Below are 67,638 nucleotides of genomic sequence, written 5' to 3' on the forward strand. Positions count from 1 at the left end.
GTCCAGGCCCTGCATTCAAAGCAGGGCTGGGGCACAGCTGGCAGGGGGCAGGTCCAGGAGAGGGCAGCAGGGGAGCAGCAGCTTGCCCCGGCCCGGTAGAGCGCCCGGAGGGCTGCAGCGGCCCCGCGGTGCCAGCGGCTGGGTTGGACGCCCGCAGGATGCTCCGCAGCAGGGAAGGCTGCGGCGGGGCCGGCGCTGCCCGGCCCCAGTCCGGGATCATTCCCGCTTCGCATTCCCGGATTGCCGGGGTCTGGAAGCAGCCACCCTGGGGGCTGGGCACCCTCCCGCCCCTCGGACCCGGCAAACCCTCCAGGGAGGCTGCCCGAGGGAGGTGCCTGGGTGAGAGGGACGTGGGGGCAGGGCAGGGCAGCAGCAGCCCCTCTGGTGCCAGCCGCCAGCCTTGGGCACCACATCGGCTGCCCCGGGGGAAACGTGGTGGTGCCAGTGCCAGCAGGGCAGGGCTGGGGCTGGCTGCTGCCCCCCACCCTCCTGCCCCCCATCCTCCTGCCCTTCACCCTGCTGCCCCCCACCCTGCTGCCCCCCACCCTGCTGCCCCTCACCCTGCTGCCCCTCATCCTCCTGCTCCCCACCCTGCTGCCCCCCATCCTCCTGCCCTTCACCCTGCTGCCCCTCACCCTGCTGCCCCCCACCCTGCTGCCCCCCATCCTCCTGCCCTTCACCCTGCTGCCCCTCATCCTCCTGCCCCCCCACCCTGCTGCCCCTCACCCTGCTGCCCCTCACCCTCCTGCTCCCCACCCTGCTGCCCCCCATCCTCCTGCCCTTCACCCTGCTGCCCCTCACCCTGCTGCCCCCCACCCTGCTGCCCCCCACCCTCCTGCCCCCCACCCTGCTGCCCCTCACCCTGCTGCCCCTCACCCTCCTGCTCCCCACCCTGCTGCCCCTCACCCTGCTGCCCCTCACCCTGCTGCCCCCCACCCTGCTGCTCCCCACCCCAGGGCCCTTTCTGGCAGGCAGTTCCCAACCCCTCTGCCCCCAGCCTGGAGCCCTGCAGGTGGTCTCCATTCTGCTGCCTGAAGGCTCTGCCCTGCTGTGGGCAGCCCCAGGCTGGCAGCACTGAAGGCTTAGCAGCAGCCTGCAGCTCCTGAGCCAGCCCTGGCCCCAGGGAGGGAGATCTCCCTGCTCCATGTGCCAGGCCCCCTTGGCAGCCTCTGCCCAGCACAGGACCTGCCTGGGACCCTCAGCCCCCTCCCAGCACAAATCCTGCAGGGTGCCCAGCTGCCAGCCCCTGCCCTTGCCCAGCCTCCCAGGGTGCTGGGGGCTGGAAGGGACCTGAGGAGCTCATCCCCTCCACCCCCCCTGCCAGAGCTGCAGCTCCTCCTCAGCCTCCTCTGCTGCAGACTGAGCAGCTCAGGTCCCTCAGCTGCTCCTCTGGAGCTCACCCAGCCCTGCCCCACTGCCACAGCAGGGCTGAGGTGGCCTGCAGGGGCTCGGGGCTGAGCCCCTGGCTCCTGCTGGAGAAGCCAAAAGAGGCTGCTGCCCCTGAGCAGGAGCAGGCAGGGCAGGTGCTGACAGAGCCTTATTGGCATCCCCAGCCCCTGGCAGAGCTGAGCCCCAGCAGGCTGAGCAGGGCAGGGCTCTGCCTCCCCCCCCGGGGGCTCTCTGCCTGCCCACCCGAGGCAGGGTCCTGCTGGCAGCCCTGGGGGGCACCACTGGATAAGCCCCAGCTCTGGGGGGGCTGGCAGCGGGCACTGGAGCCAGGGCAGGTGCCAGGGGCAGTGCCAAGGTGCCTGAGGCTTGCTGCTGGGCTGTCACCTCCTGCCCTGGGCGCAGCTGCCGCAGGGCTCTGCCCCTGCCCGCTGCAGATGGCAGCCTGCAGCTCACCTGCCCACGGCTGCCACGTCTGGGGGGGCCCAGGGACGGTGCTGCAGGGCTGAGGGCAGTGGCTGAAGCCTCTCCAGCTCTGCTGAGGGGCAGCTGGGGGAGCTGGGAGGGGTGCAGCCTGCAGCAAGCAGAGCAGTCGGTGTCCTGCAGGCTGCCCAGAGCGCTGCCCTGGGCTGCCTCTGCTCAGGAGCCTCCTGCACAGAGCCAGGGGGGGGCAGAGGCTGCCCAGGGAGGTGGTGGAGTCCCCATGGCTGGAGGGGCTGCAGCAAGCTGTGGCCATGGCAGCTGGGGCCAGGGCTTGGTGGCCATGGGGGGGTTGGGGTTGGCCTGGATGGTCCCAGAGAGCTTGGCCAACCCAACCAATTCTCTGAGTCTATCATTTTTGTCAGCACCTCAGCACTGGGGAGGCCACAGCTCAAATCCTGGGTGCAGTCTGGGGTCCCTCACTCCAGGAAGGACATTGGGAGGCTGGAGCAGGGCCAGGGAAGGGACTGGGGAAGAGGGCTGGGGAGGAGCAGCTGAGGGAGCTGGGGGGGTTGAGCCTGGAGCAGAGGAGGCTGAGGGAGACCTCATTGCTCTCTGCAGCTCCCTGAGAGGAGGCTGCAGCCAGGGGGGGGGTTGGGCTCTGCTCCCCAGGCTCAGGGCACAGAAGGAGAGGAACTGGCCTGGAATTGTGCCAGGGGAGGCTGAGGTTGGAGAGGAGGCAAAATGTCTTTGCTGGAGGAGTGGTCAGGGCCTGGCAGAGGCTGCCCAGGGAGGTGGTGGAGTCCCCATGGCTGGAGGGGTTGCAGCAAGCTGTGGCCATGGCAGCTGGGGCCAGGGCTTGGTGGCCATGGGGGGGTTGGGTTGGGGTAGGTTGGGAGCTGGGGGGGATTGAGCCTGGAGCAGAGGAGGCTGAGGGAGACCTCAGTGGTCTCTGCAGCAACCTGAGAGGAGGCTGCAGCCAGGGGGGGGCTGAGCTCCTTTCTTGAGGAACAAGTGACAGGAGGAGAGGAATTGGCCTCAAGTGGCCCCAGGGGAGGCTCAGGTTGGAGATGAGGAACTTCCACAGAAGTGTTGCCAAGGCCTGGGGCTGCAGGGGGTAAACCACCATGGAATCACAGAACTCTTGGTTGGAAGAGACCTTCCAGGTGATGGAGCCCAGAAGGGTCCTGGCCTGGGAGGTTCCTGCCCCAGTTTGCAGCCAGCTGCAGGCACAGGAGGGAAATCTCTTGGCCCTTGCCCTGTGCTGTGCCACAGGGGAGCAGGGACAGCAACTGCTGCTCCCAGATCAGCTCCTGGGCAGCCTTCAGCCCCCAGAGCTGCTGCCAGCCTGGGCAGCCAAGGCAGCCAGGGGGCCCTCAGCAGAGTGGATCTGCTCTGGGCTTGGTGGCTTTGAGCTGATAACCTCTTGGGGTGCAAACATGGCCTGGGAAGTGGCCAGGGGCTGGTGCAGCTGTGAGGGCTCTGTGTGCAGAGGTCCCAGGGAATCATTGGGGGTGGAAAAGAGCTTTCAGGTCCTGGAGGCCAAGCCTGAAGCCAGCCCTGCCCCAGGGCACCACCACCCCATGGCCCTCAGCAGCACAGGGCTCTGAGACCCCTCCAGGCATGGGGGCTCCACCTCTGCCCCTGGGCAGCCTGGGCCAGGCCTGGACAAGCCTTTTGGGTTGAATCAAGCTGAGGTGATGCTGAGTGCTGGTGCTGGTTGCTGATGTGCAGCCCTGCCACAGGGAGACCTCTGGAGCGTGTGGCTGGGCTGCATGAACCCTTCTGTGCCTGCCAGGGGCTGCCCAGCAGGGCCTCAGAGGTCTCCTCACTGCCTGGTTGTGTTTTCTAGACCCCAAAAGGACTCTTTACACATTCAGCATCTTCATCACTGGCCTGGAGGAAGGCAGAGTGGAGCCTCAGGCACTTTGCTGATGATCCAAAGTGGGAGCTGTGGCTGACCCCCCCCAGGCTGTGCTGCCAGCCAGGGAGAGCTGAAGAGGCTGAGAGCTGGGAGAGGAAGCTCAGGAAGCTGAGCCAGGGCAAGGGCAGGGAACTGCCCCTGGGCAGCAACAACCTCCTGCAGCAGCACAGCTGAGGGGGGAGCTGCTGGAGAGCAGCTCCAAGGAGCAGCAGCTGGGAGTGCTGGGGGCCAGCAAGGTCCCCAGGAGCCAGCAAGGAGCCCTCATGGCCAAGGAGCTGCAGGGGGTCCTGGGGGGCATGGAGAAGAGTGTGGCCAGCAGGGCAGGGGAGGCTCTGCTGCCCCTCTGCTCTGCCCCAGCCAGGCCACAGCTGCAGCCCTGGGGCCAGCTCTGGGCTCCCCAGCTCAGGAGGGACAGAGAAGTGCTGCAGAGAGCCCAGGGGAGGCTGGGAAGCTGCTGAGGGGCCTGGAGCAGCTCTGGCAGGAGCTGAGAGCCCTGGGGCTGAGAGCCTGCAGCAGAGCAGCCCCAGAGGGCAGCTGAGCAATGCTCAGCAAGAGCTAAAGGAGCTGTGGGGGGCAAGAGGCTGGGGCCAGGCTCTGCTGAGTGCTGCCCAGGGCCGGGGCAAGGGGCAAGGGGCACAAAGTGGCAGGCAGGAGGTTGGAGCTGAGCAGGAGGAGAAAGTTGTTTGGGGTGAGGCTGCTGGAGCCTGGAGCAGGCTGCCCAGAGAGGTTGTGGAGTCTGCTGGGGTGGAGAGCTTCCAACCCCCCCTGGGCACTGTGCCCCTGGGCAAGCTGCTGGGGGAGCCCTGCTGGGGCAGGGGCTGGGCTGGGGGAGCTCTGCTGGGGGAGCCCTGCTGGGGCAGGGGCTGGGCTGGGGGAGCTCTGCTGGGGGAGCCCTGCTGGGGCAGGGGCTGCAGTGGGTGAGCTCTGCTGGGGGAGCCCTGCTGGGGCAGGGGCTGGGCTGGGGGAGCTCCAGAGCTCCCTTCCAGCCTGCCCCACTCTGGGGCTCTGAGCTCATCCCCAAGCTCTCCTAACACCCAGGCTGTGCTTGCAGCAGTGCTGGGGATCAGCCACTGCCCTCTGCACCACCCTGAGCTGCTTCTGAGCCTACATCAGGCTCTGGGCAGCCTGAGCTGGGGCAGGGGGGGTTGGAGTGGGTGAGCTCCAGAGCTCCCTTCCAGCCTCTCCATTCTGTGAGTCTGGGACTTTAAAGCATCTCTTGCTCAATCTCCTGTCCCAGGGTGGCACCAGAGCAGACTGTAGCCCAGGGAGGTCCCTGGGAGGGTGTCAAGTCCCTGCCCCAGCTCTGTGCTGGGACCCCCTGCCTGCAGCCATTGCTGGGGGGTGAGGTCAGCAGCCAGTTGTGTGCAGCACACAAGATGGAAAGCTTCTGAGCTGCCCACCTGCTGCCCACCTGCTGCTGGCCCCCAGCTTGACTCAGCACACTGTGAATATCCTGGTGCCAGGGAGGCTGCCAGGGCTGGGGGCAGCTGGCAGAGGTGAGGTGGCAGACAGGGCACTGACCTGGCCCCAGCCTCTGTGCTGCCCCTGCTGCTCTGCAGCTCTGACCTGGCCCCCCCCTGGGGAGAAGCACAGCATGGGAGGGCTTGGGGGGGGACACCTCTGGAGATCATCCACTCCAAGCCCCCTGCCAGAGCAGGGGCAGCCAGGGCAGGGCACATCCAGCTGGGGCTTGGACAGCTCCAGAGCAGGAGACTCCACAGCCTCCCTGGGCAGCCTGCTGCAGGGCTCCAGCAGCCTCACAGCAGGCAGGGGACAGACAAGGGAGCAGCCAGGAGGAGAGGACAGCTCCCCAGGGGAGGCATCTCCAGCTGCATCAGGAGCTGCCAGCCCTATCCTCCCCCGAAGGGGCTCTGGGCAGCTCCTTGCTCTGGACATTTCCTGACCAAGGACTCTCAGCCCACAGGATGTGCACAGGGATGGATGTGGCCTCAGGGAGGTGTGGGGATGGCTCCTGCTGCCCCCCTGAGGATGGCAGTGGGCGCCAGGGATGTCCCTTCCTCACCCTGACAGGAGCTGTGGGTGCCTGCTCCTTGCTGCCACCCCTGATCCCATCCCCTGGAGCCTGGCTCTGGCCTCTGCCCTGGCAAGGCACAGCACTGCTGCCAAGAACCTCACAGAAGCCTGGAACCACAGAGCTGCTTGGGCTGGAAAAGCTCTCTGAGGTCATCCAATCCATTTCTGCTCCAGCAGCTGCCCACAGACACAGCAGCTGCCAGGGACCCTGCCCTGGCAGGGGCTTGGCCTGGATGATCTCCAGAGGTCCCTTCCAACCCCTCACCTCCTGTGGGCTGTGATCCTGTGACCCATGCCCACTGCCCAGCCACCCTGGGTGCACCCCCAGGACTGTCACCCAGCAGCAGGCAGGGTCACATCCAGAGCATGGCCACCTCAGGGCAGGCTCTCAGCACCCTTGGATGCACTCAGTGCATCAGGTGGTCTCACAGCCCCCTTTGGGGCATGGAGGATCTGCCTGGGGTTGGAGGGCAGCACTGCCTGACAGCCACAAGGGAGATGTTCCTTTCCATTGGGCATCAGATGCCCTGGTGGTCCACAGCCCCCTGCTTCACCCCCACCCAGCCAGGGAGGGAAGGGGCAGCTGGGCACAGGGTGAGTGCTCCTTGCCTCTGCAGGGGCAGAGAGCTTGAGTGTGTCAGGATCCAGCTGCAGGCTGGGGAGACCTCTCCAGAGGTCTCTTCCAGCCCCTACCACACTGTGAGTAGGAAACATTTCTCTCCTCAGAAAGCCTCCCCAGGCATGGCCCAGGCTGCCCAGGGAGCTGGTGGAGTCCCCAGCCCTGCAGGGGTTTCCCAGCTGCCTGGATGGGGTGCTGAGGGAGCCGCTTTGGTGCTGATGGCTCAGCAGCAGGGCTGAGCTGGGCAGCTCCAAGGCAGCAGCTGCACTTGAGCAGCTCCAAGGTCTCTTCCAGCCTCAGCAGTTCCCTGCTGCTCTGAGTTCCAACAGGCACAGCCCTGTGGGTGTTGAGCTCCCCTCCACAATTCCCCTGCTCAGCTCTCCCAGCTGCCTGCAGGAGCAGCCAGCAGCCCCACGCTGAGCTCTGCATCCTCAGCCCAGGCTGCAGGAGCAGCACTGCTGCCCCTTTGGCTTGCTTTCCAGTGCCAGAGCTCCCTCAGCCCACAGGCAGGGGGCTTGGACCCCCCCAAGGCCAGGGGCTTGGGACACCACCCTTGGAAGCACAGAAACATTGGGGCTGGCCAAGCCCTCTCTGAGATCATCAGCTCCAACCTTCCACCCAACACCTCCATGGCCACCCAAGCATGGCCCAGGGTGCCACAGCCAGCTGCTTTTGAGCAGCTCCAGCCATGGGGACTCCACCACCTCCCTGGGCAGCCTCTGCCAAGCCCTGAGCACTCCTGAAGGAGAGGAAATTTCCCCACACATCCAGACCTCCACTCCCATCCCTGCTGTCAGATGACTCCGTGGGAGCTCTTCCTCCCTCCCCACTGTGCAGCTGCAAGTCAGCAGCAAAACCTTCAGGCCCTGCTGGAGAGGCTCCAGAGGAGGCCATGAAGGTGCTCAGAGGCTGCAGAACCTCCCCTGTGGGGCCAGGCTGGGAGAGCTGGGGCTGTGCAGCCTGGAGGAGAGAAGGCTCCAGGCAGACCTCAGAGCAGCCTTGCAGCACCTGAAGGGCTCCAGGGGAGCTGGGGAGAGGCTTGGTGCAGTTGGGTGGGAGACCAAGATGGGCAGAGGATGGAGAACCTCTCCCAGGGGGCCAGGCTGGGGGTGCTGGGGCTGTGCAGCCTGGACAGAAGAAGGCTCCAGGCAGACCTCAGAGCAGCCTTGCAGCACCTGCAGGGTTCCAGCCTCTGCCAAGCCCTGACCACTGCTCCAGCAAAGACTTTTGCCTCCTCTCCAGCCTCAGCCTCCCCTGGCACAGCTTGAGGCCCTCCCAGGCTGCTCAGCTCCCTGGGTTCTACACCTCCCAGCTGGGACACAGCTCAGGCAGCTGGGCACAGGGGCTTTGAACTGGGGGGTGCAGGATGGGACCCAAAGGCAGAAGCAGCAGCTGTGTGCTTGGCCCCTCAGGCCAGTCCTCCCTGCCTCAGCTCCCCAAGCCCTGCAAGGGCTGCTGGAGTGCCCTGGGGGCCTGGAGGTAAGCAGGGCAGCAGACACCAACCTCTAAGCCATCTTCACCTCCTCCAGGCAGACTCTGGGGGGGGAAGCTCCAAGCCCTGCAGTACCCTTGTGAGATTCTTTAGAGTGAGGGTAGGGAGACACTGGGACAGGCTGGGAGAGCTGGGGCTGTGCAGCCTGGAGAGGAGAAGGCTCCAGGGAGAGCTCAGAGCAGCCTTGCAGGACCTGAAGGGCTCCAGGAGAGCTGGGGAGGGACCTGGGACCAGGGCTGGGAGGGACAGGAGGAGGAACAATGGCTTTGAGCTGGGAGAGGGGAGACTGAGAGTGGAGAGGAGGAAGAGATTGTGGAGAGTGAGGCTGGGGAGACTCTGGCACAGGCTGCCCAGGGAGGCTGTGGCTGTGCCCTGCCTGGAGGTGTTCAGGACCAGGCTGGATGAGGCCCTGAGCAAGCTGTGCTGGGGGAGGTGTCCCTGCCCATGGCAGGGGGCTGGAGCTGGCTGAGCTCTGAGCTCCCTTCCAAGCCATTGTAGGATTCTGTGGACCTCTGAGCTGCTCTCCCCTGCCTCAGGCCCTGGGCTGCCTGTGCCCTGCAGCAGCTCAGTGCTGGAGCCCTGCTCAGTGCCTGCTGCCTGAGTAAACAAGATGCCAACACACTCCAGTCAGGTGGCTCAGATCTGTCTGGATGAGGAGCTGTGTGGATTCCTTTGCTCTGAAGCTCTGAGTCAGCCTGTGAGTCACCAGGGGAAGCAGCATCCCAGCAGCAGCAGGCAGAGGGGAGCACTCCAGGCTTGTCTGGACTCCAAAGGGCTTCAAAGGCAATGTTTGCCTTGAGGTGCTGCTCGTTTTCCACCCTGCTCCCCCCCACCCCAGCAGAGGAAGCTGAGAGGTCATCTCCTCATGAGCTGGAGGCTTGGCTTGGGCTCCTTCAGAGCTCTTCTCATTGCTTTTCCTTCACACCTGATCAAAAGAAAGCTGCTGCCCCTGCACAGCACATGGCCTTGGGTGAGACATCACAGCTCAGCCTCAGGAGAGGCACTGAGTGGAGCTGTGGGAGGCTGGAGGTGGCTCCTGGTGAGCTCAAAGTCATCCAGGCATGGGCCAGGTGGGCAGAGGCCAACAGGATGGCATTCAGCAAGGCCAAGTGCCAGGGGCTGCCCCTTGGCCACAGCAACCCCAGGCAGTGCCACAGGCTGGGGGCAGAGTGGCTGAGAGCAGCCAGGCAGAGAGGGACCTGGGGGGAGTGGGGGACAGCAGCTGAACAGGAGGCAGCAGTGTGCCCAGGGGGCCAAGAAGGCCAAGGGCAGCCTGGCCTGCAGCAGGCAGAGTGTGGCCAGCAGCAGCAGGGAGCTCATCCTGCCCTGTGCTCAGCACTGCTGAGGCCACAGCTGGAGTCCTGTGGCCAGCTCTGGGCTCCTCAGGTCAGGAAAGAGGTTGAGCTGCTGGAAGGTGTCCAGAGAAGGGCAACAAAGCTGGGGAGGGGTCTGGGGCACAGCCCTGGGAGGAGAGGCTGAGGGAGCTGGAGTTGCTTAGCCTGCAGGAGAGGAGGCTCAGGGGAGACCTTCTTGCTCTCTGCAGCTCCCTGCAGGGAGGTTGGAGCCAGGTGGGGGTTGGGCTCTTCTCCCAGGCTGGCAGCCCCAGAACAAGAGGACACAGTCTCAAGCTGTGCCAGGGGAGGTTTAGGCTGGAGGGGAGGAAGAAATTCTTCCCAGCCAGAGAGATTGGCCCTGGGGATGTGCTGCCCAGGGAGGTGGTGGAGTCTCCATCCCTGGAGGGGTTCAGGAGGAGACTTGCTGGGGTGCTGGGTGCCGTGGGTTAGTTGATTAGGTGGTGCTGGATGATAGGTTGGACTCAATGATCTTGAAGGTCTTTTCCAACCTGGTCTATTCTATTCTATTCTATTCTATTCTATTCTATTCTATTCCATCCCATCCCATCCCATCCCATCCCATCCCATCCCATCCCATCCCATCCCATCCCATCCCATCCCATTCCATTCCATTCCTTTCCTCTCAGGGAGCTGCAGAGAGCAAGGAGGTCTCCCTCAGCCTCCTCTTCTCCAGGCTGAACACCCCCAGCTCCCTCAGCCTCTCAAGGCAGGATGGAACCTTTGGGCCAAGGTTTGGAGGCCCCAGAGCTATCCCAACCCTTCCCTCTGGCTGCCAGGCTCAGCAGGTGGAGAAGGACAGAGGGACAGTGTCCTGCAGCCCCACAGCACTGTGCTGGGGAGGAGCAGGGCTCTCTTGCCTTCTGCCAGAGCAGCTGAGGAGAACTTTCTGGTTCCTGCCCCACTTGGCAGGTTTGAGCCACTCCAAGCTGCTCTGGGGACTGCCAGCAGCCAGGCAGCCATGGCCCAAGGGGAGCAGAGGTAGCCAGGAGCTCCATTTCACCCTCTGGGAGCTCATCCCTCAGGCATCCCAGGGGTGTCCTGGGGAAGCCTTTGTCAGTCCCTCCTCAGTGGGGAAGGTGATGAAGGAACAGAGGATCACAGAACTGGGTTGTGACATCTGGGTTGTGGAGGAATAGAATAGAATAGAATAGAATAGAATAGAATAGGATAGGATAGGATAGAATAGGATAGAATAGAATAGAATAGAATAGAATAGAATAGAATAGAATAGAATAGAATAGAATAGAATAGAATAGAATAGAATAAACCAGGGTGGAAGAGACCTTCAGGATCATGGTGTCCAACCTATCACCCAACACCACCTAATCAACTAACCCATGGCACCCAGCACCCCAGCCAGTCTCCTCCTGAACACCTCCAGGGATGGGGACTCCACCACCTCCCTGGGCAGCACATCCCCAGGGCCAATCTCTCTCTCTGTGTAAAACTTCCTCCTAACCTCCAGCCTAAACCTCCCCCGGCACAGCCTGAGACTGTGTCCTCTTGTTCTGGTACTGGTTGCCTGGGAGAAGAGACCAACCTCTGCCTCACTACAACCTCCCTTCAGGCAGTTGCAGAGAGCAAGAAGGTCTCCCCTGAGCCTCCTCTCCTGCAGGCTAAGCAACCCCAGCTCCCTCAGCCTCTCCTCCCAGGGCTGTGCCCCAGACCCCTCCCCAGCTTTGTTGCCCTTCTCTGGACACCTTCCAGCAGCTCAACCTCTTTCCTGACCTGAGGAGCCCAGAACTGGCCACAGGACTCCAGCTGTGGCCTCAGCAGTGCAGTGTCCAGGGGCACAATGAGCTCCCTGCTGCTGCTGGCCACACTGCTCCTGCTGCAGGCCAGGCTGCCCTTGGCCCTCCTGGCTGCCTGGGCACACTGCAGGCTCATGTTCAGCCTCCCATCAACCAGCACCCCCAGGTCCCTCTCTGCCTGGCTGCTCTCAGCCACTCTGCCCCCAGCCTGTGGCACTGCCTGGGGTTGCTGTGGCCAATGTGCAGCCCCTGGCACTTGGCTGTGTTCAATCTCCTGCCCTTGGCCTCTGCCCATCTGCTCCTGAGACACTGACACCAGCCCCTGGGCTCCTGCATCCACCCTGCTGCCAAAGCCTGGCTCTGAAATAAGCAGGAGGGGGGAAAGACCTGTCCCTCCCTGGGGCAGGAGGTTCCTGCTGCCAGGCAGGGTCAGAGCCCAGGGGGGGGCCAGGCTTCCACTGCTGTGGGTGATGCCCACCTGGCTGCCAAGGCTGGGGGCAGCTTTCTTCTCAGCTTGCAGGAGGAGCAGCAAGTGCAGAGCCTCCCTTGTGTGCCTCCCTCCCTCTCTGCAGAGGTCCTCAGGGGATGGCTCCATGCAGCCAGCAGTGCTTGCCTGGTGCTTTCTTGCAGCCAGGAGCTGAGCCTGGTGCCAGGCCAAGCCCAGCACCCCTCTGGCAGCCTGGTGGACCAAAGGGGCAGCGGTTTTGCCCTGGCCTCCTCTCCCCACCTGGTCCATGGCTCCTGTTCCAGCTGGGATGGATCCCACAGAGCCCTTCAAAGACCATCCTGGCCAATGATCATAGAATCAACCAGGCTGGAAAAGACCTCAGAGATCATCAAGTGAAAGCTGTCACCCAAGACCTCATGGCTGCCAGACCATGGCTCCAAGGGCCACATCCAATCCCCTCTGGAACACCTCCAGGGCTGGGGACTCCACCACCTCTCTGGGCAGCACATCCCAAGGGCCAACAACTCTCTCTGGGAAGAACTTTCTCCTCCCCTCCAGCCTAACCCTCCCCTGGCACAGCTTGAGACTGTGTCCTCTTGTTCTGGTGCTTTCACTCTGTCTTCTTTCCTTCCCCTTCCTGTGTGCCCACATCTCCCCACCCCCCCTGGTTAGCCAAGCTGAGCTCATCCTGCCCTGTCAGACTCTGCCTGGCCCAGAGATGCCTCTTGACCCTGATGTCCATGTTGGGAGAGGCATCCTGGGGACCATGAAGCCTCATGGATCAATGAAGCCTTTGGATCAATGCCCAAGAGCTGAGGGAGAGCTTTGGGATCAATCACAGAACATCAGGGGTTGGAAGGGACCTCCAGAGATCACCCAGCCCTAGCCCCCTGCCAGAGCAGGGGCACCCAGGGGAGTCCTCACCAGGAGTGCACCCAGGTGGGGCTGGAAGCTCTCCACACCAGGAGGCTCCACAGCCTCTCTGGGCAGCCTGCTCCAGGCTCCAGCAGCCTCACACCAAAGAAGTTTCTCCTCCTGCTCCTGGGTGCCAGTCTGTGCCCTTTGGCCTGTCCCTGGGCACCACTGAGCAGAGCCTGGCCCCAGCTTCTTGCCCCCCACCCTTTAGCTCTTGGTCAGCACTGAGATGTGGCTCTGCCTTAGGATAAAATACAATAGAATAGAATGAACCAGGTTGGAAAAGACCTCAGAGCTCACCAAGTCCAACCTCTCCCCCAGCACCATCTGAGCAACTCAACCATGGCACCAAGGGCCTCAGCCAGGCTCTCCCTAACCACCTCCAGGGATGGGGACTCCACCACCTCCCTGGGCAGCACAGCCCCAGGGCCAATCTCTCTTGCTGGGAAGAATTTCTTCCTCCCCTCCAGCCTGAACCTCCCCTGGCACAGCTTGAGACTGTGTCCTCTTGTTGTCCCATTGTGAGCCCTTCACCCTCACAGCTTCACCATCTGCAAGATCAGTGCCTTGAGGCCAGGAGGCTGCCTCACCCCACCCCTGGCAACTGGGCACAGCTACTGCAGCAGGCTGCCCAGGCCCCATCCCTGGAGACATTCAAGGTGAGGCTCAGCAGGGCTCTGAGCAACCTGATGCAGTGGAGGATGTCCCTGCTGGCTGCAGAGGGGTTGGTGAGGTGGAATCTTCTCTGCTCAGGTTTGCATCCCTTGGTCCTTGGCTCATTGCTGTGCATCACCATAAAGAGCTTGGCCTCCTCCCCTTGCCCCCCAGCCCTCAGCTATTGATAGCCATTGATCAGGTCCCTCTCAGCCTTCTCCTCTCCAGACCGAACAGCCCCAGGGCTCTCAGCCTCTCTTCACAGGGGAGATGCTCCAGGGCCCTACTCATCCTCATAGCCTCCCCTGGGCTCTCTCCAGCAGCTCTCTGTCCCTCTTGAACTGGGAGGCCAGAACTGGACACAGTACTCCAGGTGTGGTCTCAGCAGGGCAGAGCAGAGAGGGAGCTTGGGAGCTAACAGGAGGAAGGTCCTGCAGCTGGGGCAGGGCAATGCCAGGCACTGACCCAGGCTGGGCAGGGACTGGCTGCAGAGCAGCCCTGCAGAAAGGCCTTGGGGGTGCTGGGGGAGGAGAAGCTCAGCAGGAGCCAGCAGGGAGCACTGGCAGCCCAGAGAGCCAAGCAGAGCCTGGGCTGCAGCAAGAGAAGTGTGGCCAGCAGGGCAGGGAGGGGATTCTGCCCCTCTGCTCCACTCTGCTGAGCCCACAGCTGCAGCTCTGGGGCCAGCTCTGGAGCCTCTGTGCCAGGAAGGCTCTGGAGGGGCTGGAAGGTGTCCAGAGCAGGGCCAGGAGGAGGAGCAGAGGGCTGGAGCTGCTCTGCTCTGGAGACAGCCTGAGAGAGTTGGGGTTGTGCAGGCTGGAGAGGAGAAGGCTCCCAGGAGACCTCCTTGTGGCCTCCCAGGAGCTGCAGGGGGCTGCAGGAAAGCTGGGGAGGGACTTTGGAGGGGGTCAGGGAGGGACAGGACTGGGGGGGATGGAGCTGAACTAGAAGTGGGGAGCTGGAGATTGGCTGTGAGGAAGAAGTTGTTGGCCAGGAGGGTGGTGAGAGCCTGGCACAGGCTGCCCAGGGAGGTGGTGGAAGCCTCCTGCCTGGAGGTGTTTGCAGCCAGGCTGGAGGTGGCTGTGAGCAACCTGCTGTGGTGTGAGGTGTCCCTGCCCATGGCAGGGGCTTGGAGCTGGCTGAGCCTGGAGCTCCCTCCCAGCCCTGCCAGCTCTGGGATTCTCTGATGCTGAGGCACAGATCCTGGGATGGCCAAACTCCAGGGCCAGGAACAGGGCAGGACAAAGGCTGGAGGCCACGGTGCAGGGCTGGCCAGGGCTCAATCCTCTCCAGGAAGGAGGGGCAGGGCTCTGGGCAGCTGCATGGGTCCAGGTGATCCCAAGAACCACCTTCCAACCTCAGGAGCTCTGAGCTTGAGGTGGAGGCTGGAGGAAGCCAGGGGGGAGTAGAGGGGTCTGGGGTTCCAGCAGGGACTGTGGGGGGACAGGGAGAGAGCAGGAAGGTTTGGGGGGGTCCACACAGGATTCCCGGGGGGGGGGGACTGGGAGGGAGGTGTCTGGTGGCAGGGCAGGAGCTGGGAGTGGGGTGCAGGGTCAGTGGGGGAGAGAGAGAGAGGACTTTGGGCTGGGGGGAAGGGGGGCAGTGGGTGACTGGGCAGGGGGTGTTGCAAAGCTGCTAGCTGGAGGGGTGCTGGGGCTGGGAGCCATGTCCCCAAAGAAAGGTGACCTGGGTCTGGGCTGCCCGGTGGTGCGTGCGGCCGGGGGGGTGGCGGTGGGGGTGGGGGGCAGGACCGTGTGCTGCGGTGCCATAGGAGGGGGCAGGGGCGTGCTGCTGAATGTGCAGGTCCCGGGTGGCTATTCCTGGCCGCCGCCGCCTGCGCAGGCAGATTGGTTTGCAGGGAGGTGCCAAGTGCCAGCCCGAGCCTATAAAACCCTCCCGGCCCCTCTGCTGCCTCAGTGAGCTGCGACCCCCACCCCCGGCCAGCGCAGCCCCTCCGTGCCGGTGCCCGGCGGGAGCAACGCCGCCGGAGTCAGGAGCCCAGACCGGGAGGAGAGACCTCGGGGCTGAGAGAGACCTCGGGGCTGAAGCGGGGACCCCAAAGCAGAGCGGAGATACCAGGGCAGAGAGACCCCCCCCCCCCAAGGACTTCGTCGTCCCCTCCCCAGCCCCCCAGGTCCGGCAACCATGACCGGCAAAACCGCCCCGGCCGCCTCCGACCCTGCGCCCAAGAAGAAGGCAGCAGCAGCCCCCAAGAAGGCAGCAGCAGCCCCCAAGAAGGCAGAGCCAGCCCCAAAGGAAGAACCGACCCCCCAAAAGGAGGAATCGGCCCCAAAGGAGGAGCCAGCCCCAGCCCCGGCCGCTGCAGAGCCCCCAGCCCCTGAGCATCCCCCCCCTGCCGAGCAGCCCCCAGCCCCCGCGGAGGAGCCTGCTCCTGCCCCCGCGCCGGAGGGGACCCCAGCCCCCGAAGGAGGTCTCCCTGCTCCCCCTGCTGAACCCCAAGCCCCAGCCCCTGAACCCGAGAAGCCCAAGGGAGGTGAGGCCAGGGGCGGGCACCGAGGCGGGGAGGGGGCTCTGCAGGGCTGGGAGGGGGCTCTGCAGGGCTGGGAGGGGGCAGGGGGAGGGGGCTGGAGTTGGGCTGAAGTCATCGAGGGCATTTTTGCAGTGGGATGGTGCCGGGGGATCAGAGGGATGGGGACGGGGAGGGGGGGTGGGGGGCGCTGAAGAGCGGCAGGGAGGCTGAGCGCCCTCCGGCAGCCCTGGCGCTGGTCCTCACCGCGGCGGCTTTGTTGCAGAGCCACCCAGCTGCCCCCTGGCCCTGGCTGTGGAGGAGGTGAGCGAGAAGTCCATCACCCTGAGCTGGAAAGCCCCGGAGCAGCCAGGCCGGGCAGGCTTGGATGGCTACCTGGTGGAGATCTGCAAGGATGGAAGTAAGCTGCGAGCTCTGCTGCCCCAGGAGCCTGGGGAGCTGCGGGAGACACAGGGCAGAACCCAGCAGCACCTTGCCCTGGCCACCACCTCCCTCCCTATGCCCAAAGGGCAAAAGGTCTTTTGGGGTCTGCTTTCTTTCCCCAGGGTGTTCCAGGCCAGGCTGGATGAGGCCTGGAGCAAGCTGGGCTGGGGGGAGGTGTCCCTGCCCTTGGCAGGGGGCTTGGAGCTGGATGAGCTTGGAGGTCCCTCCCAACCCAAGCCCATTCTGTGAGAGGGCTTCCCCTTGGCTTCAGGTCACACAGATGCCCTTAGCAGGGGGCTGGAGCAGGTTTAATGTCACTGCCATGTCCAAGAAGAGCCCAGGATGGTCTCTGGTGAACTCCTGCTCTCCAGAGACCTGGGCTTGGGGGGGGGGAGATGTGAGCAGACCTGATGGGGAAGAAGCTGCAGTCCTCTCCTGCTTGCCCCAGAGGAGGTGCAGGAGGGGTGGGGGCAGAGTGGGAGGATGTGGGAGGCAGGAGTCCTGGGCAGCACAAGAAGGGCCATCAGGCATCAGCTCTGCCCAAGCTGGGACAGGGCTTGGAGGGGGCATGGAGGTGGGCTGGGGGGTGGCAAGAGCCACCTGTGGTTCTCCAGCTGCATTGCTGGCTGGTGGGATGGGCTAGGGGGATGAGGCTCACGGTGTGGGCACCCTCTTGAAGCCCAGCTTGGCTCTGAGGTGGCTGGGGGGGATGTGCATGGGGGGGCTGGGGCTGGTGGGCTGCAGTGGTTTGGAAGATGCAGGTGGTCCGTGGGCCCTGGGGGGAGTTGATCTGTGACCCCTGGCTGCTAGCTTGTGGCGGGCAGGATCAGCACAGGCTGATGTGGGAGGCTTTCACTGCTGGGCTGGGGGCTGGGGAAGCTCCCCAGGGCTGGATGGGATGCATGGGGAGGCCCTTGTGTGGGGCAAGGCAAGATGCAGCCCCTCCTGGAGGCTGCTGCTGGCTGACAGCCACCCCAAGGTCACAGTTTTGGATGCTCTCTTAGCTGAGTGTGGGCTTGGCTGGGTGACAGGAGGGCTCCAATCACTCAGTGCTGACCCCAGGGGCTCCAGGACTGCTCTGTGTGGGCTGCTGGGCTCAGCTCTGGCGAGATCTGAGTGAGGGCTGTGGAGTAACAGCAGTGGTGAGGGGCAGGAGGAGCTGCTGGGGTTGGCTGCTCTGCTGGCACTGCCAGGAAGCCTCTCTTGCTCTGCAGGTGGCTTTGCAGCCCCTGGCCCGTGGGGGTTGCCCACCTGGGACACCTTTGGTGAGAGGTTGGGCACACGGCAGGGCTGCGGTAGCTGGCTGCTGCCTGGGCTGCGAGGTGAGGCTGAGCTGCCCCTTCCAAGCAGGAGGAAGAGCTGGAGAGGTCTCCCTGGGGGGTGGCAGGTGGTGAGCAGACCCTGCCCCATGGGGATGGGCTCCAAAGCATTGTCCTGGGGCAGAGAGGGGGTAGCTGGCAGGGTGGTGCTCTGAGAAGTGCAGCTGGAAGGTCAGCAGGGACCACCTCCACCTCCCAGGCAGAAGCTGCTGGGGGGGTGAGGCTGCTGGAGCCCTGCAGCAGGCTGCCCATGGAGGTTGTGGAGTCTCCTCTGGAGGCTTTCAAAAGCTGCCTGGAAGCCTTCCTGTGTAACCTGATCTAGGTGACCCTGCCCTGGCTCCACAGGTCCCTTCCAGCCCCCCCATGCTGGGATCCTGTGACCATGTCTGATGGTCTGATGCCTTTCTTGCTTGCAGTGGCCTGCACCCAGTGACAGGCCAAGGGGCAGGGGATGGAAACTGCAGCCCAGGAGGCTCCAGCTCAGCATGAGGAGGAACTTCTGCCCTGAGAGGCTCCCAGAGGCCTGGAGCAGGCTGCCCAGGGGGGTTGTGGAGTCTCCTGCTCTGGAGCCTTTCCAGCCCCATCTGGATGTGTCCCTGGGTGACCTGTGCTGGATTCCATGGCCCTGCTCTGGCAGTGGGGTTGGACTGGATGACCTTAGGAGGTCTTCCAACCCCTGACACCTGTGATCTGTGATCCTTCTGCTCTGGAGCTGAGCTCCTGCCAGCCTTTCACAGCCCACTTGCTTTGGCAGGCTGTGGTGGGCAGCCTCCCCTCTAGGGCACCTCCTTCTGCTGGGGCCCCAAACCCTGCCAACCTTTGCAAGGCAGGTTCTTTGCTTCTGGTTTGCACAGACCCCCAGAACCATGCAGGTTGGGAAAGAGCCTCAGGGTCACCAAGTCCAACCCAGAAGCCTACTCTGCAAGGGTCACCCCTAAGCCACAGCCCCAAGCACCACAGCCAAGCCACCTTCAAACACTTCTACCACCTCCTTGGGCAGCTCATGCCAGCACCTGACCTCTCTTGCCCTGAGAAAGTTCTTCCTAATGTCCACTCCAAACCTCCCCAGGGGCAGCTTGAGGCTGTTCCCTCTTGCTCTGTCCCTGATGACCTTGAGAAGAGAGCAGCAGCAACCTCCCCACAAGCTCCTTCAGGGAGCTGTAGGCAGCCAGGAGGTCTCCCCTCAGCCTCCTCTGTTTCACACTATCCATCCCCAGCTCCCTCAGTTGCTCCTCAGCAGATTCATTCTCCAGGCCCTTCCCCTTCCCTGCCCTGCTCTGCCCTGGCTCCAGCACCTCCACAGCTCTCTGGTACTGAGGTGCCCAGACCTGGACACAGAACTCCAGGTGTGGCCTCCCCAGAGCTGAAAACGTGGTGCTGGAGTCACCCCAGCCCCTGCCTGGGCAGCTTCCTCCTCCCAGGGCTGCTTCATCTCAACCCAGCAGTTCCATCCTTCTCCCCTTGAAGGCCAGGGCAGCTCAGCTGGAAAGCCAAGGGAGCTTTAGTCACAAACAGAACACAATCTACAGGCTGGGGAGGGACTTTGGAGGGGGTCAGGGAGGGATAGGACTGGGGGGGATGGAGCAGAACTAGAAGTGGGGAGCTGGAGATTGGCTGTGAGGAAGAAGTTGTTGGCCAGGAGGGTGGTGAGAGCCTGGCACAGGCTGCCCAGGGAGGTGGTGGAAGCCTCCTGCCTGGAGGTGTTTGCAGCCAGGCTGGAGGTGGCTGTGAGCAACCTGCTGTGGGGTGAGGTGTCCCTGCCCATGGCAGGGGCTTGGAGCTGGCTGAGCCTGGAGCTCCCTCCCAGCCCTGCCAGCTCTGGGATTCTCTGATGCTGAGGCACAGATCCTGGGATGGCCAAACTCCAGGGCCAGGAACAGGGCAGGACAAAGGCTGGAGGCCACGGTGCAGGGCTGGCCAGGGCTCAATCCTCTCCAGGAAGGAGGGGCAGGGCTCTGGGCAGCTGCATGGGTCCAGGTGATCCCAAGAACCACCTTCCAACCTCAGGAGCTCTGAGCTTGAGGTGGAAGCTGGAGGAGGCCAGGGGGCAGTAGAGGGGTCTGGGGTTCCAGCAGGGACTGTGGGGGGACAGGGAGGGAGCAGGAAGGTTTGGGGGGGTCCACACAGGATTCCCAGGGTGGGGGGACTGGGTCTGGTGGCAGGGCAGGAGTTGGGAGTGGGGTGCAGGGTCAGTGGGGGAGAGAGAGAGAGGACTTTGGGCTGGGGGGAAGGGGGGCAGTGGGTGACTGGGCAGGGGGGGTTGCAAAGCTGCTAGCTGGAGGGGTGCTGGGGCTGGGAGCCATGTCCCCAAAGCTGCTGGATCCCAAGAACCACCTTCCAACCTCAACAGCTCTGAGCCCTGACAGCTCTGTGGTCCTCTGCTGCTGTCCTGCACCAAAGCTTTTGGGCTGGCTGTGGCCCACAAAGCCCCTCCTGGGGAGCACTGTGGCCAGGCTCTCGACTTCTGAGGGCTCCTCTCCAGCCCCAGCCTCTCCCACCAGCTCCTTTTGGGGGGCTGTGGCTGAGTGCTGCTGTCTGGAGCTGTGCTGTGCCCGGCTGCATGCCTGAGTTGCCCTGCTGGCTTCCCCCCCAGGTACAGAGTGGACAGCGGTCAACAGGGAGCCCTTCCTCTCCACCCGCTACACCATCCAGGAGCTGGGCTCCGGGCAGAAGATCCACGTGAGGGTGAAGGCTGTCAACAGCCAGGGGGCCAGCAGCCCTGCCGGCCTGGAGCAGCCAGTCCTCATCAGGGAGATCCTCCGTGAGTGCTGCCCCTGCTGGCCACCGCTCCCGGGGTCAGCAGGACAAAGGTGGTGCTGAATGGGCTGGGGTGGGAAGGGGCCTCCAAGGGTCAGCCAGGCCAACCCCCACCAGCCACCCCTGCAGCCCCCAGGAGCCTCTGTAAGTCACCATCCATCCCTCTGCCCCCAGCAGCCTCTGTAAGTCACCATCCATCCCTGCAGTCCCCAGCAGCCTCTGTAAGTCACCATCCATCCCTGCAGCCTCTGTAAGTCACCATCCATCCCTGCAGTCCCCAGCAGCCTCTGTAAGTCACCATCCATCCCTGCAGCCCCAACAGCCTCTGTAAGTCACCATCCATCCCTCTGCCCCCAGCAGCCTCTGTAAGTCACCATCCATCCCTCTGCCCCCAGCAGCCTCTGTAAGTCACCATCCATCCCTGCAGCCCCCAGCAGCCTCTGTAAGTCACCATCCATCCCTGCAGCCTCTGTAAGTCACCATCCATCCCTCTGCCCCCAGCAGCCTCTGTAAGTCACCATCCATCCCTGCAGCCCCCAGGAGCCTCTGTAAGTCACCATCCATCCCTGCAGCCCCAACAGCCTCTGTAAGTCACCATCCAACCCTGCAGCCCCCAGGAGCCTCTGTAAGTCACCATCCAACCCTGCAGCCCCCAGCAGCCTCTGTAAGTCACCATCCAACCCTGCAGCCCCAACAGCCTCTGTAAGTCACCATCCATCCCTGCAGCCCCAACAGCCTCTGTAAGTCACCATCCATCCCTGCAGCCTCTGTAAGTCACCATCCATCCCTCTGCCCCCAACAGCCTCTGTAAGTCACCATCCATCCCTGCAGCCTCTGTAAGTCACCATCCATCCCTGCAGCCTCTGTAAGTCACCATCCATCCCTGCAGCCTCTGTAAGTCACCATCCATCCCTGCAGCCTCTGTAAGTCACCATCCATCCCTGCAGCCCCAACAGCCTCTGTAAGTCACCATCCATCCCTGCAGCCTCTGTAAGTCTCCATCCATCCCTGCAGCCTCTGTAAGTCACCATCCAACCCTGCAGCCCCAACAGCCTCTGTAAGTCACCATCCATCCCTGCAGCCTCTGTAAGTCACCATCCATCCCTGCAGCCCCAACAGCCTCTGTAAGTCACCATCCATCCCTGCAGCCTCTGTAAGTCTCCATCCATCCCTGCAGCCCCAACAGCCTCTGTAAGTCTCCATCCATCCCTCTGCCCCCAACAGCCTCTGTAGGTCTCCATCCATCCCTCTGCCCCCAGCAGCCTCTGTAAGTCACCATCCATCCCTGCAGCCCCAACAGCCTCTGTAAGTCACCATCCATCCCTGCAGCCCCAACAGCCTCTGTAAGTCACCATCCATCCCTGCAGCCTCTGTAAGTCACCATCCACCCCAGCAGCCTCTGTAAGTCACCATGCATCCCTGCAGCCCCAACAGCCTCTGTAGGTCACCATCCATCCCTGCAGCCTCTGTAAGTCACCATCCATCCCTCTGCCCCCAACAGCCTCTGTAGGTCTCCATCCATCCCTCTGCCCCCAACAGCCTCTGTAGGTCTCCATCCATCCCTGCAGCCCCAACAGCCTCTGTAAGTCACCATCCATCCCTGCAGCCTCTGTAAGTCACCATCCATCCCTGCAGCCCCCAACAGCCTCTGTAAGTCACCATCCATCCCTGCAGCCTCTGTAAGTCACCATCCATCCCTGCAGCCTCTGTAAGTCTCCATCCATCCCTGCAGCCCCAACAGCCTCTGTAAGTCACCATCCATCCCTGCAGCCTCTGTAAGTCACCATCCATCCCTCTGCCCCCAGCAGCCTCTGTAAGTCACCATCCATCCCTGCAGCCTCTGTAAGTCACCATCCATCCCTGCAGCCCCCAACAGCCTCTGTAAGTCACCATCCATCCCTGCAGCCCCCAGCAGCCTCTGTAAGTCACCATCCACCCCTGCAGCCTCTGTAAGTCACCATCCATCCCTGCAGCCCCCAGCAGCCTCTGTAAGTCACCATCCATCCCTGCAGCCTCTGTAAGTCACCATCCATCCCTGCAGCCCCCAACAGCCTCTGTAAGTCACCATCCATCCCTGCAGCCCCCAACAGCCTCTGTAAGTCACCATCCCTCTCTGCCTGGCTGCTCCCAGAGCTGGCCCCAGGACTCCAGGTGTGGCCTGGGCAGTGCTGAGTGCAAACCAAGTCTCCCTTGCAGCCAGCCCAGGATCTCCTGGGCCAGCCTCCCATCCCTGCCGTGCCAGCACTCACTCACACAGGCAGAGCACCCCCCCAGGGCTCAGGGCTTTGTTTGTTTAGCTAAGGGCAGCCAAGAGGCAGGGGCAGGAGAACGTGAACCATGCAGGACTCGCTAATGAGTGCAGGGCTGAGATTCCTGCTGGGCTGCTGCCAGGCTGCTGAGCCTGCTGGAGGGTGGCAGGGCCTGGATTTGCACCTCCCAGCCACCAAACCCAGGCTCCTCTACAGGCAGCTATTGGAGCTGCCTCTTCCTTGCTGCTCAAACAGCCCTTTGGAGTTGTCCAGCTGCCTTAAAAATAGCAGCAGGGCCCAGGAGCCAAAGCTGCAGGAGCTGCCAGCTGCTCGCAGGGAGAGCTCTGGGGGGCCAGGGAGTCATGGAGGGGTTGGGCTTGGAGGGAGGCTTAAAGAGCTTCTAGTTCCAACCTCCCTGCCCTGGGCAGGGACACCTCCCCCCAGCACAGCTTGCTCAGGGCCTCATCCAGCCTGGTCCTGAACACCTCCAGGCAGGGCACAGCCACAGCCCTCTCCATGCCCTCTCCCTCTGCCTCCCTGTGCCCTCTCCCTCTCCATACCCACTCCCTCTGCCTCCCTGTGCCTTCTCCCTCTGCCTCCCTGTGCCCTCTCCCTCTCCATACCCACTCCCTCTGCCTCCCTGTGCCTTCTCCCTCTGCCTCCCTGTGCCCTCTCCCTCTCCATACCCACTCCCTCTGCCTCCCTGTGCCTTCTCCCTCTGCCTCCCTGTGCCCTCTCCCTCTCCATACCCATTCCCTCTGCCTCCCTGTGCCCTCCCCCTCCCCCTCCCCCTCTCCCTCCCCCTCTCCCTCCCCCTCTCCCTCCCCCTCTCCCTCTCCCTCTCCCTCCCCCCTCCCTCTCCCTCCTCCTGCCCACTCCCTCTCCCTTTTCATGCCCTCTCCCTCTGCCTCCCTGTGCCCTCTCCCTCTCCATACCCACTCCCTCTGCCTCCCTGTGCCTTCTCCCTCTGCCTCCCTGTGCCCTCTCCCTCTCCATACCCACTCCCTCTGCCTCCCTGTGCCCTCCCCCTCCCCCTCCCCCTCTCCCTCTCCCTCCTCCTGCCCACTCCCTCTCCCTCTCCATGCCCTCTCCCTCTGCCTCCCTGTGCCCTCTCCCTCTCCATGCCCTCTCCCCCTGCCTCCCCGTGCCCACCCCAGCAGCACTGGTGTGTGCTGGGTGCAGGAGTGCCCTGCTGCCTGCCCCACCTGCTCCCTCCTGCTCTTCACCCCTCACTCAGGACCCCCTTTTGTCCCTCCCCCCCCCCAGGGTCATTTATAGCCTGGCCAAGGGTTTTAAATAGCAGCGGCGCAGACGGCGCAGGGCTGAGGGACAGGTGGCAGGAGTGGGACTGGGAGGTGCAGAGAGACAAGGAGGCAGCAGATGAAGCTTGGCTGTGCCTGGGGAGTCCCTGCAGAGAGCTGGGGGCAGGAGAAATGCCCTCCCAGCCCTGGCAGCAGCGGTGTCCCCTGGGCCACCCACCTGGGCCAGCTGCCGGGCAGGGCAGGCATCAGCTGGGGCTAGGCACAGGGTGGTAGGGGCTGGAAAGGGACCTCTGAGGATCACCCAGACCACCCCCCCCTGCCACAGCAGGGGCACCCAGGGCAGGGCAGCCAGGAACACCTCCAGGTGGGGCTTGAGAGCCTCCAGAGGAGACTCCACAGCCTCTCTGGGCAGCCTGCTGCAGGGCTCTGCCACCCTCTCACCACTGAAGTTCCTCCTCATGCTGGGGTGGAACTTGCTGGGTTCCAGCCTGTGCCCTCTGCCCCTGGTCCTGCCACTGGGCAAGAGTCTGGCCCTGGCTCCCTGTCACCCACCCCTCAGGTATCTGCAAGCAGGGATCAGATCCCCCTCAGCCTGCTCCTCTCCAGGCTGTCCAGCCCCAGCTCTCAGCTTCTCCAGCCCCAGCCCTCAGCCTCTCCAGCCCCAGCTCTCAGCCTCTCCAGCCCCAGCTCTCAGCCTCTCCAGCTCTCAGCCTCTCCAGCCCCAGCTCTCAGCTCCAGCTCTCAGCCTCTCCTGCCCCAGCTCTCAGCCTCTCCAGTCTCAGCTCTCAGCCTCTCCAGCTCTCAGCCTCTCCTGCCCCAGCTCTCAGCCTCTCCAGCTCTCAGCCTCTCCAGCTCTCAGCCTCAGCTCTCAGCCTCTCCAGCTCTCAGCCTCTCCAGCCCCAGCTCTCAGCCTCAGCTCTCAGCCTCTCCAGCCCCAGCTCTCAGCCTCTCCAGCCCCAGCTCTCAGCCTCTCCAGCCCCAGCTCTCAGCCTCTCCAGCCCCAGCTCTCAGCCCCAGCTCTCAGCCTCTCCAGCTCTCAGCCTCAGCTCTCAGCCTCTCCAGCCCCAGCTCTCAGCTCCAGCTCTCAGCCTCTCCTCATCTCAGAGATGTCTCAGTCCCCTCAGCAGCTCAGTGGCCCTGGGTTGGACCCTCTCCAGCTGTGCTTTGTCCTCCTTGAGCTGGGGTGCCCACAGCTGTGGCCTCACCAGTGCAGAGCAGACAGGGGAGGAGACCTCTGCTGGCCACACTGCTCTGAGTGCCCCCCAGGATGCCAGGAGGGCACACTGCTGGCTGGCTCCTGGGCATCCTGTTGTCTTGCCAGGCCTCCCAGCTCCTTTGCCCTGGAGCAGGCCAGCCCCCAGCCTGCTCTGATCCCCGGGGGTGTCCTGCCCCATTCCTCCCTCCAGCTCAGGTTTCTCTGTCCCACCGAGGCTGCTGAGCCCAAGGGGCAGCATCCATGCAGGGGTCCCAGAGGGGGGAGCAGAGGAGAGCCCATCCCAGCTGTCAGCAGGGCCAGCTGGGAGCCAGGGGCATCTCCCAGCCCCCCACCTTGGCCTCCCTGGCTCTCAGCTGCTGGGCCATGCCCCCCCAGCCCCAGTTTAATTCTGGCTGTGCCCCCTCCCCACAGGAGGTTTAATGCAGGCAGGGACAGGCAGCCCTCTGCCTGCCCACAGCATCCCCCAGGGGCCCAGGGCTGGCAGAGTTACAGGGCTGCCATCTTCACCCCGGGGGAGGGAGGCACAGCCCTCCAGCAGCCTTCTCCACCGGCTCCTTTGCTTCTCTCTGTTGTGTTCCCTTGGGGCTGGAGCCTGGGGCTGGAGCCTGGAGGTCTCACAGCGCTGCTGTGAGTAACCAGGCAGCACCTTGGGGCCTTCTGGTGGCCTTGAGCACAGCAGGTGAGGGCTCTGGTGAGCCTTGTCCTGGCTGGAAGTTGGGTTGTGTGCCTCTGGCAGCTGCTTTCTGAGCTGGGGGAGAGGTGTTTCTGAGCTGGGAGATCACAGCTCACAGATGTTAGGGGTTGGAAAGGACCTCTGGAGCTCTTCCAGTCCAAGCCCCTTGGAAGGGACCTCTGGAGCCCTTCCAGTCCAAGCCCCTTGGAAGGGACCTCTGGAGCTCTTCCAGTCCAAGCCCCCTGCCAGAGCAGGAGCAGAGAATCCAGCACAGGGCACACAGAACATATCCAGACAGGGCTGGAAGGGCTCCAGAACAGGAGACTCCACAGCCTCCCTGGGCAGCCTGCTCCAGGCCTCCAGCAGCCTCACACCAAAGAAGTTCCTCCTCATGTTGAGCTGCAGCCTCCTGGGCTGTGGCATTCAACAAGGCCAAGTGCCAGGGGCTGCACCTTGGCCACACCAGCCCCAGGCAGTGCCACAGGCTGGGGGCAGAGTGGCTGAGAGCAGCCAGGCAGAGAGGGACCTGGGGGGAGTGGGGGAGAGCAGCTGAATAGGAGCCAGCAGTGTGCCCAGGGGGCCAAGAAGGCCAAGGGCAGCCTGGCCTGCAGCAGGCAGAGTGTGGCCAGCAGGAGCAGGGAGCTCATCCTGCCCTGTGCTCAGCACTGCTGAGGCCACAGCTGGAGTCCTGTGGCCAGCTCTGGGCTCCTCAGGTCAGGAAAGAGGTTGAGCTGCTGGAAGGTGTCCAGAGAAGGGCAACAAAGCTGGGGAGGGGTCTGGGGCACAGCCCTGGGAGGAGAGGCTGAGGGAGCTGGGGTTGCTTAGCCTGCAGGAGAGGAGGCTCAGGGGAGACCTTCTTGCTCTCTGCAACTGCCTGCAGGGAGGTTGGAACCAGGTGGGGGTTGGGCTCCTTACTCCATGGCCATGTGTTGGGGCTCAGGCAGCTGGGGGCTGTGGTTCCCTTGGTCCCAGAGGAGATGCTGGGGCTCAGGCAGCTGGGGGCTGTGGTTCCCTTGGTCCCAGAAGAGATGCTGGGGCTCAGGCAGCTGGGGGCTGTGGTTCCCTTGGTCCCAGAGGATGTGTTGGGGCTCAGGCAGCTGGGGGCTGTGGTTCCCTTGGTCCCAGAGGAGATGCTGGGGGTCAGGCAGCTGGGGGCTGTGGTTCCCTTGGTCCCAGAGGAGATGCTGGGCCTCAGGCAGCTGGGGGCTGTGGTTCCCTTGGTCCCAGAGGAGATGCTGGGGCTCAGGCAGCTGGGGGCTGTGGTTCTCTTGGTCCCAGAGGAGATGCTGGGGCTCAGGCAGCTGGGGGCTGTGGTTCCCTTGGGCCCAGAGGAGGTGCTGGGGCTCAGGTAGCTGGGGGCTGTGGTTCCCTTGGTCCCAGAGGAGATGCTGGGGCTCAGGCAGCTGGGGGCTGTGGTTCCCTTGGGCCCAGAGGAGGTGCTGGGGCTCAGGCAGCTGGGGGCTGTGGTTCCCTTGGTCCCAGAGGAGGTGCTGGGGCTCAGGCAGCTGGGGGCTGTGGTTCCCTTGGTCCCAGAGGAGGTGCTGGGGCTCAGGCAGCTGGGGGCTGTGGTTCCCTTGGTCCCAGAGGAGGTGCTGGGGGTCAGGCAGCTGGGGGCTGTGGTTCCCTTGGTCCCAGAGGAGGTGCTGGGGCTCAGGCAGCTGGGGGCTGTGGTTCTCTTGGTCCCAGAGGAGATGCTGGGGCTCAGGCAGCTGGGGGCTGTGGTTCCCTTGGTCCCAGAGGAGATGCTGGGGGTCAGGCAGCTGGGGGCTGTGGTCTCCCTGCCCCATGGGCTGCCTCCCTGCCCTGCAGAGCTGCCCAAGATCCGGATGCCTCGGCACCTGCGGCAGACCTACGTCCGGCGTGTTGGGGATGCTGTGAACCTGATGATCCCTTTCCAGGTGGGTGAACCCTCTGGGCCTGACTCCCCCCAGGCTTTCTCACTGCTGCTTGGCTTCTGCAGAGACTTTTGTGGCCACCATGACATGGCTGGAACCCAGCTGTGGGCTGGCTTCTCCTGGTCCCTCTGTGTCTCGTGGGCCAGACGGAGTGGGAGCCTCTCTCCTAGCTCTCAGCTTCCTCCTGCTGTGTCTTTCTGGATGGTGTAGGCCATGGGACAGCTCTCAGCCCCCAAACCCTGTTCAGCCCAGGCTGCTGCCTGAGTTTGGCAGGGGGCTGGCCCCACACCATAGGACCCCACAGCACAAGGGTGAAGGGCCCCTTGGGGAGAGCAGCTGGAGCAGGGCCGTGGGATGCTGACACTGAAGGGTCAGGGCCAAAGGTCCTCTCCTCAGCTGATCTGTGGCACACTGCCTGGGCTGTCACCAAGCATCTCCACCATGGCATCCAGCATGGAGAAAAGCAGCCCTGAAGCCTGCTGCCCAAGCAGAGAGAGGCAGGAGGTAGAAAGCTGTCCCTAGGGGAGGGACATGTCCATGCCATGCCTCCTGGGCAGCTGGGGGCCTGTGCTGGCCATGCTCCTGGGGTTCTGTGATGAGGTTGGCCAGGCTGGATGTGGCTGGGAGCAACCTGCTGTAGTGGGAGGTGTCCCTGCCCATGGCAAGGGGGGTTGGAGCTGGATGAGCCTTGAGGTCCCTTAAAACCCTGACAGTTCTGTGCTGATGTGTGCTGATTCTGTGCTGATGCTGTGCTGACTCTGTGCTGACTCTGTGCTGACTCTGTGCTGATGCTGTGCTGATTCTGAGCTGATTCTGAGCTGATTCTCTGCTGATTCTGTACTGATTCTGTGCTGATTCTGAGCTGATTCTGTGCTGATTCTGTGCTGACTCTAAGCTGACTCTAAGCTGATTCTGTGCTGATTCTGTGCTGATTCTGAGCTGATTCTGTGCTGATTCTGTGCTGATTCTGAGCTGATTCTGTGCTGATTCTGTGCTGACTCTAAGCTGACTCTAAGCTGATTCTGTGCTGATTCTGTGCTGATTCTGAGCTGATTCTGTGCTGATTCTGTACTGATTCTGTGCTGATTCTGAGCTGATTCTGTGCTGATTCTGTGCTGATTCTGAGCTGATTCTGAGCTGATTCTGTGCTGACTCTAAGCTGATTCTGTGCTGATTCTGTGCTGATTCTGTGCTGATTCTGAGCTGATTCTCTGCTAATTCTGTGCTGATTCTGAGCTGATTCTGTGCTGATTCTGAGCTGATTCTGAGCTGATTCTGAGCTGATTCTGTGCTGATTCTGTGCTGATTCTCTGCTGATTCTGTGCTGATTCTGTGCTGACTCTGAGCTGATTCTGTGCTGACTCTGTGCTGATTCTGTGCTGATTCTGAGCTGACTCTGTGCTGACTCTGTGCTGATTCTGAGCTGATTCTGAGCTGACTCTGTGCTGATTCTGTGCTGATTCTGAGCTGATTCTGAGCTGACTCTGTGCTGATTCTGAGCTGATTCTGTGCTGACTCTGAGCTGATTCTGTGCTGATTCTGTGCTGATTCTGAGCTGATTCTGAGCTGACTGTGCTGATTCTGAGCTGACTCTGAGCTGACTCTGTGCTGATTCTGAGCTGACTCTGAGCTGATTCTGAGCTGATTCTGAGCTGACTCTGAGCTGATTCTGAGCTGACTCTGAGCTGATTCTGAGCTGATTCTGAGCTGACTCTGTGCTGATTCTGTGCTGATTCTGTGCTGATTCTGAGCTGATTCTGAGCTGATTCTGAGCTGATTCTGTGCTGATTCTGAGCTGATTCTGTCCTGATTCTGAGCTGACTCTGTGCTGATTCTGAGCTGACTCTGTGGTGACTCTGTGCTGATTCTCTGCTGACTCTGTGGTGACTCTGTGCTGATTCTGTGCTGATTCTCTGCTGACTCTGTGCTGACTCTGTGCTGATTCTGTGCTGACTCTGAGCTGATTCTGAGCTGATTCTGTGCTGACTCTGTGCTGATTCTGAGCTGATTCTGTGCTGATTCTGTGCTGATTCTCTGCTGACTCTGTGCTGACTCTGTGCTGACTCTGTGCTGACTCTGTGCTGATTCTCTGCTGACTCTGTGGTGACTCTGTGGTGACTCTGTGCTGATTCTGTGCTGATTCTCTGCTGACTCTGTGCTGACTCTGTGCTGATTCTGTGCTGACTCTGAGCTGATTCTGAGCTGATTCTGTGCTGACTCTGTGCTGATTCTGAGCTGATTCTGTGCTGATTCTGTGCTGATTCTCTGCTGACTCTGTGCTGACTCTGTGCTGATTCTGTGCTGACTCTGTGCTGATTCTCTGCTGACTCTGTGGTGACTCTGTGCTGATGCTGTGCTGACTCTGTGCTGACTCTGTGCTGATGCTGTGCTGATTCTGAGCTGATTCTGAGCTGATTCTGAGCTGATTCTCTGCTGATTCTGTACTGATTCTGTGCTGATTCTGAGCTGATTCTGTGCTGATTCTGTGCTGACTCTAAGCTGACTCTAAGCTGATTCTGTGCTGATTCTGTGCTGATTCTGAGCTGATTCTGTGCTGATTCTGTGCTGATTCTGAGCTGATTCTGTGCTGATTCTGTGCTGACTCTAAGCTGACTCTAAGCTGATTCTGTGCTGATTCTGTGCTGATTCTGAGCTGATTCTGTGCTGATTCTGTACTGATTCTGTGCTGATTCTGAGCTGATTCTGTGCTGATTCTGTGCTGATTCTGAGCTGATTCTGAGCTGATTCTGTGCTGACTCTAAGCTGATTCTGTGCTGATTCTGAGCTGATTCTCTGCTAATTCTGTGCTGATTCTGAGCTGATTCTGTGCTGATTCTGAGCTGATTCTGAGCTGATTCTGAGCTGATTCTGTGCTGATTCTGTGCTGATTCTCTGCTGATTCTCTGCTGATTCTGTGCTGATTCTGTGCTGACTCTGAGCTGATTCTGTGCTGACTCTGTGCTGATTCTGTGCTGATTCTGAGCTGACTCTGTGCTGACTCTGTGCTGACTCTGTGCTGATTCTGAGCTGATTCTGAGCTGACTCTGTGCTGATTCTGTGCTGATTCTGAGCTGATTCTGAGCTGACTCTGTGCTGATTCTGAGCTGATTCTGTGCTGACTCTGAGCTGATTCTGTGCTGATTCTGTGCTGATTCTGAGCTGATTCTGAGCTGACTGTGCTGATTCTGAGCTGACTCTGAGCTGACTCTGTGCTGATTCTGAGCTGACTCTGAGCTGATTCTGAGCTGATTCTGAGCTGACTCTGAGCTGATTCTGAGCTGACTCTGAGCTGATTCTGAGCTGATTCTGAGCTGACTCTGTGCTGATTCTGTGCTGATTCTGTGCTGATTCTGAGCTGATTCTGAGCTGATTCTGAGCTGATTCTGTGCTGATTCTGTGCTGATTCTGTCCTGATTCTGAGCTGACTCTGTGCTGATTCTGAGCTGACTCTGTGGTGACTCTGTGCTGATTCTCTGCTGACTCTGTGGTGACTCTGTGCTGATTCTGTGCTGATTCTCTGCTGACTCTGTGCTGACTCTGTGCTGATTCTGTGCTGACTCTGAGCTGATTCTGAGCTGATTCTGTGCTGACTCTGTGCTGATTCTGAGCTGATTCTGTGCTGATTCTCTGCTGACTCTGTGCTGACTCTGTGCTGATTCTGTGCTGACGCTGTGCTGATTCTCTGCTGACTCTGTGGTGACTCTGTGCTGATTCTGTGCTGATTCTGTGCTGATTCTCTGCTGACTCTGTGGTGACTCTGAGCTGATTCTGTGCTGATTCTGTGCTGATTCTGTGCTGATTCTGAGCTGATTCTGAGCTGATTCTGTGCTGATTCTGTGCTGATTCTGTGCTGACTCTGAGCTGACTCTGTGCTGATTCTGAGCTGATTCTGTGCTGATTCTGAGCTGATTCTGTGCTGACTCTCTGCTGATTCTCTGCTCACTCTGTGGTGACTCTGTGCTGCTTCTTTGCATTCGAGCTGCTCCTAACCTGCCTGTGGGTGGTTGCTGCAGGGGAAGCCCCAGCCTGAGGTGGTGTGGAGCAAGGGGGGGCAGCCCCTGGACAGCAGCCGGGTCAGCATCCGCACCACGGAGCGGGACTCCGTCTTCTACATCCGCAGCGCCCAGCGGCAGGACTCCGGCACCTACGAGCTGAGCGTCCGCGTCCACGGCGCCGAGGACAAGGCCACCCTGGACATCAGGGTGATAGGTGAGCAGGGCCTGGAGCTGCTCTGCTCTGCAGACAGCCTGAGGGACTTGGGGTTGTGCAGGCTGCAGAGGAGAAGGCTCCCAGGAGACCTCATTGTGGCCTCCCAGGAGCTGCAGGGGGCTGCAGGAAAGCTGGGGAGGGACTTTGGAGGGGGTCAGGGAGGGACAGGACTGGGGGGCATGGATCCAAGCCAGAGGAGGGGAGATGGAGATTGGCTGTGAGGAAGAAGTTGTTGGCCAGGAGGGTGGTAAGAGCCTGGCACAGGCTGCCCAGGGAGGTGGTGGCAGCCTCCTGCCTGGAGGTGTTTGCAGCCAGGCTGGAGGTGGCTGTGAGCAACCTGCTGTGGTGTGAGGTGTCCCTGCCCGTGGCAGGGGCTTGGAGCTGCCTGAGCCTTGAGCTCCCTTCCAGCCCTGACTATTCTAGTCTAGTCTGCTCTTCTCTTCTCTTCTCTTCTCTTCTCTTCTCTTCTCTTCTCTTCTCTTCTCTTCTCTTCTCTTCTCTTCTCTTCTCTTCTCTTCTCTTCTCTTCTCTTCTCTTCTCTTCTCTTCTCTTCTCTTCTCTTCTCTTCTCTTCTCTTCTCTTCTCTTCTCTTCTCTTCTCTTCTCTTCTCTTCTCTTCTCTTCTCTTCTCTTCTCTTCTCTTCTCTTCTCTTCTCTTCTCTTCTCTTCACATGCCACCTCAGGCTGCCACTCACTCTTGCCCCTTGCTTGGGTGTAGCTCTCCTTCTAGCCTGGATGGGACAGGGTTAGAACCAAGGAGAGAGGTCTCTCTTCCAGTGGATTCCTCTCCAGGATCGTGGGAGAGGTGATGGTGGTCATGAGAGGTTGGAATGTGCTGCCCAGGGAGGTTCTGGGTGTTTCTACCCTGGGGGTGCTCATGGCTGTGTTGGAGGGACTTGGGACAAGGGCTGGGAGGGACAGGAGGAGGAACAATGGCTTTGAGCTGGGAGAGGGGAGACTGAGAGTGGAGAGGAGGAAGAGATTGTGGAGAGTGAGGCTGAGGAGACTCTGGCACAGGCTGCCCAGGGAGGCTGTGGCTGTGCCCTGCCTGGAGGTGTTCAGGACCAGGCTGGATGAGGCCTGGAGCAAGCTGTGCTGGTGGGAGGTGCTCCTGCCCATGGCAGGGTGGTTGGATCTGGATGATGTTAAGGTCCCTTCCAACCCAACCCATCCTATCAGTCTCTGGGGGTGAGCTCTTCAGGCTGGGGGGGCAGAGCTGCCTCCAGCCCATGCCCACTGCAGCCTCCCCCTCCTTGTGTGCTGCAGCAAGGTGAGAAGGGATTAGAAGCGAGGTGCAAGGGAGGGTCAAGGCACAGAATGGAGGGAGGGGGGTCAGGAAATGAAGATGGCAGCCTGTGAAGGTTTGTGTTTGCAGAGCCCCCAGGCCCCCCTGAGAACCTGAAGCTGGTGGATGTGTGGGGCTTCAACGTGGCCCTGGAGTGGAGCCCTCCAGCAGACAATGGCAACTCTGACATCAAAGGCTACTTAGTGCAGAAGTCAGACAAGAAGAGTGGGGTGAGTCTGGCACTCCTGATGGCAGAGGGGCAGCTGCACATCCCTGCTGCCCTCCACATCCTCTCTGCCCTTTCCTTACCACTCTTTGGTGCTCTTGTGAGACCCCACCTGCAGCACTGCCTCCAGCTCTGGGGCTCCCAGCACAAGGAGGACCTGGAGCTGCTGGAGAGGGTCCAGAGGAGGGCTGGAGAACCTCTGCTATGGGGCCAGGCTGGGAGAGCTGGGGCTGTGCAGCCTGGGGAAGAGAAGGCTCCAGGGAGAGCTCAGAGCAGCCTTGCAGGAGCTGAAGGGCTCCAGGAGAGCTGGGGAGGGACTTGGGCCAAGGGCTGGGAGGGACAGGAGGAGGAACAATGGCTTTGAGCTGGGAGAGGGGAGACTGAGAGTGGAGAGGAGGAAGAGATTGTGGAGAGTGAGGCTGGGGAGACTCTGGCACAGGCTGCCCAGGGAGGCTGTGGCTGTGCCCTGCCTGGAGGTGTTGAAGGCCAGGCTGGATCCAGCTAGAGCCTGAGGGGGGATCTGATCAATGCTGATCAATACTCCGAGGGTGGGTGTCAGGTGGATGGGACCAGGCTTGGTTCAGTGGTGCCCAGGGACAGGACAAGGAGCAAAGGGCACAGGGGGGAACGTCAGGAGGTCCTCTGAGCAAGGAGATGGAACCAGGCTTGGTTCAGTGGTGCCCAGGGACAGGGCAAGGAGCGAAGGGCACAGGGGGGAACATCAGGAGGTCCTCTGAGCAGGAGGATGAAGCCTGGAGCCAGCTGGGCTGGTGGGAGGTGTCCCTGCCCTGGTGGCAGCGGGGCTGGAAGGTGCCTCCCGAGCCAGGGCAAGCTGTGACTGTGTGGCTGTTGTCCTTTTCCCCCCCGACAGAAGTGGTTCACGGCCCTGGAGCGCTGCTCCCGCACCAGCTGCACCATCTCCGACCTCATCATCGGCAACTCCTACTCGTTCCGCGTCTACGCCGAGAACGCCTGCGGGCTGAGCGAGCGGCCGGCCACGGCCGCGGGGCTGGCCCACATCCACAAGACAAGTGGGGACCATGCCCCGCCTGGGGGGCTCGGGGGGGAGGGCGAGAGCTGGCCGGGCCCCCCCCGGGGCGGCTCCCCCCGCCCCGCCGCCGAGGGGCCGCTCCGCGGGCTGCGCACCCCCGGGGGTCCCCGGCCCCCTCCTGCTGCGCACCCCCGGGGGTCCCCGGCCCCCTCCTGCTGCGCACCCCCGGGGGTCCCCGGCCCCCTCCTGCTGCGCACCGCCGAGGGTCCCCGGCCCCCTCCTGCTGCGCACCCCCGGGGGTCCCCGGCCCCCCCTCCTGCTGCGCACCCCCGGGTGTCCCCGGCCCCGTCCTGCTGCGCACCCCCGGGGGTCCCCGGCCCCTTCCTACTGCGCACCCCCGGGGGTCCCCGGCCCCCTCCTGCTGCGCACCCCCGGGAGTCCCCGGCCCCTTCCTGCTGCGCACCCCCGGGGGTCCCCGGCCCCTTCCTGCTGCACACCCCCGGGGGTCCCCGGCCCCCTCCTGCTGCGCACCCCCGGGGGTCCTCGGCCCCCTCCTGCTGCGCACCCCCGGGAGTCCCCGGCCCCCTCCTGCTGCACACCCCCGGGGGTCCCCGGCCCCTTCCTGCTGCACACCCCCGGGGGTCCCCGGCCCCCTCCTGCTGCGCACCCCCGGGGGTCCCCGGCCCCCTCCTGCTGCGCACCGCCGAGGGTCCCCGGCCCCCTCCTGCTGCGCACCCCCGGGGGTCCCCGGCCCCCCCTCCTGCTGCGCACCCCCGGGAGTCCCCGGCCCCTTCCTGCTGCGCACCCCCGGGGGTCCCCGGCCCCTTCCTACTGCGCACCCCCGGGGGTCCCCGGCCCCCTCCTGCTGCGCACCCCCGGGAGTCCCCGGCCCCTTCCTGCTGCGCACCCCCGGGGGTCTCCGGCCCCTTCCTGCTGCTCACCCCCGGGGGTCCCCGGCCCCTTCCTGCTGCACACCCCCGGGGGTCCCCGGCCCCCTCCTGCTGCGCACCCCCGGGAGTCCCCGGCCCCCTCCTGCTGCACACCCCCGGGGGTCCCCGGCCCCCTCCTGCTGCGCACCCCCGGGGGTCCCCGGCCCCCTCCTGCTGCACCTCCTGCTTCGGCCCTGGGAAAGGCTGGGGCCAGGCTCAGCCCCCTGGGGGGGATCAGAGTGTGGGCAGCGCTGGGGGGAGCTTGAACAGGAGTGGGAGTGGTGAGGAGCAGCCCTGGCTTTGGCCTGGCACAGCAGAGGGAGAGAGCCCTGCAGGGTCCATCCCGGGCCCGGACCCCCACAGCAGCATCCCTCAGCCTCAGCCTGGATACAGGATACAGAACTGAGCAGGCTGGGAAAGACCTCAGAGATCATCCAGTCCAACCTAGCACCCAACACCTTCCAATCAGCTCAACCATGGCACCAAGGGCCTCAGCCAGGCTCTTCCTGAACACCTCCAGGGATGGGGACTCCACCACCTCCCTGGGCAGCACATCCCCAGGGCCAATCTCTCTGGCTGGGATGAATTTCTTCCTCCCCTCCAGCCTGAACCTCCCCTGGCACAGCTTGAGACTGTGTCCTCTTGTTCTGGGGCTAGATGCCTGGGAGAAGAGCCCAACCCCCACCTGGCTCCAACCTCCCTGCAGGCAGTTGCAGAGAGCAAGAAGGTCTCCCCTGAGCTTCCTCTCCTGCAGGCTAAGCAACCCCAGCTCCCTCAGCCTCTCCTCCCAGGGCTGTGCCCCAGACCCCTCCCCAGCTTTGTTGCCCTTCTCTGGACACCTTCCAGCAGCTCAACCTCTTTCCTGACCTGAGGAGCCCAGAGCTGGCCACAGGACTCCCAACACCTTCTGATCAACTGAACCCTGGCACCAAGGGCCTCATCCAGGCTCTATTTAAACACCTCCAGGGCTGGGGACTCCACCACCTCCCTCGGCAGCACATCCCCAGGGCCAACCTCTCTGGCTGTGAGACTCTCTCTCTCCCTTTGTTTCCATTCTGCTCCCTGGCAGCACACAGTGAGCTGGGACCCTGCAGAGCTCTCCTCCAGCTCCTGTTTGTGTTGGAGGAGGAGATGCAGAGAGCTGCTGGCCAGGACCTGCCATGCTCAGAGCCTGCCCCAGGGTGTGGGTTTGCAGGCTGGCAGCTGCCCTGTCCCTGCCTGGTTGGATGAGAGGGGATTTACAGAGAGGGCTGCTCTGAGCTGCAGGCCAGCTCCTGGGGTCAGGCTGGATGCTCTCTCTGGCTTCTCATGTGAGGGAGCAGAAGTGGCATTTTAATAGCACAGCCAGGGTTGTCAGCACAAGCCAGAGGACACTTTCAGGAGTCATATTGTCCCAGCACTGCCTGGGAAGCCCAGCTGGCTCAGGCAAACTTAGCTGACTGCAATAATCTCTCCTCCCTGCTCGTTCCTGAATGCCCTTGGCCCCAGGGCCTCACTCAGTGGCAGCTTTTTGGGCTTTGTAAATAGTGCTGGAGAAAAGACTTTCATAGAAGCACAGAGCTGGCAGGGCTGGAAGGGAGCTCCAGGCTCAGCCAGCTCCAACCCCCTGCCATGGGCAGGGACACCTCACCCCACAACAGGTTGCTCACAGCCACCTCCAGCCTGGCTGCAAACACCTCCAGGCAGGAGGCTTCCACCACCTCCCTGGGCAGCCTGTGCCAGGCTCTCACCACCCTCCTGGCCAACAACTTCTTCCTCACAGCCAATCTCCATCTCCCCACTTCTGGTTCTGCTCCATCCCCCCCAGTCCTGTCCCTCCCTGACCCCCTCCAAAGTCCCTCCCCAGCTTTCCTGCAGCCCCCTGCAGCTCCTGGAAGGCCACAAGGAGGTCTCCTGGGAGCCTTCTCCTCTCCAGCCTGCACAACCCCAACTCTCTCAGGCTGTCTGCAGAGCAGAGCAGCTCCAGCCCTCTGCTCCTCCTCCTGGCCCTGCTCTGGACACCTTCCAGCCCCTCCAGAGCCTTCCTGGCACTGCAGAAGTGTTTAATATCACACATGCTTTGGAGGGGAAGAGACAACCCAGAGAGGCTGCAACAGGGACACTGAAGAGCATACCCTGGGCTGTGGCTGTATGCTGGGCAGTGCCCACAGAGGCAGCTGTGGGACAGGACCAGAGGGAATAGCCTCAAGCTGAGCCAGGGGAGGTTTAGGTTAGATACTGGGAAAGATTTAATGACAAAGTGGTGAGGGGTTGGCAGAGGCTGCCCAGGGGGGTGGTGGTGTCACCAACCTGCCCCAGAGTCTCCCCAGCCTCACTCTCCACAATCTCTTCCTCCTCTCCACTCTCAGTCTCCCCTCTCCCAGCTCAAAGCCATTGTTCCTCCTCCTGTCCCTCCCAGCCCTTGTCCCAAGCCCCTCCCCAGCTCTCCTGGAGCCCTTCAGGTCCTGCAAGGCTGCTCTGAGCTCTCCCTGGAGCCTTCTCCTCTCCAGGCTGCACAGCCCCAGCTCTCCCAGCCTGTCCCAGTGTCTCCCTACCCTCACTCGTGCTGGAAGGTGTCCAGAGCAGGGCCAGGAGGATGAGCAGAGGGCTGGAGCTGCTCTGCTGTGAGCACAGACTGAAGGAGCTGGGGCTGTTCAGGCTGGAGAAGAGAAGGCTCTGAGGTGACCTCATTGTGGCCTTCCAGGATCTGCAGGGGGCTGCAAGAAGGCTGGGGAGGGACTGCTCAGGATCTCAGGCAGTGATAGGACTGGGGGGGGATGGAATGAAGCTGGGGGTGGGGAGATTCAGGCTGGAGGTGAGGAGGAAGTTCTTCCCCATGAGAGTGGTGAAGCCCTGGGATGGGTTGTCCAGGGAGGTGGTTGAGGCCCCAGCCCTGGAGGTGTTTAAGCCCAGGCTGGATGAGGCTCTGGCCAGGCTGATCTGGTGTGGGGTGTCCCTGCCCATGGCAGGGGGGTTGGAACTGGCTGATCCTTGTGGTCCCTTCCAACCCTGACTGATGCTGTGATTCTGTGATACTCTAAAGAATCTCACAAGGGTACTGCAGGGCTTGGAGGTTCCCCCCCCAGAGTCTGCCTGGAGGAGGTGAAGATGGCTTAGAGGTTGGTGTCTGCTGCCCTGCTTACCTCCAGGCCCCCAGGGCACTCCAGCAGCCCTTGCAGGGCTTGGGGAGCTGAGGCAGGAAGGACTGGCCTGAGGGGCCAAGCACACAGCTGCTGCTTCTGCCTTTGGGTCCCATCCTGCACCCCCCAGTTCAAAGCCCCTGTGCCCAGCTGCCTGAGCTGTGTCCCAGCTGGGAGGTGTAGAACCCAGGGAGCTGAGCAGCCTGGGAGGGCCTCAAGCTGTGCCAGGGGAGGCTGAGGCTGGAGAGGAGGCAAAAGTCTTTGCTGGAGCAGTGGTCAGGGCTTGGCAGAGGCTGGAACCCTGCAGGTGCTGCAAGGCTGCTCTGAGGTCTGCCTGGAGCCTTCTTCTGTCCAGGCTGCACAGCCCCAGCACCCCCAGCCTGGCCCCCTGGGAGAGGTTCTCCATCCTCTGCCCATCTTGGTCTCCCACCCAACTGCATCAAGCCTCTCCCCAGCTCCCCTGGAGCCCTTCAGGTGCTGCAAGGCTGCTCTGAGGTCTGCCTGGAGCCTTCTCCTCTCCAGGCTGCACAGCCCCAACCCTCCCAGCCTGGCCCCACAGGGGAGGTTCTGCAGCCTCTGAGCACCTTCATGGCCTCCTCTGGAGCCTCTCCAGCAGGGCCTGAAGCTTTTGCTGCTGACTTGCAGCTGCACAGTGGGGAGGGAGGAAGAGCTCCCACGGAGTCATCTGACAGCAGGGATGGGAGTGGAGGTCTGGATGTGTGGGGAAATTTCCTCTCCTTCAGGAGTGCTCAGGGCTTGGCAGAGGCTGCCCAGGGAGGTGGTGGAGTCCCCATGGCTGGAGCTGCTCAAAAGCAGCTGGCTGTGGCACCCTGGGCCATGCTTGGGTGGCCATGGAGGTGTTGGGTGGAAGGTTGGAGCTGATGATCTCAGAGAGGGCTTGGCCAGCCCCAATGTTTCTGTGCTTCCAAGGGTGGTGTCCCAAGCCCCTGGCCTCGGGGGGGTCCAAGCCCCCTGCCTGTGGGCTGAGGGAGCTCTGGCACTGGAAAGCAAGCCAAAGGGGCAGCAGTGCTGCTCCTGCAGCCTGGGCTGAGGATGCAGAGCTCAGCGTGGGGCTGCTGGCTGCTCCTGCAGGCAGCTGGGAGAGCTGAGCAGGGGAATTGTGGAGGGGAGCTCAACACCCACAGGGCTGTGCCTGTTGGAACTCAGAGCAGCAGGGAACTGCTGAGGCTGGAAGAGACCTTGGAGCTGCTCAAGTGCAGCTGCTGCCTTGGAGCTGCCCAGCTCAGCCCTGCTGCTGAGCCATCAGCACCAAAGCGGCTCCCTCAGCACCCCATCCAGGCAGCTGGGAAACCCCTGCAGGGCTGGGGACTCCACCAGCTCCCTGGGCAGCCTGGGCCATGCCTGGGGAGGCTTTCTGAGGAGAGAAATGTTTCCTACTCACAGTGTGGTAGGGGCTGGAAGAGACCTCTGGAGAGGTCTCCCCAGCCTGCAGCTGGATCCTGACACACTCAAGCTCTCTGCCCCTGCAGAGGCAAGGAGCACTCACCCTGTGCCCAGCTGCCCCTTCCCTCCCTGGCTGGGTGGGGGTGAAGCAGGGGGCTGTGGACCACCAGGGCATCTGATGCCCAATGGAAAGGAACATCTCCCTTGTGGCTGTCAGGCAGTGCTGCCCTCCAACCCCAGGCAGATCCTCCATGCCCCAAAGGGGGCTGTGAGACCACCTGATGCACTGAGTGCATCCGAGGGTGCTGAGAGCCTGCCCTGAGGTGGCCATGCTCTGGATGTGACCCTGCCTGCTGCTGGGTGACAGTCCTGGGGGTGCACCCAGGGTGGCTGGGCAGTGGGCATGGGTCACAGGATCACAGCCCACAGGAGGTGAGGGGTTGGAAGGGACCTCTGGAGATCATCCAGGCCAAGCCCCTGCCAGGGCAGGGTCCACCAGGGGTGGTCTCACAGGAACACATCCAGGTGGGGTCGGAAAGCCTCCAGAGATGGAGACTCCCCAGCCCCCCTGGGCAGCCTGGGCCAGTGCCTGAGGAGCCTTTCTGAGTGGACATGGCCCTCTGGGGCTTGGTGGTGTGGAGCTGATGGTTGGACTTGAGGACCTTAAAGGTCTCTTCCCACTGCAACGCCTTTGGGATTCTTTTGGGGTACCTGGGCTCGAGTCCCTGTGACCTTGTGCCCCTCAGTGCAGGAGCCTGAGCTCAGCCTAGCCTCTGTTCTTCTCTTAGAAACAACTTACCAGCCAGAGAAGTTCCCCCAGAGGGAGATGATGGAGCCTCCAAAGTTCACCCAGCCCCTGACAGACCGAACCACCACCCGGGGCTACAGCACTCACCTCTTCTGCTGCGTCCGAGGCTTCCCCCAGGTCAGTGCTGCCTGCAGGGCCTGCAGCAGCGGCAGGGAGCTCATCCTGCCCTCTGCTCAGCACTGCTCAGGCCACACCTGGAGTCCTGGGGCCAGCTCTGGGCTCCTCAGGTCAGGAAAGAGGTTGAGCTGCTGGAAGGTGTCCAGAGAAGGGCAACAAAGCTGGGGAGGGGTCTGGGGCACAGCCCTGGGAGGAGAGGCTGAGGGAGCTGGGGTTGCTTAGCCTGCAGGAGAGGAGGCTCAGGGGAGACCTTCTTGCTCTCTGCAACTCCCTGAAGGGAGGTTGGAGCCAGGTGGGGGTTGGGCTCTTCTCCCAGGCACCCAGCAGCAGAACAAGAGGACACAGTCTCAAGCTGTGCCAGGGGAGGTTCAGGCTGGAGGGGAGGAGAAAGTTCTTCCCAGCCAGAGAGATTGGCCCTGGGGATGTGCTGCCCAGGGAGGTGGTGGAGTCCCCATCCCTGGAGGGGTTTAGGAAGAGCCTGGCTGAGGCCCTTGGTGCCATGGTTGGGTTGCTCAGATGGTGCTGGGGGAGAGGTTGGACTGGATGTCCTCAGAGGTCTTTTCCAGCCTGGGTAATTCTGTTCTATTCTATCACCTCTGAGTGTGGGCAGCACAGTGGCTGGAGGTGCTGGGAGATGCTCAGGTGGGGTTAGGGCTGGGTGAGGTTATGTGCCAGCAGTTAAGTTCTGAGATGCCATCAAGTCAGGTGGCAGAGTTGATCTGCACCAGGGCAGGCTCTGCAGAGGGACTTGGATGGATTGGACCCATGGCCAAGGGCAACAGGAGGAGCCTCAACAAGGCTTAGTGCCAGGGCCTGCCCTTGGGGCACAGCAACCCCAAGCAAGGCTCCAGGCTTGGGGCAGTGTGGCTGGAAAGCTGCTGGCACAAAAGGCCCTGGGGGTGCTGATGGCCAAGCAGCTGAACAGGAGCCAGCAGTGTGCCCAGGGGGGCCAAGAGAGCCAAAGGCCTCCTGGCTGGGATCAGCAATGCTGTGTCCAGAGGAGCAGGGCAGGGATTGTCCCCTGGGGCTCAGCTCTGGGGAGGCCACACCTGGAGTGCTGTGGCCAGGTCTGGGCACCTCAGTACCAGAGAGCTGTGGAGGTGCTGGAGCCAGGGCAGAGCAGGGCAGGGAAGGGGAAGGGCCTGGGGAATGAATCTGCTGAGGAGCAACTGAGGGAGCTGGGGATGGATAGTGTGAAACAGAGGAGGCTGAGGGGAGACCTCCTGGCTGCCTACAGCTCCCTGAAGGAGCTTGTGGGGAGGTTGCTGCTGCTCTCTTCTCAAGGTCATCAGGGACAGAGCAAGAGGCAATGGCCTCAAGCTGCCACTGGGGAGGTTTGGAGTGGAGAGTAGGAACAAGAGAGGTCAGGGCTTGGAATGAGCTGCCCAGGGAGGTGGTGGAGCCCCCAAGCCTGGAGGTGTTTGAAGGATGTTTAGATGTGGGGCTTGGGGCTATGGTTGAGGGGTGACCCTTGCAGAGTAGGCTTCTGGGTTGGTCTTGGTGATCCTGAGGCTCCTTTCCAGCCTGAGTGGTTCTGGGGTGCTGCTGAGGGAGCTGCAGCTGCCCTCTGGTCACGGTGGGGCAGGTCTGGGGAGTCTCTGCATGGAAAAGGCAGAGTGGTCTTCCCTCAAACCCTGTCCTGCCTCATTCTGCCCTGGGGGAGGAAGTGTGGAGCAGAGGTTGGGGCTCAAGAATGGGAGCCTTAGGTCTCCCAGCTGCTTCTGGCAGGGAATGCCACCAGGGACAGCAGCTTCAGGCAGGAGCAAGGGGAAGGAAGGCAAGAGGCAGGGGGGGAAGGGGGGTGCTTCATTTTGGGGTCAGTTTGGCTTCTCAGCTCTCTCCCTGCCTTGAGCAAAGAAACTGAAGCCTGCTGCCTTCCAGCCCAAGATCATCTGGTTGAAAAACCAGATGGAGATCCGGGAGGACCCCAAGTACATCGCCCTGATCGAGCAGGGGGTCTGCTCCCTGGAGATCCGCAAGCCCAGCCCCTTCGACGGCGGCATCTACACCTGCAAGGCTGTCAACCCCCTGGGGGAGGCCTCGGTGGACTGCAGGCTCGATGTCAAAGGTAAGGGCTGGCCGAGGAGGGCGAGGAGCAGCTCTCCTTGCCGGCCCTTTTGCTCTCCCCCCGTCGGCAGGGCTGGGGTTTGCTGCTGCCCTGTGCGGCTCCCGGCGCCGGGGGAGCCCTGGGCGGCGCTGCCGGAGCTGCGGCTTTGGGCTGCCTGGGCTTGAAGTCACCTTCAAGGGTTCATTGAACCAGAGAATGGCTTGGGAGGGACCTCAGAGCTCAGCCAGCTCCAACCTCCCTGCCACGGGCAGGGACACCTCCCCCCGGCACAGCTTGCTCAGGGCCTCATCCAGCCTGGTCCTGAACACCTCCAGGTAGGGCACAGCCACAGCCTCCCTGGGCAGCCTGTGCCAGAGTCTCCCCAGCCTCACTCTCCACAATCTCTTCCTCCTCTCCACTCTCAGTCTCCCCTCTCCCAGCTCAAAGCCATTGTTCCTCCTCCTGTCCCTCCCAGCCCTTGGCCCAAGTCCCTCCCCAGCTCTCCTGGAGCCCTTCAGCTCCTGCAAGGCTGCTCTGAGCTCTCCCTGGAGCCTTCTCTTCTCCAGGCTGCACAGCCCCAACTCTCCCAGCCTGGCCCCACAGGGGAGCTGCTTCAGCCTCTGATCTTCCCAGCCTCCTCTAGACCCTCTCCAGCAGCTCCTTCACTCCTGTCCAAAACCTGGGGAGGAAACCAGAAACTGCAGAGCCAGAGGGGCAGAGGGGCAGAGGGGCAGAGGAGCAGAGATGCAGAGGAGCAGAGGGGCAGAGGGGCAGAGGAGCAGAGGGGCAGAGGGGCAGAGGGGCAGAGGAGCAGAGATGCAGAGGAGCAGAGGGGCAGAGGAGCAGAGGAGCAGAGGGGCAGAGGGGCAGAGGGGCAGAGGAGCAGAGGGGCAGAGATGCAGAGGTGCAGAGGTGCAGAGGGGCAGGGGAGCAGAGGGGCAGAGGAGCAGAGGGGCAGAGGGGCAGAGGAGCAGAGGGGCAGAGGAGCAGAGGGGCAGAGGGGCAGAGGAGCAGAGGGGCAGAGGAGCAGAGGGGCAGAGGGGCAGAGGAGCAGAGGAGCAGAGGGGCAGAGGAGCAGAGGGGCAGAGGGGCAGAGGAGCAGAGGGGCAGAGGGGCAGAGGGGCAGAGGGGCAGAGGGGCAGAGGAGCAGAGGGGCAGAGGGGCAGAGGGGCAGAGATGCAGAGGAGCAGAGATGCAGAGGAGCAGAGGAGCAGAGGGGCAGAGGAGCAGAGGGGCAGAGATGCAGAGGGGCAGAGATGCAGAGGAGCAGAGGAGCAGAGGGGCAGAGGGGCAGAGGGGGAGAGGAGCAGAGGGGCAAAGGGGCAGAGGAGCAGAGATGCAGAGGGGCAGAGGAGCAGAGGGGCAGAGGGGCAGAGGGGCAGAGATGCAGAGGGGCAGAGGGGCAGAGGGGCAGAGGGGCAGAGGAGCAGAGGAGCAGAGGGGCAGAGGAGCAGAGGGGCAGAGGGGCAGAGGAGCAGAGGGGCAGAGATGCAGAGGTGCAGAGGTGCAGAGGTGCAGAGGGGCAGGGGAGCAGGGGAGTAGAGGGTCAGAGGTGCAGAGGTGCAGAGGAGCAGAGGGGCAGAGGAGCAGAGGGGCAGAGGAGCAGAGGGGCAGAGGGGCAGAGGGGCAGAGGAGCAGAGGAGCAGAGATGCAGAGGAGCAGAGGGGCAGAGGAGCAGAGGGGCAGAGGAGCAGAGATGCAGAGGGGCAGAGGGGCAGAGGAGCAGAGGGGCAGAGGGGCAGAGGAGCAGAGATGCAGAGGAGCAGAGGGGCAGAGGAGCACAGGGGCAGAGGGGCAGAGGGGCAGAGGAGCAGAGGGGCAGAGGGGCAGAGGGGCAGAGGAGCAGAGGAGCAGAGGGGCAGAGGAGCAGAGGAGCAGAGGGGCAGAGGGGCAGAGGGGCAGAGGAGCAGAGGGGCAGAGGAGCAGAGGGGCAGAGGGGCAGAGGAGCAGAGGGGCAGAGGAGCAGAGGGGCAGAGGGGCAGAGGGGCAGAGGAGCAGAGGGGCAGAGGAGCAGAGGGGCAGAGGGGCAGAGGAGCAGAGGAGCAGAGGAGCAGAGATGCAGAGGAGCAGAGGGGCAGAGGGGCAGAGGGGCAGAGGGGCAGAGGGGCAGAGGAGCAGAGGCCAGGCCAGGCACTTGCTCCTCCTTGTGCCCCCAGCACTTGTCTCCAAGGCCATCCCCAAGCCATGTGTGGGGCTGTGCTGAGTCCCCCTCTTGCTTGCACCTGGGTTGCTCTGATTTATGTCTCTTGATGCTGCCCAGACCTCCCAGCTCACATTTCCCTGCCTCAGCAGAGCACCCAGCACAGCCCTTGCTTGGGAGTGTCCCACTCTGCTCCCTGCCACGCTGGCACAGGCAGTGCCAGGTGCCAGGGCAGGGTGAAATGGCCTCAGGTTCTGCCAGGGGAGGCTCAGGTTGGAGGTTAGGGCAAGTTCCTTCCCAGGAAGGCTTCCCAGGCCCTGGCCCAGGCTGCCCAGGGAGGTGGTGGAGTCCCCATCCATCCCTGGAGGTGCTCCAGGGAGCTGTGGATGTGGTGCTGAGGGAGGTGGTTTGGTGGCAGTGGCTCAGCAGCAGGGGGGAGGTTGTGAGCCCTGGGTGGGTGCTTGGGGATCTCAAAGCCCTCTTCCAGCCTCAACATTTCCATGGCTCCATGCTCCTCAGGTGCTGCTGTGGCCTCAGACACTTTGTTGTTGCTGTTATTTCTCCTCCTGTGGCTTCCCAGCCCACCCTTGGCCCCAGCCAGGCTCTGCCCTGCTCCCTGCACAGCCTCCAGACCCCAGTCCCTGCTGAAGGCCAAAGGCTGCCAGCATGGCACCAGCTCTGAAGGAGAGTGTGGCCAGCAGGGCAGGGGAGGCTCTGCTGCCCCTCTGCTCTGCCCCAGCCAGGCCACAGCTGCAGCCCTGGGGCCAGCTCTGGGCTCCCCAGCTCAGGAGGGACAGAGAAGTGCTGCAGAGAGCCCAGGGGAGGCTGGGAAGCTGCTGAGGGGCCTGGAGCAGCTCTGGCAGGAGCTGAGAGCCCTGGGGCTGAGAGCCTGCAGCAGAGCAGCCCCAGAGGGCAGCTGAGCAATGCTCAGCAAGAGCTAAAGGAGCTGTGGGGGGCAAGAGGCTGGGGCCAGGCTCTGCTGAGTGGTGCCCAGGGCCAGGCCAAGGGGCAAGGGGCACAGAGTGGCAGGCAGGAGGTTGGAGCTGAGCAGGAGGAGAAAGTTGTTTGGGGTGAGGCTGCTGGAGCCTGGAGCAGGCTGCCCAGAGAGGTTGTGGAGTCTGCTGGGGTGGAGAGCTTCCAACCCCCCCTGGGCACTGTGCCCCTGGGCAAGCTGCTGGGGGAGCCCTGCTGGGGCAGGGGCTGGGCTGGGGGAGCTCTGGAGGTCCCTTCCAACCCAACCATGCTGGGATCTGGGATTCTGGGACTGCAGCCAGTGCAGAAAGCACTGCCCCAGGCAGCCCTGCCAAGCTGTGCTGCAGGGAGGGCTCTGGCTGCAGCCATGCAGGAGGTGCAGCCATGCAGGCAGGGCTCTGGCTGCAGCCATGCAGGGAGGGCTCTGGCTGCAGCCATGCAGGAGGGGCTCTGGCTGCAGCCATGCAGGCAGTGCTGTGAGCTCAGCCAGGAGCTGCTGCTTGTGCTGGGCACAGTCACCCAGGCTGGCATCCTGGGGACAAGCTGGCCAGGAGCAGGCAGTGATGTCTGTGACTGCTTGGAGCAGGCATGGGCAGGGATGGGGGCTGGGGGTGCAGGCTGGGAGGGAGGTGGAGGTTGGGAGGGAGGTGCAGGATGGGAGGGAGGTGCAGATGGGAGGGAGGTGCAGGTGGGAGGGAGGTGCAGGATGGGAGGGAGGTGCAGGTTGGGAGGGAGGTGCAGATGGGAGGGAGGTGCAGGTTGGGAGGAGGTACAGGTGGGAGGGAGGTGAGGATGGGAGGGAGGTGAGGATGGGAGGGAGGTGCAGGTTGGGAGGGAGGTGCAGGCTGGGGGGGAGGCTCAGGATGGGAGGGAGGTGCAGGATGGGAGGGAGGTGAGGATGGGAGGGAGGTGCAGGATGGGAGGGAGGTGCAGGTGGGAGGGAGGTGAGGATGGGAGGGAGGTGCAGGATGGGAGGGAGGTGCAGGTGGGAGGGAGGTGCAGGCTGGGGTGGGCACAGCTGGGTTGGCTGTGCCCTGGCTCCCTTCTGGATGCCCAGAGGGCAGGAGGCCAAGCAGAGCTCAGTGGTTTCACATCTCCTGTGCTTCCTGCAGTGCCCAAGTGAGAGCAGATCAGAGGGCCAGAGGAGAGCAAGGTAGGTCTGGGTTGGGGCTGTGGGATGGGCCAGGGGAGATCACTGCCCTGGGGCTGGAGTGTGCTGAGCATCCTGGGTGAGCCCTCAGCACCTCTGCTGGAGGCCCAGCCCAGGCCTTGCCCCTGCCATGGCTGGAGAGGCACTGGGGGGCTGGGGGGAGGTGCTGCAGAGCCTGTCAGAGACCTGCTCCTCTGCAAGGGGGAGGGAGGGCTGGAAGTGTGGCCAGGGGGATGGAAACAGAGCCTGGGGGGGCTGGCAGGTGCCTGGGCAGAGTGTGCAGAGCCCCAGGCTGCAGGCAGGGCTCAGTGACCTGAGCCAGCAGGGGCTGGGGACAGGGCTGTGAAACAGGCTGAGCTGAAGGGCTGCACCTGAGCTTTAGGGGGCAGGAGAGGCTGGGAGGGCTGGGCTGGGCTGGGCTGGGCTGGGCTAGGCTGGGCTGGGCTGGGCTGGGCTAGGCTGGGCTGGGCTGGGCTGGGCTGGGCTGGGCTAGGCTGGGCTGGGCTGGGCTGGGCTGGGCTGGGCTAGGCTGGGCTGGGCTGGGCTGGGCTGGGCTGGGCTGGGCTAGGCTGGGCTGGGCTGGGCTAGGCTAGGCTGGGCTGGGCTAGGCTGGGCTGGGCTGGGCTGGGCTGGGCTAGGCTGGGCTGGGCTAGGCTGGGCTGGGCTGGGCTAGGCTAGGCTGGGCTGGGCTGGGCTGGGCTGGGCTGGGCTGGGCTGGGCTGGGCTAGGCTAGGCTGGGCTGGGCTGGGCTGGGCTGGGCTGGGCTGGGCTAGGCTGGGCTGGGCTGGGCTGGGCTGGGCTAGGCTGGGCTAGGCTGGGCTGGGCTAGGCTGGGCTGGGCTAGGCTAGGCTGGGCTAGGCTGGGCTGGGCTGGGCTGGGCTAGGCTGGGCTGGGCTAGGCTAGGCTAGGCTGGGCTGGGCTGGGCTGGGCTGGGCTGGGCTAGGCTGGGGCTGGGCTGGGGCTGGGCTGGGCTGGGCTGGGCTAGGCTAGGCTGGGCTGGGCTGGGCTGGGCTGGGCTGGGCTGGGCTGGGCTAGGCTGGGGCTGGGCTGGGGCTGGGCTGGGCTGGGCTGGGCTAGGCTAGGCTGGGCTGGGCTGGGCTGGGCTGGGCTGGGCTGGGCTGGGCTAGGCTGGGGCTGGGCTGGGGCTGGGCTGGGCTAGGCTGGGGCTGGGCTGGGCTGGGCTGGGCTGGGCTAGGCTGGGGCTGGGCTGGGCTGGGCTGGGCTGGGCTGGGCTAGGCTGGGCTGGGCTGGGCTGGGCTGGGCTGGGCTAGGCTGGGCTGGGCTGGGCTGGGCTGGGCTAGGCTGGGCTGGGCTGGGCTGGGCTGGGCTAGGCTGGGCTGGGCTGGGCTGGGCTGGGCTGGGCTAGGCTGGGCTGGGCTGGGCTGGGCTGGGCTGGGCTGGGTTTGGTTTGGTTTGGCTTGGCTTGTGTCAGAGCCATGGCTGGGACTTGGTTTCACATCTGATCCCTGTCCTTCCCTCCTCCCTGGCCTTCTCCCTGCCCTCCCTTCCTCCCTGCCCTCCCTTCCTCCCTGCCCTCCCTTCCTCCCTGCCCCCTCTCCTCCCTCCCCTCCTCTCCTCCCTCCCCCCCTCCTCCCTCCCCCCCTCTCCTCCCTGCCCTTCCCTCCCCTCCTCTCTTCCCTCCCCTCCTCTCCTCCCTGCCCTTCTCTTCCCTCCCTTCCTCCCTGCCCTCCCTTCCTCCCTGCCCCCTCTCCTCCCTCCCCTCCTCTCCTCCCTCCCCCCCCTCCTCCCTCCCCCCCTCTCCTCCCTGCCCTTCCCTGCCCTCCTCTCCTCCCTGCCCTCCTCTCTCTGCCCCAGGTGGATGCTGCAGCTGCTGTGTGGCAGCCTGGCCCCTGCTGATGCTCCTGGCCATGGCTTCTGCTGGCCTGCCCCTTGCCTGGCAGTGCTCTGGGGGGTGGGGAGGGGGCTGCAGCTCAGCCTGCCATGGCCTGGTCCTGTCTGACCATCTCCTGAGCTGTGACAATAAAACAAAGCCATCTGAGGGGGTTGGTCCTCACAGAAGCCCAAAGCACTCTGTCCTGCTTGCTGTGGGGTTGGCTTGGGTGGGGAGAGAGCTCCCAGGGGGCCTTTGGGTTCAAAGCATGGGGGGAGGAGGTGCTGGTGGGCTTGGGAAGCAAGGCCCAGCTGTGCCAAACACAGATGAGGATGACTAAACCAGAAGCAACCACACAAGGAGGAGAAGGAGAAGGAGGAGGAGGAGGAGGAGGAGGAGGAGGAGGAGGAGGAGGGGGAGGATGGGGAGAATTTCCCCTCTGGAGCTGGAGAATGATTTTGGCCAGGGGCAAAATGCCCAAAGAGGCTCAGGCCTGAGGGGTGCCAGCCCCTGCCCATGGCAGCATCACAGCCTCAGCCACAGCAGGGATCATAATAACAGCAACCAGGTTGGAAGAGACCTTCAAGATCATCGAGTCCAAGCCCTCAACCAATCCAACACCACCTAAACAGCTAACCCCTGGCACCCAGCACCCCATCCAGTCTCCTCCTCCAGGGATGGGGACTCCACCACCTCCCCGGGCAGCACATCCCAATGGCCAATCTCTCTCTCTGTGTAGAACTTCCTCCTAACCTCCAGCCTGAACCTCCCCTGGCACAGCTTGAGACTGTGTCCTCTTGTTCTGGTGCTGGGTGCCTGGGAGAAGAGCCCAACCCCCAGCTGGCTCCAACCTCCCTGCAGGGAGTTGCAGAGAGCAAGAAGGTCTCCCCTGAGCCTCCTCTCCTGCAGGCTAAGCAACCCCAGCTCCCTCAGCCTCTCCTCCCAGGGCTGTGCCCCAGACCCCTCCCCAGCTTTGTTGCCCTTCTCTGGACACCTTCCAGCAGCTCAACCTCTTTCCTGACCTGAGGAGCCCAGAGCTGGCCACAGGACTCCAGCTGTGGCCTCAGCAGTGCTGAGCACAGGGCAGGATGAGCTCCCTGCTGCTGCTGGCCACACTCTGCCTGCTGCAGGCCAGGCTGCCCTTGGCCTTCTTGGCCCCCTGGGCACACTGCTGGCTCCTGTTCAGCTGCTGTCCCCCACTCCCCCCAGGTCCCTTTCTGCCTGGCTGCTCTCAGCCACTCTGCCCCCAGCCTGTGGCACTGCCTGGGGTTGCTGTGGCCAAAGTGCAGCCCCTGGCACTTGGCTGTGTTCAATCTCCTGCCCTTGGCTCTGGCTGGGAGGTTGGCCAAGGCAGTGTCCACTCCAGGCTTGGTCTCCACCATCAGAGGGCATTGTTGGATTACTTTCTGCCCAGCTGGAGGTCAGGCTGCTCCCTGGAGGTGGTTGGGGTTAGCACTGATGCCACCAGGGTGAGGGCTGCAGTCCAGCTCCCAGAACCACAGAACTCTTTGGGCTGGCAAAAGCCTCTGAGAGCATCCAGGCCAAGCCCAACCCCCCCACGGCCACCAAGCCCTGGCCCCAGCTGCCATGGCCACAGCTTGCTGCAACCCCTCCAGCCATGGGGACTCCACCACCTCCCTGGGCAGCCTCTGCCAGGCCCTGAGCACTCCTCCAGCAAAGACATTTTGCCTCCTCTCCAACCTCAGCCTCCCCTGGCACAATTCCAGGCCAGTTCCTCTCCTTCTGTCCCCTGAGCCTGGGAGCAGAGCCCAACCCCCCCTGGCTGCAGCCTCCTCTCAGGCACTTGGACACCGCTGGGGATGTTCTGCCCCCCCTGGATGTCCTCAGAGTGTGGCTCTGAGCAGTGTGGGGATGGCCCTGGGGGCAGGGCTGTGCCAGGCACAGGATGAGAAGCAGCATCTCCCTCTCCAGGACTGTGTCATGCTGCAGGCTGTGCCCTCTCCAGACTCTTAATGCAGGTCCTGCAGGGCACAGACTGCTTGGAACCCCACGGGGGACCCAGTGGGTAACAGCCTCTGCTTTCAGCCAGCTCTGCCCAGGAAAGGCCTGGAGAGCATGGAGTGGAAAAATCCACTCAGTGGGGTTGGGTTCTTGCCTTTTACTTCTTCTTGTCTTCTGAGAGCAATCACTGAGATGCCTTTTAATTCCTGAGCCCCCCAGTGGCCAGGCTGCTGGGCACCTCAGCAAGGATCAGGCCAAGGCTTCCTTTGTGGGAGAGCAGCCTCTGGCAGCAGGGAGATGCCAGTGGGGACCCAGCCTGTGCCTGCTGCACAGCAGCTCCAGCCTGAGGCCAAGGCAGCCTGGGCCTGGGCTAAGGGAGGCCACCCTGAGCTAGTTTGGGGTTGCTGCATCCTTAGGCACTGCTGAGAAATGAGTGGGGAGGAGTGGTGACAGCCCCCAGGCTGTGCTGCCAGCCAGGGAGAGCTGAAGAGGCTGAGAGCTGGGAGAGGAAGCTCAGGAAGCTGAGCCAGGGCAAGGGCAGGGAACTGCCCCTGGGCAGCAACAACCTCCTGCAGCAGCACAGCTGAGGGGGGAGCTGCTGGAGAGCAGCTCCAAGGAGCAGCAGCTGGGAGTGCTGGGGGCCAGCAAGGTCCCCAGGAGCCAGCAAGGAGCCCTCATGGCCAAGGAGCTGCAGGGGGTCCTGGGGGGCATGGAGAAGAGTGTGGCCAGCAGGGCAGGGGAGGCTCTGCTGCCCCTCTGCTCTGCCCCAGCCAGGCCACAGCTGCAGCCCTGGGGCCAGCTCTGGGCTCCCCAGCTCAGGAGGGACAGAGAAGTGCTGCAGAGAGCCCAGGGGAGGCTGGGAAGCTGCTGAGGGGCCTGGAGCAGCTCTGGCAGGAGCTGAGAGCCCTGGGGCTGAGAGCCTGCAGCAGAGCAGCCCCAGAGGGCAGCTGAGCAATGCTCAGCAAGAGCTAAAGGAGCTGTGGGGGGCAAGAGGCTGGGGCCAGGCTCTGCTGAGCGGTGCCCAGGGCCAGGCCAAGGGGCAAGGGGCAGAGAGTGGCAGGCAGGAGGTTGGAGCTGAGCAGGAGGAGAAAGTTGTTTGGGGTGAGGCTGCTGGAGCCTGGAGCAGGCTGCCCAGGTTGGTTCTGGAGTCTCCTTTGGGCTCCACCTGGATGTGTTCTGTGTGCCCTGCCCTGGGGGCTGCTGCTCTGCCAGGGGCTTGGGCTGGATGAGCTCCAGAGGTCCTTCCCACCCCCTCCCATGCTGTGGGTCTCTGATTTGGGTCTCTTGCCCAGGAGGAGCCTGGGAGGCTCTTCAGGGCCTCTCCACTGCAGGGCTGTCCCAGGCAGGGATTTGCTCCTGGCCTGGCCCTGGCTCTTCTGCTTCTCTGCCTTTTGCCCAGCGTGGTCTGAGGCAGGAGCCTGCTGTGATGTGCTGAGGGCTGAGCCCCTCCCCTGCCCTCTTCTCTGCTGCTCTCCTCCTGCTCTCAGAGGCGTGCAAGGCCTCCCTCTGGGCTGAACAGGGCTGAAGGGGGCACCCAGCAGCCCCTTGCCCCTGCTGCATGTGCCCAGAGCTGCTCTGCACAGCCAGCAAAGAGGCCACCCATAAATCTCAGCCACCCAAGGTCCTTTTCCTCTCCAGGACCCTTCCCAGCCCCCGAGGGAGCTCCTGGCACTCACTTTGCCCACTGGTGACGTCCGAGGGGCATGACCCTACTGGGGCAGCAGAAGGGTCATAGGAAGTGCTTCCAGTGGGAAAGTGGTGAGCAAGGGATGCTGATAAGGAAAGAATCCCAATTAACTCAAATTAACCCTTCCCACCCCCTCTCCAGCCCTGGGAGAGGCCCTGCTGCACAGCAGGGGCTGGCAGTGCTGCTGCCAGCATCCACAGAGCTGGCCTGGGGGGTGATGGTCTCCCCCCAGCCACCTCTTCCTCAGCTGTGACCATGGCTAAGCCTGGAGCAGGCATTGGGGGGTGGTGGGAAAAAGGCCCAAGGGACACTTGGGCTTCCAGACATCCCCCACTGGCTCCCAGGTTGGTGCTGGTGCCCCTCTGCAGCCCTGGGCCATGCAGCTGGCAGCACCAACCCACAAGGTCTGGGCCAAAAGGGTTTGGCTGCACAGGGAGGGTGCCAGGGAGAGATGGGACAAGGCTGGGGGAGACTTGCTGCTGCTGCCTTGATGGGGAGACAGGCAGGAGAAAAGAGAAAGGCTCTGGAGGGGCTGGAAGGTGTCCAGAGCAGGGCCAGGAGGAGGAGCAGAGGGCTGGAGCTGCTCTGCTCTGCAGACAGCCTGAGAGAGTTGGGGTTGTGCAGGCTGCAGAGGAGAAGGCTCCCAGGAGACCTCATTGTGGCCTCCCAGGAGCTGCAGGGGGCTGCAGGAAAGCTGGGGAGGGACTTTGGAGGGGGTCAGGGAGGGATAGGGCTGGGGGGGATGGAGCAGAACTAGAAGTGGGGAGCTGGAGATTGGCTGTGAGGAAGAAGTTGTTGGCCAGGAGGGTGGTGAGAGCCTGGCACAGGCTGCCCAGGGAGGTGGTGGAAGCCTCCTGCCTGGAGGTGTTTGCAGCCAGGCTGGAGGTGGCTGTGAGCAACCTGCTGTGGTGTGAGGTGTCCCTGCCCATGGCAGGGGCTTGGGGCTGGCTGAGCCTGGAGCTCCCTTCCAGCTCTGTGAGTCTATGACGAGTGGCCCTGGGATGCCTTTTCCTACCCCTTCCCATGGCTCAGCCCAGGTCACCTCTCCTTGAACACAGAGTGGAAGCAAAGTGCTTGAGAGCTTCCAGCTTCAGAGCTGCAGAAGCCACACTGCTGGGAGCACAGCCTGCAGCACTGCCTGGGGAGGAGAGGCTGAGGCACCTGGGGCTCTTCAGCCTGGAAAAGAGAAGGCTGAGAGGGATCTGATCAATGGCTATCACCAGCTGAGGGCTGGGGGTCAGGAGGGAGGGGACAGGGCCAGGCTCTGCTCAGCTGCCCCCTGGGACAGGGCAAGGGGCAATGGATGTCAGCTGCAGCACAGGAGGCTCCAGCTCAGCATGAGGAGGAACTTCTGCACTGGGAGGCTCCCAGAGCATTAGAATAGGAGAGGTTGTGGAGTCTCCTCTGGAGCCTTGCCAGCCCCATCTGGATGTGTTCCTGTGTGACCTGTGCTGGATCCTTTGGTCCTGCTCTGGCTGGTGGGGGGGGGAGGGGGGTTGGACTCAATGACCTCTTTGGGTCCTTTCCAACCCCTGACACCCTGGGATCTGGGATCCTGTGATCCTGGGAGCTCTCCTGGTTCCCAGCAGCTCCACTCTTTGCTTCAGCCACCACCTGCCCCCCACCACCACCACCCCATGGCTCCAGGGATGGCAGAGCCCCCTCCACACACCCCCCCCCCAGCATCACCAACTGCTCCTAGGAGGCAGAAGCCTCCAGCCAGGGCCTCCTGGGTGGTTTTCATCATTACACTTTTATTTGCATGGAGATCAATCTGCTCCTTTCTCTGGACAGCCTCTCCTTAAATCCTTGGCAACCCTTGGGAAACAAAACAAAGCCAAACCAAAACAAAACATGAAAACAAACAGGGGGGGTGGAAAAAAAACAACCAAGGTGGGGGGGGGGGGGAGGGGGAAAGGGATCCCAGAGTGGGAAAAAAAAACCAGGGGGAGAAAAAAAAATCAGCAACAGAAAAAACCAACACCCAAAAGTGAAAAGAAAGAGGAAAACCAACCAATGAAAAATGAACAACAAAGAGGGGAAGGAAAGCAGCAACAGAAAAACCAAGCCCCACATGAAAAGAAACAGGGACAAAACTGCCCCTCCCCCCACCAAATGGACATAAATGGGGGGGGGAAACCCCCAAGCAGGCAGCAAAAGTAGAGAAAAGTGGAAGCAGAGAAGCAAAAAAATGCCCCAAAGTGAAAGCAGGCAGGGAAAAAGCACCAAAAAAAAGGACTCCAATAGCAAAAAGGAGAAAAGAAACAGGGAGGGAGGGAGGGAGGAACAGAAGGAGGGGAGGAAGGAAGGAGGGGAGGAATAGGAGGGGAGGAATAGGAGGGGAGGAATAGGAGGGGAGGAATAGGAGGGGAGGAATAGGAGGGGAGGAATAGGAGGGGAGGAATAGGAGGGGAGGAATAGGAGGGGAGGAATAGGAGGGGAGGAATAGGAGGAGGGAAGGAAGGAGGGGAGGAATGGAAGGGAGGGAGGAATGGAAGGGAGGGAGGAATGGAAGGGAGGGAGGAATGGAAGGGAGGGAGGAATGGAAGGGAGGGAGGAATGGAAGGGAGGGAGGAATGGAAGGGAGGGAGGAATGGAAGGGAGGGAGGAATGGAAGGGAGGGAGGAATGGAAGGGAGGAATGGAAGGGAGGGAGGAAGGAAGGGAGGGAGGAAGGGAGGGAGGAAGGGAGGAAGGAAGGGAGGAAGGAAGGGAGGGAGGAAGGGAGGGAGGAAGGGAGGAAGGAAGGGAGGAAGGAAGGGAGGAAGGAAGGGAGGAAGGAAGGGAGGAAGGGAGGGAGGAAGGGAGGGAGGGAGGGAGGAAGGGAGGGAGGAAGGGAGGGAGGGAGGAAGGGAGGGAGGAAGGGAGGAAGGGAGGGAGGGAGGAAGGAAAGGAAAGGGGAAAGGGGAAGGAAAGGGAAGAGGAAAGGGGAAGGAAAGGGAAGGAGAAAGGGGAAGGAAAGGGAAGGAAAAAGGAAAGGAAAAGGGGAAAAGGGGAAAAGGGGAAAAGGGGAAAAGGGGAAAAGGGGAAAAGGGGAAAAGGGGAAAAGGGGAAAAGGGGAAAAGGGGAAAAGGGGAAAAGGGGAAAAGGGGAAAAGGGGAAAAGGGGAAAGGAAAAGGGAAAGGGAAAAATAAACCAGCCACAAAACCTGCACCCAAGCTGCAACTCAAGTGCAGGAAAGGAATCCCTGCAGGGCTACCCCAGCAGGATGCTGGAGAATAAATACCCGCCCGGGGCAGGCAGGGGACGCAGCTGCTGCGCCTTGCCCGGCGCCCGGCCCGGCCCGGTCCTCACTCCCCCAACCCCCCCCCCAGCCCCCGGGCAGCCGGCAGGGCCGGGCGGGCACCGCGCTCCTCGGTGCCCTCTCTCTGCCCCCCGGCAGCTCCTAGTCGCCCTGCTGGGCCTCGGGGCTGCCGCTCTTGTTGCTCTTGCAGCAGAAGTATCGGTTCCAGATGTGCAGGAAGGCTGTCCGGAACTTCTTGATCCTGAAGGCGTAGACGATGGGGTTCATGGCCGAGTTGCCGTGGGTGAGGAAGATGGCGATGGAGGTGAGGATGTGGGGGGTCTGGCAGGAGGGGCAGAACAGGGTGATGCAGTTGAGGACGTGCAGGGGCAGCCAGCTGAGGGCGAAGAGGAAGAGGACCAGCGCCAGGGACTTGGCGATCTTCAGCTCCTTGCCGTAGTACTTCTGGGGGTCGCCGGCGCCGGAGGAGACCTTCTTGCTGAGCTGCTTGCGGATGAGGTTGAAGACCTCCAGGTAGATGAGCAGCATGAGCAGCAGCGGCGGCAGCACCCAGACGAAGAAGTTGAAGTAGACCATGTACTCCATGCTGATCACCGTCTCGAAGCGGCACTTGATGACGAAGGGAGCCTGGCTGCCGTTGGGCTCCTGAGTCCGCCGCACCTCGCTCAGGTTGTTCCAGCCGAACATGGGGGTCAGCCCCACCAGCAGCGACACCAGCCAGCAGCCGCCGATGGCCACCGCCGCCCGCCGCGGCGTCACCACCGTCTTGTACCTGCGCCGGGAGACAGCCGCCGCGGGGCGCCGTCAGACGCGGCCCCGGCGCGGAGCGGGGAGGGGGCTGCTGGAGCAGGGATGGGCGGAGAGGGGGGGGCAGGATGGGAGGGAGGGGCAGGTGGGAATGGAGGGGCGGGGTGGGAGGGAGGGGCAGGTGGGAGGGAGGTGAGGATGGGAGGGAGGGGCGGGGTGGGAGGGAGGGGCAGGTTGGGAGGGAGGTGCAGGTGGGAGGGAGGGGCAGATGGGAGGGAGGGGCAGGTGGGAGGGAGGGGCAGGTGGGAGGGAGGTGCAGGTGGGAATAGGAGGGGCGGGATGGGAGGGAGGGGCAGGTTGGGAGGGAGGGGCAGGTGGGAGGGAGGGGCAGATGGGAGGGAGGGGCAGGTGGGAGGGAGGTGCAGGTGGGAGGGAGGTGAGGATGGGAGGGAGGTGCAGGTGGGAGGGAGGTGCAGGTGGGAGGGAGGTGAGGATGGGAGGGAGGTGCAGGTGGGAGGGAGGTGCAGGTGGGAGGGAGGTGAGGATGGGAGGGAGGGGCAGATGGGAGGGAGGTGCAGGATGGGAGGGAGGTGAGGTTGGGAGGGAGGTGCAGGTGGGAGGGAGGTGCAGGTGGGAGGGAGGTGAGGATGGGAGGGAGGTGCAGGTGGGAGGGAGGTGCAGGTGGGAGGGAGGTGAGGATGGGAGGGAGGTGCAGGTGGGAGGGAGGTGAGGATGGGAGGGAGGTGCAGGTGGGAGGGAGGTGAGGATGGGAGGGAGGTGCAGGTTGGGAGGGAGGGGCAGGATGGGAGGGAGGTGCAGGATGGGGGGGAGGTGAGGATGGGAGGGAGGTGCAGGTGGGAGGGAGGGGCAGGATGGGAGGGAGGTGCAGGATGGGGGGGAGGTGAGGATGGGAGGGAGGTGAGGATGGGAGGGAGGTGCAGGTGGGAGGGAGGTGCAGATGGGAGGGAGGCTCAGTATGGGAGGGAGGTGCAGGTGGGAGGGAGGTGAGGATGGGAGGGAGGTGAGGATGGGAGGGAGGCTCAGGATGGGGGGGAGGTGCAGGCTGGGGTGGGCACAGCTGGGTTGGCTGTGCCCTGGCTCCCTTCTGGATGCCCAGAGGGCAGGAGGCCAAGCAGAGCTCAGTGGTTTCACATCTCCTGTGCTTCCTGCAGTGCCCAAGTGAGAGCAGATCAGAGGGCCAGAGGCACTGGGGGGGAGAGGGGGGGAGGGAGGTTGGGGTGGGGGGCGGTGAGAGATGCTACAGAGCCTGTCAGAGACCTGCTCCTCTGCAAGGGGGAGGGAGGGCTGGAAGTGTGGCCAGGGGGATGGAAACAGAGCCTGGGGGGGCTGGCAGGTGCCTGGGCAGAGTGTGCAGAGCCCCAGGCTGCAGGCAGGGCTCAGTGACCTGAGCCAGCAGGGGCTGGAGGTAGGTGAGGGGCAGGGGCAGGGGCTGGGGGTAGGGTTAGGGTTAGCTGGGGTGCTCTGACTGGGCTGGGGGTGGCAGGGTTGGGAGGGTTGAGGCTGCTGCAGGTGGGGTGGCCCTGAGGAGGTGGCAGGATGCTCCTCACTGCCTGCCTTGGCTCTCATACAATCACAGACTGGGAGGGGTGGGCAAAGTGAGTGCCAGGAGCTCCCTCGGGGGCTGGGAGGGGTCCTGGAGAGGAAAAGGACCTTGGGTGGCTGAGATTTATGGGTGGCCTCTTTGCTGGCTGTGCAGAGCAGCTCTGGGCACATGCAGCAGGGGCAAGGGGCTGCTGGGTGCCCCCTTCAGCCCTGTTCAGCCCAGAGGGAGGCCTTGCACGTCTCTGAGAGCAGGAGCAGAGCAGCAGAGAAGAGGGCAGGGGAGGGGCTCAGCCCTCAGCACATCACAGCAGGCTCCTGCCTCAGACCACGCTGGGCAAAAGGCAGAGAAGCAGAAGAGCCAGGGCCAGGCCAGGAGCAAATCCCTGCCTGGGACAGCCCTGCAGTGGAGAGGCCCTGAAGAGCCTCCCAGGCTCCTCCTGGGCAAGAGACCCAAATCAGAGACCCACAGCATGGGAGGGGGTGGGAAGGACCTCTGGAGCTCATCCAGCCCAAGCCCCTGGCAGGGCAGCAGCCCCCAGGGCAGGGCACACAGAACACATCCAGGTGGAGCCCAAAAGGAGACTCCAGAACCTCCCTGGGCAGCCTGCTCCAGGCTCCAGCAGCCTCACCCCAAACAACTTTCTCCTCCTGCTCAGCTCCAACCTCCTGCCTGCCACTCTGTGCCCCTTGCCCCTTGGCCTGGCCCTGGGCAGCACTCAGCAGAGCCTGGCCCCAGCCTCTTGCCCCCCACAGCTCCTTTAGCTCTTGCTGAGCATTGCTCAGCTGCCCTCTGGGGCTGCTCTGCTGCAGGCTCTCAGCCCCAGGGCTCTCAGCTCCTGCCAGAGCTGCTCCAGGCCCCTCAGCAGCTTCCCAGCCTCCCCTGGGCTCTCTGCAGCACTTCTCTGTCCCTCCTGAGCTGGGGAGCCCAGAGCTGGCCCCAGGGCTGCAGCTGTGGCCTGGCTGGGGCAGAGCAGAGGGGCAGCAGAGCCTCCCCTGCCCTGCTGGCCACACTCTTCTCCATGCCCCCCAGGACCCCCTGCAGCTCCTTGGCCATGAGGGCTCCTTGCTGGCTCCTGGGGACCTTGCTGGCCCCCAGCACTCCCAGCTGCTGCTCCTTGGAGCTGCTCTCCAGCAGCTCCCCCCTCAGCTGTGCTGCTGCAGGAGGTTGTTGCTGCCCAGGGGCAGTTCCCTGCCCTTGCCCTGGCTCAGCTTCCTGAGCTTCCTCTCCCAGCTCTCAGCCTCTTCAGCTCTCCCTGGCTGGCAGCACAGCCTGGGGGCTGTCACCACTCCTCCCCACTCATTTCTCAGCAGTGCCTAAGGATGCAGCAACCCCAAACTAGCTCAGGGTGGCCTCCCTTAGCCCAAGCCCCTGCCAGAGCAGCAGCCCCCAGGGCAGGGCACACAGAACACATCCAGCTGGAGCCCAAAAGGAGACTCCAGAACCTCCCTGGACAGCCTGCTCCAGGCTCCAGCAGCCTCACACCAAAGAAGTTTCTCCTCCTGCTGAGGTGGAGCCTCCTGGGTGCCAGTTTGTGACCATTGTCCCTGGTGCTGAGCAGAGCCTGGCCCCTCCCTGGCCCCCACCCCTCAGATAGTTGTAACCATCACTAAGGTCCCCTCTGGGGCTGCTCTGCTCCAGGCTCAACAGCCCCAGGGCTCTCAGCCTTTCCTCATGGCAGAGATGTTCCTTCACCTTCATCATCCTCAGAGCCTCCCCTGGACCCTCCCCAGTATCTCCCTGTCCCTCCTGCCCTGGGGAGGGTGGCAGTGGCTCAGGACCAGTTTGTCCTGGCAGGAATCTTACCAGCCTGCTGCCTCTGCCTGTGCCCTGCACAGCCTCACCCTGTCTCCCACCACCTCCAGCCCCAGGGATGGGCAGAGACCTCAGACAGGATCCTGGAGCTCTGAGGGTTGATGCCAAGCCAGGAGATGCATTAGCAACCTGCAGCACGGCTGCAAGTCTGAGCCTCACCTCCAGGGAGCCTCTGCTGGCTGCCCAGCAGCCCAGCCCCCAGCTGAGCACCCTCCACCCACAGCAGCTTGCTCCTGCCCCAGACAACCTGCCCTGTGCCAGGGGAGGAAATGGGCAGCACAGGCATCCTCTGGGACCTGCTGGAGGAAGGCTCCACTGGTGCTGATGGAGCCCTGGGGAAGCTTCTGGGCACAGCCTGTTTCATCTCCTAATGTGCTGGACCAGGCCACAAAACCCTCTTTCCTGATGGGCTGATGCCAGGGGCTGGAGGAGGAGCAGAACCAAGCTCTGCTCCCTCCCTGCTGCCCCTGGGGAGCCTGCCAGGGCTGGGCTCATCCCTCCAGAGCTCTCCAAGCGGGAACTGAAGCCTTTCAGATCGATTTTTACCCCCCCCCGGCCCTCAAAGGAAAGCTGCTCCTTGGAGGCCAAGGAGATTTGCAGCCCAAGTGCTGCTGCTCCCCACCGGAGGGGGCAGGACAGAGGACACCTCCCTGGGCTTTGCAGTGCTGCTGCTCTCAACCTGGCCACGGGGACCCTGTGGAGCTGGCTGCTGAGCCCGGGGCTGCACCCTGATGCTCAGAGCTCCCTCCTGCATGTTGAGAGCCTGGACCTGAGGTGGGGAAAATGAAGTTTGGGGGCTTTGGACACAGCCAAGAAGCCAAATCCCCTCTCTGTCCCCACCTTGGAGGTCACTGCAGCTCACTGCACATCCATCCCAGCCCTGCACATCCATCCCAGCTCACTGCACATCCATCCCAGCTCACTGCACATCCATCCCAGCTCACTGCACATCCATCCCAGCCCTGCACATCCATCCCAGCCCTGCACATCCATCCCAGCCCTGCACATCCATCCCAGCTCTGCACATCCATCCCAGCCCTGCACATCCATCCCAGCTCTGCACATCCATCCCAGCTCTGCACATCCATCCCAGCTCACTGCACATCCATCCCAGCCCTGCACATCCATCCCAGCTCACTGCACATCCATCCCAGCCCTGCACATCCATCCCAGCTCTGCACATCCATCCCAGCTCTGCACATACATCCCAGCCCTGCACATCCATCCCAGCCCTGCACCTCCATCCCAGCCCTGCACATCCCCCCCTTGGAGGTCCTTTCTGGAGCCCCATCTGATGGGCAGGGGGTCAGGCTGGGCTGGTGGAGGGGCAGAGGATGGAGGGGGGGACCCCAGGAGTCCAGAGCCCCTGAGCTCCAGCGGCTTGCCCTCTGCTCTGGGGAAGGTTTGGCAGCCTCCCAGGGGCAGCTGGGTCCCCTGGGAAGGAGGTGGCACCGCGGCTGCTGCCTCCCAGCCCGGAGCTGCAGGGTGATTTACTCCCCGGGGGCAGGGGGGAGGGCAGGAGACCCTGAGAACGGCGCAGGCAGGAGCAGAGGTGCTGGGACAGCCCCGGCGCCACGGGCACGGCGAGGGGGGGCCCGTGGGAGCCGAGGGTGCCCGAGGGCCACCAGGGGCTCCTGTGGATGCCGAGGCACCGCCCGCAGGCCCCCGGGCAGGGCTGCTGCCCGCTGCCAGCCGGCGCCCCCCGCTCCCTCCTCCCCGGGCTCAAGCTGCTCCTGGGGGGGACAGAGACCGGCAGCACCAAGCCCCTGCCCTGGCTCCTTCCCTCTCTGCAGCCCCCCCCCCCGAGCTGTGACACATCTCCCCCCCTGCCGGGGGGGCTCCTGCTGCTTTTGCTGCTGCCCTCCGCTGCTCCCTGCCCTGCAGAGCTGTGCGGCAGCCGTCGCTGGGGGGGCAGCGGTGCTGAGCGGCAGCTACGCACCCCCCACCCCCAGGGCCCCCCCCCCGGGGGCGTACAGCCGGCAGCCAGGCACGGAGCCGCTCCCAGGGCAGCCCCCCCCCTGCTCCCCCTGCCCTCACTCCCGGGGTGGGGAACACACAGGAGGGCTCTGAGCGCCCCCCGGGTTCGCGGTGAGCCAGGAGGGGCTCAGAGGATGCAATGCACCGAGGGAACCATCCTCTAGAGCATCTTCATTGATCATCTGGGGGAGGGGATGGAGTCAGCCAGCAGCAAATGTGCAGATGGCACCAAGCTGGGGGCAGAGGTTGGTCAGGCAGAGGGCAGAAGGGCTCTGCAGAGGGACCTTGCCAGGCTGCACAGATGGGCAGAGGCCAACAGGATGGCATTCAACAAGGCCAAGTGCCAGGGGCTGCACTTTGGCCACAGCAACCCCAGGCAGAGCTACAGGCTGGGGGCAGAGTGGCTGAGAGCTGCCAAACAGAGAGGGACCTGGGGGTGCTGATTGACAGCTGCCTGAACAGGAGCCAGCAGTGTGCCCAGGGGGCCAAGAAGGCCAAGGGCAGCCTGGCCTGCAGCAGGAGCAGTGTGGCCAGCAGGAGCAGGGAGCTCATTGTGCCCCTGGACTCTGCACTGCTGAGGCCACCCCTGGAGTCCTGTGTCCAGTTCTGGGCCCCTGAGGTCAGGAAGGACATTGAGAGACTTGAAGGTGTCCAGAGAAGGGCAACAAGGCTGGGGAGAGGCCTTGAGCACAGCCCTGGGAGGAGAGGCTGAGGGAGCTGGGGTTGCTTAGCCTGCAGGAGAGGAGGCTCAGGGGAGACCTCATTGCCCTCTACAACTCCCTGCAGGGAGGTTGGAGCCAGGTGGGGGTTGGGCTCTTCTCCCAGGCCCCCAGCAGCAGAACAAGAGGACACAGTCTCAAGCTGTGCCAGGGGAGGTTTAGACTCGAAGTGAGGAGAAAGTTCTTCACTGAGAGAGTCGTTCGTCACTGGGATGTGCTGCCCAGGGAGGTGGTGGAGTCCCCATCCCTGGAGGTGTTCCAGAGGGGATTGGATGTGGCCCTTGGAGCCATGGTCTGGTCATGAGCTCTGTGCTGACAGCTTGGACTGGATGATCCTTGGGGTCTCTTCTAACCTTGGTGACTCTGTGAGACTGTGATGATGCTCAGAGCTGCAGGCAGAGCAGAGGGGATGGCCCCGGCCCGGCTGGCCCCGGCCCCCCGCAGCTCCAGAACCTTTTGTGCTGCCGCTGATGGCTATCAGGGCAGCTGCAGAGGTCAGGCAGACCTCAGGGCCCTGCATGCACACAAAGCTCACATGGTCCTGAGTGCACAGCACACAGGGAGCAGAGCAAGCACCTCACAGCCTGCTGGCTGCTCATCCACCTCCTGGGTGCAGGGATGCCCCATCCCAGCCCTGCACATCCATCCCAGCCCTGCACATCCATCCCAGCCCTGCACATCCATCCCAGCTCACTGCACATCCATCCCAGCTCTGCACATCCATCCCAGCCCTGCACATCCATCCCAGCCCTGCACATCCATCCCAGCTCACTGCACATCCATCCCAGCTCACTGCACATCCATCCCAGCTCACTGCACATCCATCCCAGCTCACTGCACATCCATCCCAGCTCACTGCACATCCATCCCAGCCCTGCACATCCATCCCAGCTCACTGCACATCCATCCCAGCTCTGCACATCCATCCCAGCTCACTGCACATCCATCCCAGCTCACTGCACATCCATCCCAGCTCTGCACATCCATCCCAGCCCTGCACATCCATCCCAGCCCTGCACATCCATCCCAGCTCTGCACATCCATCCCAGCTCACTGCACATCCATCCCAGCTCACTGCACATCCATCCCAGCTATGCACATCCATCCCAGCTCACTGCACATCCATCCCAGCCCTGCACATCCATCCCAGCTCTGCACATCCATCCCAGCTCACTGCACATCCATCCCAGCTCTGCACATCCATCCCAGCTCACTGCACATCCATCCCAGCCCTGCACATCCATCCCAGCCCTGCACATCCATCCCAGCTCACTGCACATCCATCCCAGCTCTGCACATCCATCCCAGCCCTGCACATCCATCCCAGCCTTGCACATCCATCCCAGCTCACTGCACATCCATCCCAGCCCTGCACATCCATCCCAGCTCACTGCACATCCATCCCAGCCCTGCACATCCATCCCAGCTCACTGCACATCCATCCCAGCCCTACACATCCATCCCAGCTCTGCACATCCATCCCAGCCCTGCACATCCATCCCAGCTCTGCACATCCATCCCAGCTCACTGCACATCCATCCCAGCCCTGCACATCCATCCCAGCTCACTGCACATCCATCCCAGCCCTGCACATCCATCCCAGCTCACTGCACATCCATCCCAGCCCTGCACATCCATCCCAGCTCTGCACATCCATCCCAGCCCTGCACATCCATCCCAGCTCTGCACATCCATCCCAGCTCTGCACATCCATCCCAGCCCTGCACATCCATCCCAGCTCACTGCACATCCATCCCAGCCCTGCACATCCATCCCAGCTCACTGCACATCCATCCCAGCTCACTGCACATCCATCCCAGCTCTGCACATCCATCCCAGCTCTGCACATCCATCCCAGCTCACTGCACATCCATCCCAGCTCTGCACATCCATCCCAGCTCTGCACATCCATCCCAGCTCACTGCACATCCATCCCAGCTCTGCACATCCATCCCAGCCCTGCACATCCATCCCAGCTCTGCACATCCATCCCAGCCCTGCACATCCATCCCAGCTCTGCACATCCATCCCAGCTCACTGCACAATCCATCCCAGCCCTGCACATCCATCCCAGCTCTGCACATCCATCCCAGCTCACTGCACATCCATCCCAGCTCTGCACATCCATCCCAGCTCTGCACATCCATCCCAGCTCACTGCACATCCATCCCAGCTCTGCACATCCATCCCAGCCCTGCACATCCATCCCAGCTCACTGCACATCCATCCCAGCTCACTGCACATCCATCCCAGCTCTGCACATCCATCCAGCCCTGCACATCCATCCCAGCTCACTGCACATCCATCCCAGCCCTGCACATCCATCCCAGCTCACTGCACATCCATCCCAGCCCTGCACATCCATCCCAGCCCTGCACATCCATCCCAGCTCTGCACATCCATCCCAGCTCTGCACATCCATCCCAGCCCTGCACATCCATCCCAGCCCTGCACATCCATCCCAGCTCACTGCACATCCATCCCAGCTCTGCACATCCATCCCAGCTCACTGCACAATCCATCCAGCTCACTGCACATCCATCCCAGCCCTGCACATCCATCCCAGCCCTGCACATCCATCCCAGCTCACTGCACATCCATCCCAGCCCTGCACATCCATCCCAGCCCTGCACCATCCATCCAGCTCACTGCACATCATCCCAGCCCTGCACATCCATCCCAGCTCACTGCACATCCATCCCAGCTCACTGCACATCCATACCAGCCCTGCAACCATCCCAGCTCTGCACATCCATCCCAGCCCGCACATCCATCCCAGCCCTGCAATCCATCCCAGCCCTGCACACTCCATCCCAGCCCGCACATCCATCCCCAGCTCTGCACATCCATCCCAGCCCTGCACATCCATCCCAGCTCACTGCACATCCATCCCAGCCCTGCACATCCATCCCAGCTCACTGCACATCCATCCCAGCTCTGCACATCCATCCCAGCTCCTGCACATCCATCCCAGCTCACTGCACATCCATCCCAGCCCTGCACATCCATCCCAGCTCACTGCACATCCATCCCAGCTCTGCACATCCATCCCAGCTCACTGCACATCCATCCCAGCTCCTGCACATCCATCCCAGCTCACTGCAAATCCATCCCAGCTCACTGCACATCCATCCCAGCCCTGCACATCCATCCCAGCCCTGCTACATCCATCCCAGCTCACTGCACATCCCATCCCAGCCCGGCACATCATCCCAGCTCTGCACATCCATCCCAGCTCACTGCACATCCATCCCAGCTCACTGCACATCCATCCCAGCTCTGCAACATGCATCCATCCCTGCCACATCCATCCCAGCTCTGCACATCCATCCCAGCCCTGCACATCCATCCCAGCTCTGCACATCCATCCCAGCTCACTTGCACCATCCATCCCAGCTCACTGCACATCCATCCCCAGCCCTGCACATCCATCCCAGCTCCCTGCCACATCCATCCCAGCTCACTGCACATCCATCCCAGCCCTGCACATCCATCCCAGCTCACTGCACATCCATCCCAGCCCTGCACATCCATCCCGCTCTGCACATCCATCCCAGCCCTGCACATCCATCCAGCTCACGCACATCCATCCCAGCCTGCACATCCATCCAGCTCACTGCACATCCATCCCAGCCCTGCACATCCATCCCAGCTCTGCACATCCATCCCAGCCCTGCACATCCATCCCAGCTCTGCACATCCATCCCAGCACCTGCACATCCATCCCAGGCTCTGCACATCCATCCCAGCCCTGCACATCCATCCCAGCCCTGCACATCCACCCAGCTCACTGCACATCCATCCCAGCCCTGCACATCCATCCCAGCCCTGCACATCCATCCCAGCTCTGCACATCCATCCCAGCCCTGCACATCCATCCCAGCCCTGCACATCCATCCCAGCCCTGCACATCCAATCCCAGCTCTGCACATCCATCCAGCTCCTGCACATCCATCCCAGCTCATGCACATCCATCCCAGCTCTGCACATCCATCCCAGCCCTGCACATCCATCCAGCTCACTGCACATCCATCCCAGCTCACTGCACATCCACCCAGCTCACTGCACATCCATCCCAGCCCTGCACATCCATCCCAGCTCACTGCACATCCATCCCAGCTCACTGCACATCCATCCCAGCCCTGCAATCCATCCCAGCCCTGCACATCCATCCCAGCTCACTGCACATCCATCCAGCTCACTGCACATCCATCCCAGCTCCTGCACATCCATCCCAGCCCTGCACATCCATCCCAGCTCCTGCACATCCATCCCAGTCACTGCACATCCATCCCAGCCACTGCACATCCATCCCAGCTCTGCACATCCATCCCAGCTCACTGCACATCCATCCAGCCCTGCACATCCATCCCAGCTCTGCACATCCATCCAGCCCTGCAACATCCATCCCAGCCCTGCACATCCATCCCAGCTCACTGCACATCCATTCCCAGCCCTGCACATCCATCCCAGCTCACTGCACATCCATCCCAGCTCACTGCACATCCATCCCAGCCCTGCACATCCATCCCAGCTCACTGCACATCCATCCCAGCTCACTGCACATCCATCCCAGCCCTGCACATCCATCCCAGCCCTGCACATCCATCCCAGCTCACTGCACATCCATCCCAGCTCACTGCACATCCATCCCAGCTCTCTGCACATCCATCCCAGCTCTGCACATCCATCCCAGCCCTGCACATCCATCCCAGCTCTGCACATCCATCCCAGCCCTGCACATCCATCCCAGCTCACTGCACATCCATCCCAGCCCTGCACATCCATCCCAGCCCTGCACATCCATCCCAGCTCACTGCACATCCATCCCAGCCCTGCACATCCATCCCAGCCCTGCACATCCATCCCAGCTCTGCACATCCATCCCAGCCCTGCACATCCATCCCAGCTCACTGCACATCCATCCCAGCCCTGCACATCCATCCCAGCTCACTGCACATCCATCCCAGCTCTCTGCACATCCATCCCAGCTCTGCACATCCATCCCAGCCCTGCACATCCATCCAGCTCTGCACATCCATCCCAGCCCTGCACATCCATCCCAGCTCACTGCACATCCATCCCAGCCCTGCACATCCATCCCAGCTCTGCACATCCATCCCAGCTCTGCACATCCATCCCAGCCCTGCACATCCATCCCAGCTCTGCACATCCATCCCAGCCCTGCACATCCATCCCAGCTCTGCACATCCATCCCAGCCCTGCACATCCATCCCAGCTCTGCACATCCATCCCAGCCCTGCACATCCATCCCAGCTCACTGCACATCCATCCCAGCTCACTGCACATCCATCCCAGCCCTGCACATCCATCCCAGCTCTGCACATCCATCCCAGCTCACTGCACATCCATCCCAGCCCTACACATCCATCCCAGCTCTGCACATCCATCCCAGCTCTGCA

General features: G+C 62.9%; 2 protein-coding genes across 2 annotated transcripts in view; one reads left to right on the plus strand and one right to left on the minus strand.

Annotated features, from left to right (window-relative positions):
- The first annotated feature begins 15,121 nt into the window (after positions 1 to 15,121).
- On the plus strand, positions 15,122 to 46,669 carry MYBPH (myosin binding protein H). Its single transcript, XM_054176232.1, has 10 exons — positions 15,122 to 15,489; positions 15,749 to 15,883; positions 19,819 to 19,986; positions 27,192 to 27,280; positions 31,291 to 31,486; positions 32,861 to 33,000; positions 33,868 to 34,027; positions 40,228 to 40,364; positions 42,246 to 42,432; positions 46,636 to 46,669. Exons 1-10 carry the CDS (start codon positions 15,141 to 15,143, stop codon positions 46,644 to 46,646), a joined length of 1,572 nt encoding a protein of 523 aa, XP_054032207.1. The 5' UTR covers positions 15,122 to 15,140; the 3' UTR covers positions 46,647 to 46,669.
- Positions 46,670 to 55,503: 8,834 nt separating this feature from the next.
- Positions 55,504 to 67,638, minus strand: part of LOC128898899 (adenosine receptor A1-like) — a 49,224-nt gene continuing 37,089 nt past the window's right edge. The window contains exon 2 of the mRNA XM_054176311.1: positions 55,504 to 56,168. Coding sequence (XP_054032286.1) covers positions 55,538 to 56,168 — 631 coding nt within the window. The 3' untranslated portion in view covers positions 55,504 to 55,537. The remainder of the gene's footprint in view (positions 56,169 to 67,638) is intronic.

Source organism: Dryobates pubescens, chromosome 35 (assembly GCF_014839835.1).
Source record: "Dryobates pubescens isolate bDryPub1 chromosome 35, bDryPub1.pri, whole genome shotgun sequence".
NCBI classification, from domain to species: Eukaryota; Metazoa; Chordata; class Aves; order Piciformes; family Picidae; genus Dryobates; species Dryobates pubescens.

Coding starts and splice junctions, on each gene's coding strand:
- MYBPH (XM_054176232.1), top strand. CDS start 15,141: ATGACCGGCAAAACCGCCCCGGCCGCCTCCGACCCTGCGCCCAAGAAG. Junction 19,987..27,191: donor CCTCATCAGGGAGATCCTCC/GTGAGTGCTGCC, acceptor CCTGCCCTGCAG/AGCTGCCCAAGATCCGGATG. Junction 40,365..42,245: donor GCGTCCGAGGCTTCCCCCAG/GTCAGTGCTGCC, acceptor GCTGCCTTCCAG/CCCAAGATCATCTGGTTGAA.